Source organism: Vicia villosa, linkage group LG2 (genome assembly GCF_029867415.1).
Source record: "Vicia villosa cultivar HV-30 ecotype Madison, WI linkage group LG2, Vvil1.0, whole genome shotgun sequence".
In the NCBI taxonomy this organism is placed as follows: domain Eukaryota; kingdom Viridiplantae; phylum Streptophyta; class Magnoliopsida; order Fabales; family Fabaceae; genus Vicia; species Vicia villosa.
Genome location: NC_081181.1, coordinates 47,941,109 through 48,013,197, shown reverse-complemented (window position 1 = coordinate 48,013,197; position 72,089 = coordinate 47,941,109). Strand labels below are relative to the sequence as shown.

The 72,089-nt window shown below is 35.1% G+C and overlaps 2 protein-coding genes across 2 annotated transcripts in view; both read right to left on the bottom strand.

The window, feature by feature from the left end:
• Positions 1 to 18,163: 18,163 nt before the first annotated feature.
• LOC131649022 (uncharacterized) lies at positions 18,164 to 65,577 on the bottom strand. Its single transcript, XM_058918769.1, has 6 exons — positions 65,423 to 65,577; positions 46,944 to 47,034; positions 46,381 to 46,683; positions 18,720 to 18,824; positions 18,596 to 18,629; positions 18,164 to 18,450 (listed from the first exon to the last, which is right to left on the bottom strand). Exons 1-6 carry the CDS (start codon positions 65,575 to 65,577, stop codon positions 18,164 to 18,166), a joined length of 975 nt encoding a protein of 324 aa, XP_058774752.1.
• Positions 65,578 to 71,691: 6,114 nt separating this feature from the next.
• The window catches only part of LOC131649021 (uncharacterized), a 1,329-nt gene continuing 931 nt past the window's right edge, over positions 71,692 to 72,089 (bottom strand). Inside the window, exon 2 of the mRNA XM_058918768.1 lies at positions 71,692 to 72,089. This exon is cut by the window's right edge and continues 508 nt beyond it. Coding sequence (XP_058774751.1) covers positions 71,692 to 72,089 — 398 coding nt within the window.

Genomic DNA, 72,089 nt, shown 5'->3' with positions numbered 1-72,089 from the left:
GTATGCGACATGTGTGTGAAACACTGTCGGTACTCAGTGTGTTCTAACTGTTTGCCTGTAGAAGTGGGATTGAGACTAGTGGGGGAGAAGCTATGCTTCTCGGATATGTCTCAGATGCAAGATGTTAGAGTGATGCGTAGGGCATCAGTACAAGAGTGTAGACTTATTGTTTTCTGAAGTGAAGGTGACTTGGGCTGAAGACTGTGGTCGTTATTCAGTTGGAGTGTCACGGAGTAGATGATGGTTATTTCTGAGAAATGGAATTTCGAAGTTGTGATGCTTCAAGTGCTACTGACGTACTGTGATGTTGTCGTGTGAGTAGCCTATGTGAAAGGTCGCTGTCGGAGTAGTGATTAAAGAAAGTATTGACGTAGACCTTGTTGTAGGATTACTAGTAAGTAATTGAGATGATAGTAGAGGTTATCGATATTGTTGAGAAAGTTTCGAAGTGCGAGTAATGCAAAGAGACGAGTGTGATCTCAAGGATAAGAAGGTTGATGATGGCGTACATGAATTTGGTTTCAGGATGTTGTAGAAATCGAGTTTCAGCGATGAAACGTGTTGTTTAAGTTATAAGAAGTTTGGAAGCGAATAGATGTGATGAGATAATGTTAATAATGAGATTAATTTGGAAAGGATGAGTTTTGGAGCAGAATTTCCATAAGCAAATCGCAGGAAGATTGCTGAATCGTTATGAAACTTCGAAAATTCATAACTGGAGTCCTGGACATCCGATTTGAGTTCCGTTTGAAGCGTCGGAAAGCTAAAGAGATGGAGTTTGTTATAAAAATGGTTGCAGCAGCTGTAACAATATTTAATTGTGACCGGGTGCTGTTGGAAAGAGGTGAAGTACGGTTACACTTGTCCTTAGAACTAGATTGTTCGTTGGTGCGGCATGGGATGTCAGTGTCAGAGTTAAACAGAATAAAGGAATAATGAGGAGGCTTGTTGAGAAGCAATCTTAGAGATTAAATGTGCCAATTGAGAAGTTTTGGAGATGTCGTATAGGGTTTTGTTGCATGGTGTCGGTATTGTATCTTGGATAACGATTGGAAACATTCATGTCTTGAGCTCTGAGTGTCAGATTAATGTACCGTTTGAATCCACGAAGAGGAGAGATTATGTTCTACATTGTGGAAGAGTTATAAATACCATAGACAGATCCTAAGAGGAGATATGATGATGTCGGTTAAAGAAGCATGAACAAGTGTTGAATAAGAATGCCTATTACCGCGATTGTTCGGAACGAAGTCGAGTAGAATATGTCGTTGATGAATAAGATGATCAGGATGATTTAAGTATTAATGGATTTGAGTGATGAGGGAATCAGTAGAAAAAAAAAAGCGACATAGACTTTGGAACCATCTGTGGTATATTGTGATGCGTCGTTGATGGGTTTGGATGGTGTATTGATGTAAAACCAGTAAGTAGTAACTTATGCGTCGGGACGATTGAAAGCGCAGGAAAGTAATTATCTGACTCATGATTTAGAATTGGCAGCCATGGTTTTGTTTTGATGTTGCAGTGACATTATTTGTATGGTACAAGGTTGTCTCTAAAAATGTCGATGCTGATGGTGAAAGAGTTGGATTTAATTGAACAATTCAGAGAATTAAGTTTGGTATGTGAAGGTGCTCCTACTAATGTTGGATTGGGTATGCTGAGACTGACTAATGGTATTCTTGACGAGATTAGAGAAAGTCAGAAAGCTGATGTTGAGTTGATCGATAAGTCGACCTTGAATTGCCAAGGTAAAGACGGTGAATTCAGAATTGACGAGGATGGTGTAATGAGGTCTAGAAGTCGCAGTTGTGTTCCAGATGTTACCGAGCTGAAAAGGAATATTCTAGAAGAAGGACACCATAGAGAATTATTAGACTATGACAATGTTAATGAGTTTGGGTGCAAACTCGGAAAAGACACTATTATGTAGTAACAACGGTTTATGCTTAAATATGATTGTCGGCTACCTATTGACAAATTGAGGACTTGATCACCCTTAATCTCTTGTTGATAATAGGCGGAATCATATAGATGGTATAAGGTTGCTTGTTACCTTAATGGTATAAGATGTGATGAATGCTGAGATGTGAGAATGACCACTCACCATATTGTGGGAACTTATGAGGAAGTGATTATGAAGGAGTGCAAAGTATTGGACGGTGACTTAAGACGAGTAGTCGTAGTCGTACAGCGAAAGTATGATGTAAAGTGGTGTTATGAGTGCTACTCGTGAGCAGTGAGAATTAATATGTCGGGGTCCTACATGGGGAATATGTGTTTATCTATATGTTGGGTTTAGAATCTCGTGGAAGTAAGGATGTCGTGCCAAAGGATTATGACCTTTTGAATAATTGCCGAGATGATGGATATCCTTTTACGGTTGTACGTAGTTAACGAGTAGGTATTCGGAGAAGTTAAGAAGAAGAATTGATATTACATGATGCTATAATAATCTTGTGATGTTGTAAGGTATTGTGTGGATTTCTAATTGAAATGAGGGATTATACTCTACGAAGGACGAAGTTGATTTGATTCTTAGTGGAGAGTGGGACTCAGTTGAGCTATCTTGTAAGCAATGGTATATTGAGGATGATGAGCTATGTAATTATGACTACTGATGTGTGCTTGATCCGATAGTGGGAATGTTTTTAATAGATGAAGTAACTCGGGAATTTGCTCTGAGTAAGTGTAAGTATTACTTTATCGCTCAATTGGAAGAGTGTACCTAAGGTTGGTACGTGGGTAAATGGAATCTATTAATACAGTGTTGATCAGTTGCGATCATACCATGGATCGTGTAATTGTATTATTCAGTTGTTGAGCGTATTGTATGGGACGCACCTCGAAGTTTCATTGTTGTTAACCGTTGGAGTTATAGCGAGTGGTACACCTGGGGATGGTCAAATGCAACGTAAGAACTGAGATTGAATGCATGAGATATGCTTGTGTTGGTTATGTCAGATGAATTTTGAGACTCGACCAAGAAGGTGTTAACGGAGAATGGGAGAGTCAAATGAAGTACTCTTATCTGGGACTTTTACTTGAAGTATGTTTTCGAGGACGAAAACTCTTTTAGTGGGGGAGAGTTGTAACACCCCATAATTTCAGTTTATTAATTTAATTTGGATTTAAATTAAATAATTGGAAATTTAGTATTTTTATTTGGAATTATTTGGAAAATGATGAGTTATTGGTATTGGGCCTAGAGTGGTGATTAGCAGAAGAGGGGGTGTTGACTAAGCAAGCCCATTATAATATTTTATTTTATTTTTCATAAAATAAAGGAATTGGGAAAAGAGGAGAGAAAAGGAGACAGACTCTGAGAAAGGGAGAACACGTGAAGTGAGAAGAGCCAAAGGGGAAGAAGATCTTCGAAGATTCGACTCTGAGGTAAGGGGGGATTCTTCGGGTTAGTATTCCTTATGTGATTGTAGGTAGTATGATTGATTAGGATTGTGGTCTAGTTCAATCGTACGTGTCGGGTTGGGAATTTTGTTAGGTTTTGATAATCTTGTATGAATTGACGTGATTCTGTTGATACTTGTGATATATGATGTTAATACATGTCAATAACTTGTTTGAAATGTGTAATTGTGTGAAAATCAATGATAATTGTGTGTATGTTCGTATGTACCTGAAATTGGGGAAATGGGATATGGTAAATGCTGTCAAAATGGTGATTTTTGCTGTGCAGGTACGTAGGAACCGGTTCCCATGTGGGACGAACCGGTTCCCCCTTGTAAAAACAGAGAAATATGGATTCTGGGTTTCTGGGAACCGGTTCCCATGTAGGGACAACCCGGTTCCCCATAGTAAAAACCAGAGACGAGACTTTGAAGCTGCCAGGAACCGGTTCCCACGTAGGGACAACCCGGGTTCTGCAGCATATTTTCTAAAAATGTTTTATCTTTAAAAACCCGTAACTTTTGATCCGTGTATCTGTTTTATGTGCCGTTTTGGGCGTTGCGAAGCTAATGAGATGCTTTATTTGATAAAGTGATGAAATGGGCAGTGGCCAACTTTATTTTAATTCGATTTGATCATTGATGAATTGGAATATAGTATATGTATATGTGCTTATTTATATATGATTATTGATACATGTTTTGTATTGGTGATGGGATCATGATATTCATTGGGTGATGTTGGTTTATAACATGTCGTAAATGAATACATGTTTTGTGATTATGTTGTTGAGTTGTTTTATCAATTTATTACATGGTGTGTAATGATGATAGATGTAACGATGTATGATGATGGTGATGATTGATGATTGTGAATATTAATATGTTGTTAATATTAATATGTTGGTTATGGTGGCAATTAACATTACTATGATGTGTATGTTATTGTGATGATGTGGTGTATGTATGTGAATGATTGAATGATGCTTAACCATGTACATACTTGTTGTGACCTTATTGGTAAGAGGTGTTAAGCGATGTTAAGCATCGGAATGATGATGATGTATGAAGATGTAAGTATGTGTCATGTGTGCATTATTCATAAATCATTTGCATTGGAAGGCTAATTCCCATTGTGCGGAGATTAGCGGGAAGTCATCGTGTGCCCATGTGGGGTGTGAGCGATGAGGCAGTAGTCGTGTGCCCATGTGGGGTGTGAGCGACTAGAGGGCAGTATCAAAGAGAGAAGTCCTGTGAATGTGATTCACGAATTTTGGTACCACATGCATAGTGTCAGTTGCATCATATGCATTGGTTATAACATGATTGGATGAGATCCAGTGTTATGCCTTGGTGTGTTTACATGATTGATGTATTGAGAAGATGTTGTTAATATAACTTGATCATTGATGAAATTGATGAGTTGTGGGCCGATGGCCAATATTGTTGGATTGATGCTTGCTTGTTGTAATAATTCCGATTATGTGTATGATTGAGTGGATGATAATTACTATGAGATTTTATTGCTTATGATTGCATAATGCTTATTAATTCGAATGAAACTCACCCTTACTTTGATGATTTCAGATTAAGGATGTAGCGGCGTCTTGATTGGGTGAAGATAGCTTGTAGGCTAGCCCGTAGTTCGTGTCGAGTCATGCTCTGATTGTAACACTGGGGAACGCTAGTTTAGAGACGAATTACTCTGTTGGCTTTGTTGTTTTATAATTGTATTAGAGTAACTTGCATGAATGATGATGAATATGCAATGTTATGAATTATAATCCGCTGTGTTGAACATGAATTGTATTTATGTTAAATGGTTCCTCGTGTGGCATGACAAATGACTATGGTATTTTATGTTAAAGAAGTTGTGACATCCTTGTATTTCATGTTTACTCTGATTATTATTGTATTTTCCGCGGGGGTTTAGAAGGGTGTTACAGTCCCCACCGCCCATTTGATGACGCAACATTGTATTCAGGGCATATGAGGTATTGGTTTTGTCGAGGGCATCCATCGTCCAATACCTGAGGCTCTAGCTGGTGGGATTGACAGATGGTTTAAGAGCCACATCTTTGTTGGTCTTCAACTTAATCAAGTTGTATTTCACCCTTCTTTTACTATCAATCCAATCTTCACGAAACTCAATCTTCCTCACCCTTCTTTTATCAGTATCAGGTAGTAACTCCTTCAACTTGTTTGTTAAATTGGGGAGAGATGTGGCGCCATCTAGAAGCGTGAATTCAACCAGAGGGTTGTTTCCGTTGAAATACACTTCCGTCTTAATCATAAATTCAGGAAGAGAAATTTTTTTAGATGTATTTTTCTATAACATATGCCCTTATTTATACAAATGACGATTCATTCTAGACCACACAAAATTGTCGGTGTAATCATAACACTCCAAATATGTCGGCAAAATCCTTATCGTTGAAAAATTCTAAATGAGAACACTACCATAAATTTTAGTATACCACTAGATTTCCGGGAAAAATTCATCAATGCCGGAAACCTCAAATGCACTACCGGAAATTTTGTCTACTCTACCGAAAATTTCGTTAGAAAAAATTGTCCCACTTCACCTAGGGTATCCGCAGGTATACCTTCGGATTTTGCTGCAACATCAATAAATAAAATTTATTTTCCTGCGAAATAACGATTTGCAGCAAATTCCGCAGGTAAACCTGCGATTTTTCCTACTACTTTTGAAAATTATAATATTTTCCTGCAGAAACATATTTTGTAGAAAATTATGCAGGATTACCTGCAGATTTTGTTGTGAATATTACATTCCTTATTGTATCTAATTTGTAGGAAGTTTTTTACATATAAAAATAAAATTTAATTTTTTTAAATAAAACAATTTTTTTTATGCAAAAAAAGATTTAACATGCTTAAGTTTTTTTTACAAGTAAGAATAGTCTTTGATCAAATTTTACAGAAAATTATTCTATCCATTTTTTATGATATTAATGTTAAATATATGTTTTCTATTTATTTTTAAATTTAAACTCATTTTCTTTAAAATAATTTTAGTATATATTAATTTCATTTAATATATATTATTAAAGATGTCATAATTGTTGCAAGAATTTTTTAAAAATTTAAAATTGTAATAATGTAATATTGTTAAGTAATAAAAAATTTAAAATAAAATATAATATTATGAATGTAACACAATGTGTAATTTATAATCTAGTGATTTATTATAAGATTTGTTAATGTATTGACATGTATTCAAATCCTACTTCTTTAAAATACTTTGAGTTTTAAGCAGGGCCGGTCCCGACATTTTAGAGGCTCAGGGCAAACAAATAAATGGACCCCTAATAAAAAATTAACGTTTTATTTGCCTCCAAAATAAAGAAGAATTTCAGAGACAAAATAAAAAATATGAAGTCTTGGTTGTTTCTAACAATGAAAAGAATTTCAATGCAGATAACTCGGAAAATCTTAACGAATTCAAAATCACATGATTAACTAAATTAAGAATGAGAATCTTTTAAGTGCCACAATTGCTCCAATTTCTAGAAAAAATTCACCGTCTCAAATAAATGAAAGTGGTGTTTTCTCTTACTTTAGTTGCGGAAAACTAAGTCATATATTTAGAAAATGTAGGAGAAGATGTAAACCATGTCCTGACCCTAATACGCAGATTTATTTGATTGATAAGAAGTTTATTTTTTTAATGAAAAAATAAAGTCATGCACAAGTGATAATAAATTTGATTTCATCATTTGAATTTGATAATAAATAAGTTAATTGTATGACAAACTTTTAAATATTTAATTATAATATATAAATAGTCTAAAATTTATATTAAAATAAATTGAAATAAAATTATAAGAGTTATAATAAATAACCGTCGGAAATAAAATAAAATTTACAATCTCATTATAAACTTTAATTAATTATATACAAATTATTTTATAATTAAAATTTTAAAAATGCTAATTATCACAAAAATTATTTTAAATGAGTAAATTGTATGACACTAAGGTATAATTAATTAAATTTATCTTTTAAAATGATAGCTTTACCGCTCCATATATTTTTTTAAAATTAAGCACAATTTAGTGCAATCTATTTTTTTTTAAATTAAGCACAATTTAGTGCAATTTTTATTTAGGAAAGAATGTAAAAAAAAAATTAACTCAACCCGTGAAACTGTGTCAAAAAAATTTCCTTTAAGTTTTTCAATCATTATTATTTGTCCAAAATTTATCAGAGATTCCTTATATAACTCAACTGTGTTTAAATTTACTTTATATTAGATGATAAAATCATATAATATCAATATAATCCATAAATTTACAATACAGAAGAATTTAAAAATTATAGCCATGTCCGACGGGCCAAACCTATTTTTCTGACGGGCCGACAAAATATTTACTTAAATTGAACAAATATTAGAAATCATATGTTTAATGACTTTTGAATTACTATAGCATATAACTTCTAAAACTACACTAATTTAACAAACATAATATTATTCAATTCACTAAATCTAATCAAATTATTAAACCAATATGTTTTATGGTATATAATATGTTTTATTTTATAATATTTGTTAATAGAAATTGTAAAATTAAAATTATAAACAGTTATAAAAATTATAGGCATGCCCGACGGGCCAAACCTATTTTTTCACCATGAAAAATGCTAGCAACACTCTCTCTATTATTCACTTTTTTATTGGTTGAAACATGTGTGGATCCTACCACTTTATGTGTGATCCATAGCAATTACCAAATTTATATATATATATATATATATATATATATATATATATATATATATATATATATATATATATATATATATATATATATATATATATATATATATATATATATATATATATATATATATATATATCCTGACAACTACTACAACATAATAAATTAAATTAATATTTATATGATAATCAATATTGAATTTTTTTCCTACTAATTTGTATAATTAATATATATTTTTTAATTATAACTATATAATATTTATTTAATATTTATCGACTTTACGTGACCCGTGCGAACGCACGGGTCCTTTACTAGTTTATCTTTTAAAATGATAGTTTTACCGCTCCATATATATTTTTTAAATTAAGCACAATTTAGTGCAATCTATTTTTTTAAAAATTAAGCACAATTTAGTGCAATCTTTAATGTAAAAAAAATATTAATTGAAAATTTGGAGCCCACCAAGTATCGAACCAGTTACATCTACGCGCCTCAGAAGCAAAGATAGAGCCACTGGGCTAGAACCAACAAACTGTCATTTAAAAACGTTAACATATCTACATTTTATTTTTCAAATATTATAATTTCCTAACTACACCTCCCAAATATTGAGGCCCCCATTTTCTTGAGGCCCTGGGCTGTGGGCCTGCTTGCCCTGGCCCAAGGCCGGCCCTGGTTTTAAGCTACATTGTTTGCGATCTCTCTATAGCTCTCTCACATTTGATTTCATATCTCTCTCTGATCCATAACTCTCACTGATTTGTTCGTTCTCTGGTATCCACAAGTTTATCCTAGTTTGATCCGCCTGTCACAAAGCTTGGACATGATGTAGTAAAATGGGTGTAGAATTAATTTGCAAGGTGTGATGTAGCAAAATGATCTAAAAAACTCAAGAAACTAGCCCAATTATGATTCAAACAAAAAAAATAAATGGATGGCCATCTGGTTGAGATCCGATGACACTGATTAGGGGAGCTTGGTAAAGATCTTTGGATATACACATAGGATTATTTCTAAAATTAAAAACCAGCAACCAATTAAGCTTGGACATGTTGCCTTTACTTTAAATAATAAAATTAAAAATGGAAAAGAAATGGATTAAAAAAAGTAACACTTGCAGTAACGTGCTAAATATATGGATAGAAAACGCACGCTCTTCTTTTGCTTCTAGGAGTCGCGTTTGGGTAAGCGATTTTTCTAAATAAATGGCAACGTTTCCGGTTATTCTCGCGTGTTTTGGTGAGTTCTCCTTTTCTTGCGAGTTTTCTACTTCTTCTCTTGTGTTCGATTCTATGTTGCGGAGTTGTTGTTGTGTTGGCATTATTGTTGATTAATGCTCTGTGCTGCTACCAATTGCTTTCAAAGTAAAGACTTTTTCATCTTACACACAAGGTGTTTGATGAAAAGTCTCAACCAAGTTCTTTCACTTTATTTCTGTTTCAGTTTGGCTTCTGCTTTTGTTTTTCATACTCGTATCAGTTCCATTTTGAATGAGATTTGATACATTTTTGTGAAATTTTGAAATATGAATTTGTTTGAGAGTATGCGATTTAGCTAAGATTGCGGAATATGATGTTAGCAGTGTTTGATTTGTTGTAATTGTAATTGTAATCGTAATGGATTCTTCTATATTGACAATTTTATTGCTGAACATCAAGTTGAGTAAGTTGTAATTGATTTTTGGCAATGATTTATACTTCTTCTATATTGACAATTTTATTGCTGTTCAACTTGGATTCATTTCTTGTTGGAACATTAAGCATATATTCACATATAGGGAGATCAATTGAAAAAGTTTATTAAGTCAAGTCCCACATTGTATATTAGTTGCAAAAACTCCTTAGCCCACATTGCTTAGATTAGAAATCTTAACTAGTTTACTTCATTATATAATGAAGTCACTTGTTTCATTCCAAAATACACCAAAAACTTATTTTGAGTTTTTCCTTCCTCACTCTCATAACTCCGCGTCTTTCGAATTGTCGAAGCGCCAACTTCTCCCCCTTTCTTTCTACTCGTTAAATTTTCCGAGTACCTTCTTGAATTCTCCTTAGAGAATAATGTTAATTTCTCCTCGTTTGAGTTGAGAAATTATAAGTATAACTTTTTCTTGGATTCTCTTTAGAGAATTATTGAAATTTCTCTTGGTTTGAGAAATTACTACGACTGGTCTTTATACCAGATACTAAGATGACATTCATACCATGTTTGAATTGTCCTAGTACCATCTGACGGTGTATTTCTAGACCGATTATCTACCGTGCAAGTAGTAATCGTATAGTATAGAACTGGGCTGTTTTATCCTGGAGGCGTCGTGGTTATTAAGAGCTGCTTTGCATAATTTTGGCAGTACCGCGAAACGTCTTAAAGAAAGCGTACCGATCAGTGACTTGAATCGGTAATTTCTTCGGTGGCAAACTTGTTAAAATCGTGATCCAACAATTTTAAGACGTTTCGAATTGCCATGGCTACTGAAGAAATTATTGGTACTTCTGTGGATACTTTCTTTGACAAACCGTTCATGTTTGAAAGATGTCACTTTAAATGTTGGCAACAAATGATGATTTTCTTCTTAATGTTGAAAAAGATAGCTAACATTTTGACCAAGGACATTTTATTGCTCCTTTTGGATCAACCGAACAAACTAACGGTAAGAAATCTGAGGATCAAAAGGAACACGTAAGAGTGTTGAAGCTGAATCTGCTGCACAGATTAAAGCGAACAATTTACAGCTTATGAAAGAAATCACCTTATAGAAAGAATGATTATAACATTCTGAATGGAATCGTAAATGATCTGTATGACTATTACAGTAATTGTGATACTTCAAAATATGTTTAAGAGGCTCTAAAAAACAAGTATAACATTGAAGAAGCTGGAGAATAGAAGAATGATTTTAGCAGCTACGTGAAGTATCAGATGGTAGTTGAAAGGTCCGTAGAAACTCAAAGTCACGAACTTCAAAAGATTGCTCATAAGATCATCATTGAAGGTATGTATTTATAAGCAATTCGAATTTCTTTTATTATTGATAAACTTCCCCTGGTTTGAAAGTTTTTAAGAATTATGTTTTATTACAAAATAAAATAACTTTTTTTGAGAGACTGATTATTCTAAATAAAATATGTTTAAATAAGAATATCAGAGACATGATTAAAAAGAAAAGTCTTTGTTGTTTTAAACAACAAAAAGAAATTCGGTGTGGTTTTGAAGCCATATGGCAAATCATTAAAGAATTAGAACCACAATATTGTGAACCGAATTAAGAATAGGAACCCTTATATGGCCCTAGTTGCTCCAACTAGACAACAACCACCACCTCAAAGAAATGACGTTGTTTTCCTTTTGTTTCACCTATGGAAAACTAAGTCATATGGCTAAGAAATGTATCTTGTAATGCTTCAACGTGTTTGTTATGACCGTGTTATGTTTAAAACATACACGAATACTAAAGATAAGAAAGTGTTGTTGGGAGATATCCACACCACTAATGTTATCGATATTGGAGAAGTGGAACAAGGTCCACCTGTGAAAAGACTTCAATCTTGAAGGATGTCATGTATGCTCCCAGGATTATAAAGAATCATGTTTATGTTTTTTTTCCTTCTTCTAAGTAAGGCAAGATTTAGTCAGTTTATTGGGGTAGATTTGTACACCATCATTACAAAGAATGATATTTTTGTGAATGAAATTGATAAGTTTAAAAACTTTGTAAAGAAGTTGAAAATGATTTAGTAAGAATTTGTCGTGATAGGAAAACTGTATGATTCTAGTTTATTTAATTATTTTTTATAAACAACATGGAATTGTACATGAAACGGCTGCTCCATATTCTCCTAAAATGAATGGTGAAGCAGAACGAAAGAATAGAACTCTTACTGAACTTGTTGTTGCAATTATGATGAATTTTGGGATGCACCTCACTGGTGGGGGGAAATTTTATTGATTGTTTGCTATGTCCGGAATAGAATACCCAAGTCAAAAATTAATATCTCACCTTATGAGATATTAAAGAAAAGACGACCAAACTTGTCTTATTTGAGAACTTGGGGTTGTCTGGCTTATGTCAGAATTCCGGATCCGAAACGAGTTAAACTCACTAGTAGAGCATACAAATGTGTATTCATTGGGTATGCAGCAAACAATAAGGCATATAGGTTTTATGACCTAAATGCAAAATTAATCATAGAATCAATTGATGTTGATTTCTGTGAAGACAAATTTCCTTTCAAATCGAGAAATAGTGGGGGCACTCAATTGAGTCACATTCCTGTGATAAGAAGCACATAAAGCAATGACAACGTAGAAACAGAACTTTGACGAAGTAAAAGAGTAAGAGTCTCTAAAGACTATGGGCCTGATTATGCAGCCTATAATGTAGAAGAAGATCCAATAAATCTTCAAGAAGCACTGTCATCTATGGGTGCAGACTTATGGTAAAAAGCTATTAATGATGAGATAGATTCTCTGGAATCTAACAAGATCTGGCACTTAGTAGACTTGGTTCCTAGTTGCAAACCAATCGGTTGTAAATGGGTTTTGAAAAAGAAACTAAAACCTGATGGAACTATTGATAAATACAAGGCTCACCTTGTGGCCAAGGGTTTTAGACAACGAGAAAATGTAGATTTCTTCGATACCTTCTCTCCTGTCACTAGAATAACATCCATTAGGGTACTTATTTCAATTGCTGCTATTTATAATTTAATAGTACACCAAATGGATGTTAAAACTGCTTTTTTAAACGGTGACTTAGAAGAAGAAATATATATGGAACAACCAGAAGGATTTGTGATCCATGGGCAAGAAAACAAGGTCTTTAAGTTAGACAAATCTCTGTATGGATTAAAGCAAGCTCCTAAACAATGGCATGAAAAGTTTGATAACTTAATGATATTGAATGAGTATAAAGTGAATGAAAGTGACAAAATAATCAAAATGTGGCATCCTAAATAAGTTAAAATCATTACTTACTAAATAAAAGATCTTCAAAAAGTTGAAATTAAAGCAAGCAAAATTAAAAACATCAAAGTCATCACTTGTCAAATTACAAAAAAAGAGGAAAAATATAGTCACTCAATAACCCATGGGTTTTGTGGGTTGGGTGTGGTTTTACCCATAACCCAATTATTTTGAATGGGTTTTCATTTTTGAAAACCGTATTCACCCAATAACCCGACCCAACCCACTTTTTTGGATCGGTTTGGGTGGGTTTTACTGGGTTTATTGGGTTTACCCAACCCATGAACACCCCTACTGACAAATACGTTTATTATTAATTTGAGAATCGCATATGCACTATCATATGTCTCTATGTAGACGATTTACTCATATTTGGATCAAACATTCAGACCATTAATGATGTGAAATCATTGTTGTGTAACAACTTCGATATAAAAGATCACGAGATTCTTGGTATCAAGATCACGAGATCCGCGCAAGAAATTTCTTAGGATCAATCATACTATATGGAGAAGATCTTAAAGAAATGTAAATACTTTGATTGTAAACATGCGTGCACACCTTATGATCCAAGTGTGAAACTGTTTAAGAACACTAGTGAAAGTGTGAGACAAACTGAATATGCGAGCATCATTGGCACCCTTAGTTATGCCACTGATTGTACTAGACCCGACATTGCATATGTCGTAGGATTGTTATGCATATTTACAAGTAGATCGAGTAACGAGCATTGACAAGCTATTGAGCGAGTCATGAGGTACCTTAAAAGGACCATAGATCTCGGCCTACACTATCAGAAATTTTCTGCTGTGCTAGAAGGGTACAATGATGCAGATTGGAACACCTTATCGGATGATTCCAAATCTACTAGTGGCTATATATTTAGTAGTATAGCCAGAGTAGCTGTATCTTGGAAATCAAAGAAACAAACTATCCTGGCTCAGTCCCCAATGGAGTCTGAGGTGATAGCACTAGCCACAACTAGTGAAGAAGTAAGTTGGTTAAGATGTTTGCTAGTTGATATTCCATTATGGGAAAAACCTATGCTAGTTGTGTTGATCCACTGCGATAGTACCGCGGCTATTGCAAAAATTAAGAACCGTTATTATAATGGTAAAAGACGTCAAATAAGAAGAAAGCACAACGCCTTTAGAGATTGTATCTCTAAAGGAGCTGTAAGAGTGGATCATGTACGCACTGATGAAAACTTAGCAGATCCTTTGACGAAAGGATTAGCTAGAGAGAAAGTCCATAATACATCCAAAAAGATGGGACTAATGCCTATACAGAAATGAGTTGCACATGATGGTAACCCGACCTAAATGACTGGAGATCCCAAGAAATAGGTTCAATGGGTAATAACAAGTTGTGAGTAATATGAGGCAATCATGCTAGAGTAAATAAAAGAAGCATGAATCCTGAAGTAATAAAAGGATGAGATAATAGAAACTCTTAATGAGATCTATACTCTGTATGAGGGAGTACCTAGACTACAGGAGTACTCTTGATAGACTCACCTATGTGATTGTGGAACTGAGGTCGGTTCCTATGGAATTTCGAGGCAGAATTCCTAGAGCCTTCACTAAACCGGGATAAACGTGCAGAGCCATTAAAGCACGGGCTATTAGAATATACCTTAAGAAAAGGTTGTGTGCGAGTTTGATGTCTGAGATAGAGTTCAAGACAATTGTGTCACTCTTGTTGAATCAAAATCCTACTTGCTACGCAAAGGTTCAAGTCGTAGACACCTCTGCTTATGCAAAATCTTAGAAACGTCTGACGTTATTTCTGAAACACTGTTTTAAATTCAAGTGGGGGATTGTTGGAACATTATGCATATATTCCAATATAGGGAGATGAATTGAAAAAGTTCATTAAGTCAAGTCCCACATTGTATATTAGTTGCAAAAACTCCTTAGTCCCACATTGCTTAGATTAGAAATCTTAGCTAGTTTACTTCATTATATAATGAAGTCACTTGTTTCATTCCAAAACACACCAAAAACTTATTTTGAGTTTTTCCTTCCTTACTCTCATAACTCCGCATCTTTCAAATTGTCGAAGCGCCAACTTCTCCCCCTTTCTTTCTACTCGTTGAATTTTCTGAGTACCTTCTTGAATTCTCCTTAGAGAATAATGTTAATTTCTCCTCGTTTTAGTTGAGAAATTATAAGTATAATTTTTTCTTGGATTCTCTTTAGAGAATTATTGAAATTTCTCTTGGTTTGAGAAATTACTACGACTGGTCTTTATACCAGATACTGTGATGGTATTCATACCATATTTGAATTGTCCTAGTACCATCTGACGGTGTATTTCTAGACCGATTATCTACCGTGCAAGTAGTAATCGTATAGTATAGAACTGGGCTGTTTTATCCTGGAGGCGTCGTGGTTATTAAGAGCTGCTTTGCATAATTTTGGCAGTACCGCGAAACGTCTTAAAGAAAGCGTACCGATCCGCGACTCGACCCAGTAATTTTTTCGGTGGCAAACTTGTTAAAATCGTGATCCAACATTTCTTGAATATAGATTTGCAGCAGCAACTATGTATATGGCTTCAAAGCTGAGTTTAAATGGAACTTCATTACACATGTTCTATGTCATTGTGGAAAGCCGACTATCACAAAGGTAATATTGTTTGGAGAAGTAAAATATCCATGCTTAGAAAGAATGAACATCATAATTTCTGAATGGACAAACTGTCATGCTCTGCGAAGTCCATTCTCAAGACCACCTAGGTCAAATATTGGTGGCCACTAGCAAAGGATCAACCAACTATGTAGGAGGTGCATGTTTCTTATGCAATATATTTGTGTTTAACCTTGCGTGTTATGAAACTGTCAAATTGATGCACATTTTGATTATTTGTGAAAAATGGATTGTATTCTTACACATTTTGTTATGATTTGTAAAGAAAAACACTTTTTCTATACAAATATTTGGGTGAGTAAGTCAGCTTGTTGGTCCATGTACTTAAAACATATGCAACATGGTGCTACCAAAGACAAGGTTGAAAATGATGCTTACCATGATTTTGATTAGGCTTTGGAAATCATAACAAAATAATCTTCAGTTGTTTGAATTAGATTCTTATATCATGTTGGGATTAACATGTTAATTTTGGTTTGGATTTCAGGGATACAAAATGATAGGATCCTTTGTTATTTGGGTGTTTGCCTATGTTTCACACTGCTAAAATTTTGAATCTATCTGCTGATGTTAATGATTTGCATTGTGATATTTGAAATTTATTGGTTATATCAGTTCTTTGGTGTATTGGAAGGAGTGTTTTTGGTTGTGTTTATCCAACTTGAATGCTATAAATTGGTTGAAAAGAATAAGCTGGAAATTGAACAGATTTTGGTGCCAGTATTGGTATGAAATATAGATTGATCCTCTATACTAAACTTGTATCACTTGATAACTTTAAGTTTTTATTTAATTTATCAATTAAAGTTATTTAACTTTTTTGTAAAATTTAAAAATATTACCTGCAAAATTATTTGCGGATTTCAAATACTGCGAATTTTGATTCTTGAGAATTTACCTTTGGATTTATAACTACCGACGACAGAAACAACAGGAAAAACCGGAGATGTTTCATGCAGATTTTTAGTTCAAACTCGCAAGTAAATCCGCAGAAAATTTGAGTATTTACAACTTTTAATTACTATCTTATTATTATAGAATTAGTAATTAGTAATAAAAGTATAGTTATTTCAGCGAATTTGTTATATATATATATATATATATATATATATATATATATATATATATATATATATATATATATATATATATATATATATATATATATATATATATATATATATATATATATATATATATATATATATATATATATATATAGGGGATGTATCAAGTAGGAGGAATTTTTAAATTAGAGATAAGAGGATTCAATGCTAACCATTGGATTAATCAAGAGAGAGAATTAAATTATTTATTTAAATAATAATATAATTATTATTTCTCTCTCTTGATTAATCCAATGGTTAGCATTGAATCCTCTTATCTCTTATTTAAAAACCCTCCTACTTGATACATTCCATATATATATATATATATGAGGAGGGATCAAATTACACCCGAAGAGTTACACCACGAGTTACACTCGTTCAATAACTACATCTCGAATTAATATTTTACAAATTCAACCGTTGGATTGAAACATAATATCATATAGATCATACCTATAAAGTTTGAGCTTAATCTATAATGATTTACTATGTCATTGAATTACATTAAAATTAACGTTATATGAAAGCTCATTTTGACGTTAATCTTTGGATATCTTGATGATATAGTAAATCATTATAGATTAAGCTCAAACTTTATAGGTATGATCTATATGATATTATGTTTCAATCCAACGGTTGAATTTTAAAAATATTAATTCGAGATGTAGTTATTGAACGAGTGTAACTCGTGGTGTAACTCTTCGGGTGTAATTTAATCCCTCCTATATATATATATATATATATATATATATATATATATATATATATATATATATATATATATATATATATATATATATATATATACTCTTGAAAGAAATTAATAAGTACTATATGTATGTTTTATTTAATTTTTATATGATGTTTATTTAATTTATATATATAAATAATATATCATTTATTTATAAATAGTATAATTTTTATTTGAAATAAAATTACTATATATTTGTTTTTGTTCTCATTTTTAATTTGTTGACGTTGATAAGATAAAATTAAAAGAAATTTTTTAATTTTTACATAAAATATTAATAACAAAAAAGAAATTATATTTTTATTATATGGTTAGTTCATTTTCTCTTTGGGGTACCGTTTTACTAGCTAGGGCATGTTGGGATAACTTAAAAAAAACTATTGACTTTATTTGATATTTTGTTACATAAATAGCTTACACATACACACTTATATCATACAATATCCAACAAAGTCTAATAAGTTCTAAGTAATCTTAAGACCTTGAGTTGTAAGACCAAATCCAAATGGAAACAAAGGATCATAATGAGAATCACCAATATTCATAGGTAACTGATCAACACTCTTAAACCATGTCCTTGGAAGCTTACCGCTAAATCCATAATCACCGAACAAAACATCAATAACACACCTTCACTACCAGGAAGCCATGCCGTAACAAGTCCTCCAATTATGTCAACATATGGTAACATAGCCACAGGTCTACCAGTGATTAACACAACCACACAATTCACTCCACCACATACATTTTTTATTGTTTCTGCTCCATTACCGGATATCGTTAAGTTTAGGCCATCACCATTTGTTTCTGCATATGGTGTCTCTCTGACTACCACAATCGCATATGAAAAATTATTTGATTTTACGTAGTCGAGAGATGGATTCTCTTGATAAACTATCTCAGTGTCTCTGCCGAGTGCATTTTTTATCGCACTCAGAATTGTGGTACCACTAGTAATGTTGTTACCGCTAACTCCTTGCCGTTGGTGTCCTTGAGATTATCCAATCCTAGGGACAAACATCGAGTATTCAAAAAGAAAAGTTTGATTCCTAAATATAAAAATACTACTAAAAAAAATGAAAAAAATTATAGTTTACCATGTCAACACTAGCATTGATTCCGACTTCAATTGAATATGTATAGTTAGCATGAGGAGGTGAAGTTATCTTGTCAAGTCCAAAAAAATCTGATATCACAAAACCCTGCAAAATATAAACACAAATTTTTAAGCATAAATATACTGATAAACACCAACATTTGATATATGAAATGAGAGGTTTATGAAGTTGTCATACCCTAATTTTTGACCCCCCTGAGATGACATATCTTTAGGATTTTCATCAGGTCAAAGCAAGTACCCAGAGCAGTCACTTCTTCATCTGGCATTTAATCGAGGATGCTCAAAAACAAGAAAACTCAGGCAAAGGATCAATCAATAGAAGGATTAGTCTCTAATACAATCATAAGACTCAAGAGCTTCATTATTTCACCTATGATTGATTAGACACCCAGTCATCTGAGTACAGGTTTACTCAGGTCACCAGACTAGGGTTTTTTAGCCTATCAAGGACTAAAATCAGGGATCACCTTTGGGAAACCCTAAAAAGCCCCAGGGGATCATTCAAAGACATCAATCATTTTTAAATAACTCATATGACAAGATCCACTGGACATCACACCTCAATTCAAGGTCTACAATCATTATTTTCATATGGTCGACAATTAGGGTTTTTGACCTAATTCACCAGGATAGTTGACTTTTAATCAGGGCATGGATCCAAAACTCAAGACATGATTCAAGAACCTCTACTACCTCAATATAATCCATTTACATCATTCATTTGAGGAGAAGATCTTGATTCTACACAAAAGTCCAAAATTTCACCTTATCTGGAAAAAGTCAACTGTATGGGTTCACCTTTGACTTTTAAGATTTTTGGTCAAACCATGACTTTCAAGGATCAATATCATCAATATATGGATATTAAAGTCATTTGACCAAAAAATTCAAGAAGAATCTTCAAGGAGCAAAAAGTCGGGAATTAGGGTTTTTGAGGGCATTGTGGGAACTCAAAATTTCACCTACACAACTCAAAAAACTTCCAACATGAAAGTTGTAGATCTTGCAAAATAAAACAACATCTTACAAAGGAACTTTTTTCAAAAGATCAATCATTTAAGAGTTTTGGAAATTTTGGAGTTTTAGGTCATAAACACTTAGAAATTTTTCTAAGTGTTTTAACCTAGTTTTCTTCCAACTTTGGCCTCATTTTTCACAAATTTGCCAAAGGATTTTGAAGAAACTCCAAACTAATGATTTGAAGTAGATATTTAGGGCTTTCCAAATTGTGTTCAACCTTCTCCAAATTCATTTTGAGCTAAGAGTTATGCTTGTTCAAAGTTGGCCTCATGAAGTGAAATTATAGGTCATGCATCATTTTGGAATTTTGAAATTTTGTGCACATGACCTCAAATATGGATGCTACACGACCCATAACACATCTGAAAACATACCATGCATTCATTTTCACCATGCCATGATAATTGAAGAAGATTCCTAAAACAAGAACATGTGATTATGTAATGATTACATTTGTGAATTTATGGCAAATTGATGAATCACCCAAGGAATCTTCTCACCAACCAATTAGAGCTCACTTTGCATCTGAAATGTTCCCCAAGATCAGATAGAATCAATGGATAGGGGAAGCTAGCCCGAAAATGCATCATTGCATTTAGGATCTTTTCAAAATTTCTTCTTGGCTAAGAAACCAAACTTCTTTCATTAAGCAAGCTCACCACAGCCAATTGATCTGCATTCATTTGCCTATAAATAGGAGGGCATACTTCAGTAGAAAAACACACCAAAGCAACCATATTCCTTGCTTTCTCTTTCTCTTCTCATGCTTATTGTTTTTCAAAGTTCTTTGGCAAGAAGAATCGTTTTCTTCAAACCAGAGCTTATCTTTGGAAAGTAAGCATTCTAACATCTCAAGGGAGGTCATTCGAGGTGATCCAAGCACCTGGATCATTTCTGTAAGTGGAGGAACACCATTGTTGCTCTCACTTTGAAGCTGTTGAAGTTGGAGGTCCATAGTGCAATTCAGAAGGTTTCCAATCGAGCCAAGCATCCAGGCACGTTCCATAGGAGGTAGTGAAGCTGTTCAGATGGCTGCAGCTCATCTGTAACTCAAGAATCATCACTCTCCATGTTCACTTGAAGCTCAAATCGAGGGAGGTCCATAGGACAATTCAGAAGGATTGAGGTTACAACAAGCATTCAGTTAGCATCACTGAGTCCCAAGGAAGCTTTTGGGATCATTCATACAAGCCCAGTTGCTCTCTATCATCCTCACGACCTCCATTTTCAGAGGTAAGTTTCTGAACTCCACCTTGTTATACCCCAAAATTTGCCCACTTCTTTTTTCAGGAAAGTTTCAATATGAAAATTAAGAGTCTCATATAAACATGGATTTTTTTTAAAATATCCTGACATATGAAGAACTTGGTTTTCAGAATTTTTCTTACACAGTAACTTGGCTTACAGTGGAATTTATTCTTACGCAAACGCCAAATACTGTTCTTTACTTCACAAATACTATTTATTTATTTACAGATAGATAGTACTGACACGATTCATGCAGAGTTAAATCTTTTTGCAGGCGCAAAAGCAGGAAACTCACACTGTACTGGTAACAATTGTTTTTTGTTTTCCCACTAACTTTTGTACTATATTCCATTATTTTCAAAATCTTTTCAAATCTCTTCTTTCAAATTCAAATCTCAACTTTATTCTATCCATCTCTCTTTTCCCAACAATACCTTACACTTTCTTTCAAATCTCACTACCACTCAAATTTCCTTTTGTACGGAATCACATCATTCCCCAACGTCTCTATCATCTTTCCATTCTATAAATACCTCTCATTCTTCCCACAAATCTCACATCAAATTCTAAATCATCTTTCAAATTCCTACCTCATAATCCATCATTTCTTCTTCCCTAGCAAAAATGGCAAAATGGATAGAAACACTGTTTCTTACAGTCATCACCATTGCTACGGTGATCATGACTTTCTTCTGCCTGCACAGTCCTGAGGAGTGTGGACCTGCAATGGTTATGCTCCCAATCATCTACATGTTATTGATCATAGCATGGTTCATCAACCGTCATTTTTAAAGTTTGCCGTGTTTCTTATTTTCTTAAACGTACCGTCTATTCGTCGTACTGTTCAATAGTATGTAATATTTATGCTGTCAGTATTAAATGTTGTACTAGTTGTCATAATATTGCTTAATTACTAAGATAATATTTTGTGTATTTTCTGCCAGTCAAATATTTCTATTTCTGTGCATTAAATAATTTTCAGGTTATTATCGGTAATTTTGCCCGCATACCGTAAATATCAGTTATTTATTATGTTTCTGTTTCTAACAAGTCATGTAAATAAATTTTCATGCTTCACACCAAACAAAAACAAAAATAACAACAAAAAAGAAAATTAACTTTGACAGTTGATTTTTCACTTTAACTGCTGCTTCAGTACACGAACAGTCGGTTGACAGACAAACTGCAGACAGTACAATTCACAGTGATTTGTACAATCAATCAAATCAATCATTCACAATTCAAATTTCCAAGATTTTTGTGTTAGAAGTCTTCTGAATATCACATGATTAGCAGAAACTCAACACTGCACAAAAATCAGGTACGCTTAACTGCCTCCTATACAGACAGTCCCTAATCAGGGTTTTTCTTGTTTTAACAGGAGCAACAAGTTTTGAGAGCTCAAATGGATTTCATATACATCCATACATCTCAAAGTACCATCATACAAATTTTCAAACTTCAATTCACTCAGACGCACCGTCAGCAGCTCAAACAGTCAACAGACGACTCGTTTGACCAAAAAAGTCAACTGACAGTCAAAAATGAAATTTTTTGTCAAAGTCCATATTTTGTCAAAGGATTCAACATTTGATCATTGGATGATCACAATTCATCAAGGAAAGATCAAAAATCAACAAAACCCTAAGATTCAAAATTAGGGTTTTTGCCTGAAAAGTCAACTCAACTTTGACTGATCATAACTCTCTCATCCTTCATCCAAAAAATGTCAACCAAAGCTCATTTTGAAGGAAATTCAATTATCTTTCAAATGCAATTGATCCCATGGTCATAGCATTCACCATTTGAAAAATATGGCCAAAGACATTACAGGTCATTTTCAAAGTCAACAAAAAGACACTTTTTTCAAATGGACACACAAGGAGAACCAAAAATCATTTTGATATGAGACCAAAGACATTGGTTAGAGGACTCTTTAAGGTTTCCAAAAAGTGCAAGATCTCCTTCATATGACAAAAATTGAAGGATTTACACCTTGTTGAAGTTGGCTAAATTTTGGGAAAATGCATGAAATCAACATTGCTCAAAAATGTTTTTTTTCCAAAAGATGCCAAGTTTTTATGGTCCAAACATCTTTGCCATGTTACTATGGGCCTCCCACGACCAAGACAAAGCCCACATCTTTATTGGCCATTTTTTGCATAATTTTATCTTACTTTAAGATTAAAATTAAAAAGAAAATGCATGGATAATGGTTGCTTGGTCTCCAAGCATGACTCACCACAAAGAATCTCTGATTTTTGCAGAAGATTGGAGAGCAAGGCAAGTGCATTGAAGGCAAGTCAAGACTTGGTCAAAAATTCAAGGTTTTTAATATTTAAAAACCAAACTTTCAACAAAGGCAACAAGGCAACTTAGCTTCAATTATAAGCATTCAAATGCTTATATATAGCTTAGCATACTTCAATAACATAGGGAGACAAGTTCAGAACAAAAGAATAGTGTATAACATACTTGTACTCACTTGTTCTTTTTCAAGGAAATTTAAAATTCGAATTTTAATTTCCAGCTGGTTTCAGTTCAAACTAAACACTTAAACATCATCTCTAAGATCCACTGAAACTATTCAAATCATTTCCAAGTCTTAAAACCCACTGAATCGAGCTATACAAGCCACGGTTGGTGCAAACTAAGATTGACTCATATCTGATCATACACGTAAATCTAGCACGATGTAATTGCATATTTATGTTTGGTTTGAAGCTCTGGTCGTTTCTGGAGCTTCAATTGGATTTCCATGACTGTTTGATGCATCTGCCATTTTAGGGTTTCATAGCTCAAAATTAGGGTTTCCTGAAATAGGCCAAATTATAGGTTCAAATAGGTTCCATTGAATTCGTATGAACCAGACGAACTTAACCATGGTATCGCGCCAGATCAATGCTTCGTTTTACTTGCATTCGCTATTTTTTGCAGGTGTAATAGATGGAAGCTTTTACACCACCTGCAAACGTAAGGTGTAAAAGACTGGGTCTGGTGAAGAAGATGATGCGTGGCTCCTTCCTATTGGCCAGGGCGCGCGCGTGTTTTTATTTTAAAAAATTTCTGATCCAATGCTTTGCAGCTCACGCTTGTGCCATGTGTCTCAATTTGAACACCATCTGATCTCATTGATCCACCATCCAACGCTCCAGACACGCAGTTCCATGCTATGGCCCCTCAATCAAACCACACAGGATTAGTATCCTTTTATTCCTTTCATATTTTCTATTTTATTTTATTTTCTTTGCAAAATTAATTTAAAATAGCTTAAAAATTCAAAAAATCCCACAAAAAATATTTTAGACTTCTAAAAATATATATTATTTTCTGAAACAAAAATATTTTATTTTTCTTCAAAATTTCAATATTTTTCATAATTAATTAGTATGTATTTATATATTTGCTTATTAATTATTTTAATTAGTCAAAAAATCATAAAAAAATTGTTCTTTGTGTTAAATATTGTTTATATATCATAAACTAATTTTGTACATATTTAGGATAATTTTATCATTAAGTTTTAATTATTTGTGTAATTATTTATATAATTATGTTTTAATTAACTTAAAAAATCCAAAAACAATTTCAAAAATTCCAAAAAAATTAGTTTTGTTCTAAAATCAATTAACAAACATTTTGTACATATTTTTAAACTTATTTGCTAGGTTTAATCATTTTTCCATCTTTTCTTTATTTTAAATTAATTAATGATGCATTAATTATATTTAAAATAAATCACAAAAATACAAAAATATGCCTTTTATTTCTTGCAATTTAAAATTCCTAGATAAATGTATAGGATGTCAAATTCATGTAAATAGGCTAGTTTACATTTCCCGCACAATCGATGTAATAGCGTAGATTTACTTTCCGCACTTTACATTTCCGCATTTTAATTTCCAGCACACCTATAAACTGCGTGTATGTCAAAGATAAAACTGAACCGTCAGATCACTAACTTCAAAGATAAATATCTGAATTCAATCACAATCACATTTGCACCTCCTAGGGTAACCCCTTTTCACTCTTTTCAAAATCAAAGTTACATTTCTACTGTTTCGAGTACAAAATCGAACCTTTTGTTCATATCCGACGAATGGATAGATTTTTAAAGGGAACAAGGATAAAGACCTCCTAACTCAGGGTAGACCTCCTAGTTTGCTTGCTCAAAATCAAAACAAACAAAATTCTCATACACTGTTGTTTTTTTTAAAAACGAATTTTCCAAAAGACAATATTTTGTATACATCCAAACACGGATCATTACAAAATTAACGATCTTTTCAAAACATCTTTCGAAAGATAAACAAGCATTTGTATATATCCGCACAAGGATCATTACAAATTCTATTTGCAAAGGTATTTCAAAAACACAGGTAAAGCATTCCGAATCAATTGAAAAGTAAAGCAAATGAGCTAAGCAAACTAAAGAGCCCATGGATAACCATGGATACAAAGGGTGCTAACACCTTCCCTTTGTATAACCTACCCCCTTACCCAGAATCTCTCAAAGGTCTTTTTTCTGTTTCTTTTATAAACCTTTCCTTCATTGGATAAAATAAAAGGTCGGTGGCGACTCTGTAAACTTTTTCAAAAGTGACGCGAAAGCGTCCGATCGACAAAAAAGAGTCAGTTCACGTATCCCACCCACGGAGGGGTATGGCCCGAAAGGACGGTCCACAGAACTGGCGACTCTGCTGGGGAATACAAATTCAAAATGTTTTCAAAAGGGGTTACCTTTAGAGTATAGATCATTTCGATGTTTTCAATTGTTTGATCTGATTGCTTTACTTTTCACAGGTTTGCTTGGGTACTTTGCTTGTGTGAAAGATTCTAACCCGAATCTCGAGATACCTTAAGTATATGACAATAGACCAAGGAAACTGTACGGCATGTACCGATACGGTTGATCTGGTAGTCATCGTTAGTGTGATACTTTGGTTTATACTGATGTCCCTTGAAAGCGATCAAGGAGTATATTAGGCTTCCGAAGTGTCATTAACACTAATTTGTCTTAGAACCTTTTAGTTGAACTTGACTTGTGGCCTATTAAGTGGCTAGCTTTGAAATTGATCGAAGCTAGTTATCCTCGAGGAATATTCTTGATCGGCCGTCCGAGCGCCGTATTGAGATGTTGTCTCCAAGGATCATAGAACCCGAATACTATTCTAGGACAGGTTTTCAACCAACTCAATTTCAGAGGGGAGGGTATCACCTATCAACCTCATGCAAGCCTTTGAACCTAAGGCTATTGTTTGATTTGTTTTTGTGTGCCACATGTTTGCATCATAAACACATCATTTTTCACTACACATTTCAAGGATCAAAGAGTTTACTTTTGTTTTTGCAGGTAATGGCTCCCGCCACCAGAGATTACATCCGAATCAATATCTCAACGGTGCCATCTGAACTCAAAGTCTTGGTAGCAGAATTCCCCAGGAATGCTCAATTCACTGAAAAGCATGGTCACCTACTCCATTTGGTTACCTCAAAGTTTGAAGAAGACATGATACGGGTCCTGTTCCAGTTCTTCGACCCTGAACATCATTGCTTCACATTTCCTGATTACCAGTTGGTACCCACTTTGGAAGAATTCTCTGAATTAATTGGATTACCAATCCGAGATCAATTACCTTTCACTGGTTTAGAAAGAAAACCAAAACCTGAAGTCATTGCTGCTGCTTTACATCTGCAAAAGTCAGAAATCAAATCCAATTGGGAAACAAAGAGTGGAGTTGAGGGTTTGCTTGCCAAATTCTTACTGGAAAAGGCTCGACTACTGCTAGAAAACAAAAGTTATCCAGCTTTTGAAGAAGTTATGGCTCTTTTGATCTATGGGTTGGTTTTGTTCCCTAATTCCGACCAGTTCATAAGTGTACACATCATCAACCTTTTCCTAATTCGCAACCCGGTACCAACATTGCTGGGAGACATCCTACACTCTCTACACACTCGTACCACGAAGAGGCGAGGAACTCTCATGTGCTGTATACCACTGCTGGCTAGGTGGTTTACATGTCATCTTCCCCGATCAGTACTGAGAAATGAACAAAGAGCACAATGGTCTTACAGAATCATGTCTTTATCTCATTCAGATATCCGAGGGAACAACTTCTTTCAAAGAGACATTACTATCATTGATCATTGTGGAGAATACCCTAATGTGCCACTCCTTGGCATTAAAGGAGGTATCACTTACAATCCCTCTCTAGCTCTACGCCAATTCGGATATGCAAGAAGCAACGGTCCTCATGACATGATTATCCGTGGCATTGTGTTTGATTACGAGAATGATTCTCACAGACACCGACGAAGATTCATACAGGCTTGGGACAGTGTCTATAGAATAGAAAGCAAAACTCTGGGGCAATGGAATTCTATTCCTATGGAACTTTACCTCAGATGGGTGCGTACTCATGCTCAAAAACTCATGATGCCCTATCCCGCTGTTCTACCTGTGACTATCGAATCAGAAGTCGAAGGTTACGAACCTCAAGTTATTCTACACCCGGATATGCCAACTGACTTGGAAGAGTTGCAAAAATCCTGGGTTCAACTCAAAGAGGAAAGAGACACCTTCAAAGAACACTGTCAGGACTATGAGAGAAGGCTATTCGAGCTCACCAGACAGCTTCAAGAAGAACAAAGAATCAACGCATTCCTGGGGACAAAGAAAAAGCGCCCACGGGAGACCTGAAAGATCATTTATTTTATTTTCTGTCTTGTAAGCCCAAATGAGGCAAAGAAAAAAGAATAAATTGATTAACTAACGTTTGTTGCTTCTTTAACAAATCTAGGCTCTATGATCCTTGAAAACATTGCACACATGCATTCACATGCATTGCATACACATTGCATTTCATACATTGCATTTCATACATTGCATTCATATACATTGCATACACATTGCATACATGGCATCCAGTCATACACATTTCATAACAGGTTCTCATGACGGGTTTCTCATCTCTTCGCTGTTTATTTCAGTCAGAAGAGATGGAATCTGAGGCAAGCATCAAGAATCTCGAAGTACAGAATGCCCAAGTTCAAGTGGCAATTCTGGAACTGGCAAAGGGGCAACAAGAGCTGAAAGCCCTGATACTCAAGAAGAAGAAGAAGCCCAAAGAATCTGCAGGCTTGAGTTACCTGAGAAGGAAGATCAAGATCCCTGTCAAAAAGATCAAAAAGCCACCAATCCCTGAAATAGTCGGTGATGGTGAACAAGAAGATAATCAAAGCAACCAGGGTTCTGCTAAACCCTCTCTCTCTTCAAATGAAGAAGAAGATCATTCTGGAGACGAACAGGATGATGACAAATACCAACAGTTGGAGGATCGTATGAAAGCTATGGAAATACAAAAAATACCTGGCTTAGATTTCAATGATCTGGGACTCGTGTCGGATGTTGTCATCCCTCCAAAATTCAAAGTTCCAACCTTTGCAAAGTATGATGGAGTTTCTTGTCCAAAACTACATTTGAGATCTTATGTGAGGAAGATACAACCTCATACAACAGATAACAAATTGTGGATTCACTTTTTCCAAGAAAGTCTGTCAGGTACACAACTCGAATGGTACTACCAGCTAGAAAATACCAAGGTTCATACTTGGGAAGAATTAGCTGCTGCTTTTTACAAACAGTACCAATACAATGCTGATCTTACACCCACTCGTACTCAATTGCGAGGCATGTCTATGGGACCAAAAGAAAGTTTCAAAGAGTATGCACAAAAGTGGAGAGATACGGCTGGAAGGGTTCAACCACCCTTATCTGATCGCGAACTAGTCGACATGTTCATGGGCACTTTAACTGGCCCATTCTATAGCCATTTGCTGGGAAGTTCATCATCAGGTTTCACTGACCTAATACTGACCGGAGAACGTGTCGAAAGCGGCATTCGAAATGGAAAAATTCAAGTAGGATCCTCCTCTGGTACTACAAAAAGGCCCATCAGAAATGAGGTCAATACAGCGCAAATTCAGACAAGTCACAAAAGTGATCAGCATCAATCTGTAGGGGCAGTTATGATCTCCGCATCTGCACCTCAAAAAGATCAACAGCCAAAATATACGCATCGACCAGATGCACCAAGAAGAACTTTCACCAAAATCAACATGCCAATCTCTCAGGCATTGCAGCACTTGCTTAAAGCGGATCTGATCACATTAAGGGGTCCTCCGAAGAATGTCAATACTTCTTCTCTGAATTATCGCCCTGATGCAACATGTGCCTATCATTCAAACTGTCCAGGACATGACGCAGATCACTGCTGGGCCCTGAAAAATAAAATCCAAGACATGATAGATGCTGGAGAAATTGAGTTCGATCCTCCAGAAACTCCAAATGTCATCACAGCACCTATGCCAAAGCATGACAAAACTGTTAATGCTATCATAGACACAGTTTACATTTATGATGTGAACGAAGTATCAATTCCACTCCTCGAAGTCAAAAGAAAGTTCATCCAAGCTGGTTACTTTCCAGGTTGTGATCCCGACTGCTTTTATTGCTCACGCCAACCCAATGGTTGTGAAAATCTAAAGATGGGAATTCAAAAACACATGGATCGCCGTATCATTATGTTTGAGAGGCTCCCTTCTATGGACATGTTGGGCAAAGTCTTTGCCAACGGGATAAGAATGGAAGACGTCTCAGTGATCTCCAGCTTACCATTCAAAATCTCTACCAAGGCTCCATTCAAACTTTCTGCTACACTCAAAGTGGCATCAGTAGTCATTGCTAGACCAACTCCATACTCCTCAGACAAAGCTGTCCCATGGGGATATGACACTAATGTTTACATTCATGGAGTTAAGCAGGATCCCTCGACTAAAGAGGACGCAACACTAACTACTTCAGCTGTAAGTAACATTGCAGGCACTAGCAAGATCACGAGAAGTGGAAGAATCTTTTCACCAGAAATTTCTCCAAATATTGCTGCTAGTCCAATCCAGGTTCCAATTCCTATTCCAGATATCAACACTCGAGGCAAAGAGCCACTGATCGAACCAGTTCAAAATCCGGTAGAGATCACTGCTGAGGATCCATCAAAGCAAGAGATGGACGAAATATTGAAAATCATCTGCAAAAGTGATTACAATATTGTCGAACAACTGGGGCATACTGCTTCAAAAATCTCAATGTTATCTCTGCTAAAATATTCAGAAGCTCATGCTAAAGCTCTAATGAAGTTCCTTCAAGCTGCGCATGTGCCTCAAGAAATCCCAATCGACCAATTTGAGAATTGTGTCGCCAGTCTTACAGTGCCCAATGGTCTTGGTTTCTCTGATGTGGATCTAACTCCTGCTGGAAGAAATCACAACAAGGCCCTGCACATCTCTATCGAATGCAACGGCACCACTCTGTCTCATGTGCTAATAGACAATGGTTCCTCTCTAAACGTGTTACCAAAAGTAATACTGGAAAAACTTGACTTCAAAGGAGTTGTGCTACAACCAAGTGATGTGGTTGTAAGAGCCTTCGATGGGTCAACAAGAACGGTGTACGGAGAAGTTAAGCTCCCAATCAGAGTGGGCTCTCAAACTTTCGATGTTATCTTTTCCGTAATAGACGTTCTTCCAACATACTCCTGTTTACTAGGACGCCCTTGGATACATGGGGCAAACGCTGTAACTTCTACCCTGCATCAGAAGTTAAAATACCCAGTAAAAGGAAAGGTTGTCACAGTCTATGGCGAAGAAGAATATATGGTCAGTCACTTGAGCAACGACAAGTATGTTGAGATGGAGGGCGAATCCATCGAAACTCCGTATCAAGCTTTTGAGGTTGTATCTCCAGATATCTCTACCACCAAGCATATTCCTGCTACTCCAGCTACAACTATGGCTTCTCTCAAAGATGCCAAAGCCATGATTGAACAGGGTGATCGCACAGTATGGGGACAACTCCCTGATATACCCTACAAGTCCGACAAGCTAGGTCTGGGCTATAATGGTGAAAATCAAAAGAATGATCAAAATCCTCGCTCTGAAGGGTTAATATCACACTTCGCCAGCCAAGAAGTAAACGCCATTGATGATGAAGGGACATACTTGAACCACATCATTCAGCCATATCCAGACGAAATTCCACCCATTACCATGGGAATGTGGGATGCTGTGGGAGGACCAAATGACGGTTACAACTACCAGTATATCACACCTCAGAATTCTTACATTGCTCTGGAAGATCTTACTCCAACAGAAGAGGGTAATCAAAATGACGGAAGTATCACAAGTCCCGTCACTCAGCAATATCAAAATCCACCCAAAGAAGTATGGGACACGCTAGGAGAACCCAGCGGCAAATACGACTATATGGTGAAATATTCCGCTCCTCCGAGCTTTTCAACTCCCATCAAAGACATTGTCCCGACTGGATGGGACGAACAGTACGACGACAACTTCGCTCTTGAAGAAGCCAGGAAGATGCCAAACAACGAAGGTTATTTTCTGTCACAGTACACTCCTTATCAGGATGCACAAGTCTCTATTCAAAACATCATTCCTACTGCATGGGACGGCCTTATCGAGCATCTCGCTCAGCCAATAGAGGGACCTCCACCTGGATTCTCATATCCAACAAATCATCCAACTTATCCTGAAGAATTACCTACGCATTTTCCCACTAGCGGAATCAATGCTACGGAAGACGAAAAGAACAACTGCAACTGGAACAGCTGGGTGCTCCCTGCTAACAACGGTGGATTGAACAACTGGAAAGCAGAGGATGTGATCTCCTTTGATCAGGAGTAAATGCCATTTCCTGTTTTCTTTGTGTATATTGTGCAAAGATAAAAGTGGTTCCTGAACAATCGAACCATGAGCTTGAAAGCCGTGTGCCTTAGCACAACGGTCCTTCTACAAAAAGGGTTTGTCATATCATGATTATGTGCATTCAATAAAATCATGGGATGCTTGCATGTTCAAAATTTTGTGATCCTTTTTCTTTCTTTATTCGCTTTCAAATAGCTATGTTTTTCTCTTCATACACACTCACATATCTACCATGCAGATTCACATACACGCTGGATCCAGTCAATAACGACTCTGCTATTGCCCGTCATGACTTTGAAAATCCGATCTACCAAACTGAGGACGAAAGTGAGGAAGATTGTGAAGTGCCAAGAGAAATTGCAAGACTTCTAGAACAAGAAGAAAAAGCCATACAGCCTCATGAGGAGCCGATTGAGGTCATCAACTTGGGCAGTGACGAAGAAAAGAAAGAGGTCAGAATTGGGGCTGACTTAGAAAACAGTGTCAAGCAAAGACTGATTCAATTGTTGCAAGACTACGCCGAGATATTCGCCTGGTCTTATCAAGATATGCCTGGCCTTGACACGGACATTGTAGTTCATCGCCTGCCAATCAAAGAAGGAAGCACTCCGGTCAAACAGAGACTGCGAAGGAGTAAGCCTGATATGTCAAAAAAGATCAAAGACGAGGTTGAAAAACAATTCAATGCCGGATTCCTAAAAGTTGTAAGTTATCCTCCTTGGATAGCTAACATCGTGCCTGTACCCAAAAAAGACGGGAAAGTCAGAATGTGTGTAGACTACAGAGATCTGAACCGGGCAAGCCCTAAAGATGATTTCCCTTTACCGCACATCGATGTACTAGTTGACAATACCGCACAATGCAAGGTATTCTCCTTTATGGACGGATTCTCAGGGTACAATCAAATCAAGATGGCACCCGAAGACATGGAAAAAACAACCTTCACAACTCCCTGGGGAACCTTTTGTTACAAAGTAATGCCCTTTGGTCTAAAAAATGCTGGAGCTACCTACCAACGAGCAATGGTAACACTATTTCATGATATGATTCATCAGGAAATAGAGGTGTATGTCGATGACATGATCGCAAAATCCAACACCGAAGAAGAACATTTGAGTCATTTACACAAGCTGTTTGACAGACTCAAGAAATACAGATTGCGACTGAACCCGAACAAGTGTACCTTTGGAGTAAGATCCGGTAAACTCTTAGGTTTCATCGTCAGCAGTAAAGGTATTGAGGTTGATCCTGCCAAGGTCAAAGCCATTCAAGAAATGCCTATACCCCGTACCGAGAAACAAGTCAGAGGATTCTTGGGACGTCTAAACTACATAGCCAGATTCATTGCCCATATGACTCCTACTTGTGTGCCAATCTTCAAATTACTGAAGAAAGATCAAGTGGAAAGATGGAATGACAAATGCCAGTTAGCCTTTGATAAAATCAAAGAATACCTTCAAAAACCGCCAATCTTGTTACCTCCTGTGGAAGGCAGACCTCTGATAATGTACCTAACTGTGTTAGAAGATTCAATGGGGTGTGTACTCGGACAACATGACGATTCCGGTCGAAAGGAGCACGCAATCTACTATCTTAGCAAAAAGTTTACCGATTGTGAAACAAGATACTCACTACTCGAAAAAACTTGCTGTGCCTTAGCATGGGCGGCTCGCCGACTAAGACAGTATATGCTAAATCACACCACTTTCCTGATCTCCAAGATGGATCCAATCAAATACGTGTTCGAAAAACCTGCTCTCTCTGGAAGGATTGCAAGATGGCAAATGATCCTAACAGAATATGACATTCAATACACTTCGCAAAAAGCAATCAAAGGAAGTGTGGTAGCTGATCATTTAGCTCATCAAGCAGTAGATGATTATCAGGCATTGAACTTTGACTTCCCAGACGAAGACATTATGCTAGTCAATGACTACAAACAACCAGGATCCCGATGGACTATGGTTTTTGACGGAGCTTCTAATGCGCTCAGCAATGGCATCGGAGCTGTGATCATTTCCCCCACAGGAGGTCATACACCCTTCACCGCCAGATTGTGTTTCAATTGCACCAACAATATAGCCGAATACGAAGCATGCATTCTGGGTCTCAAAGCTGCAATTGATCTAAAAATCAAATTCCTTGAAGTCTACGGAGACTCGGCCTTGGTAATCTACCAAGTCAAAGGGGAATGGGACACAAAGCACCCAAATCTAATTCCATACAAAGAACATGTGTTGAGTTTGATTCCTTACTTCGAGGAGATCACTTTCGAACACATCCCACGCGAAGAAAATCAACTAGCTGATGCCTTAGCTACCATGTCATCCATGTTCAAAGTCAATTGGGACGACGAAGCTCCTATGATCACCATTTACAGGCAAGACGAACCAGCCTATTGCAATGAGATCGATACCAAACAAATGGAAGACAAATCATGGTTCCATGAAATACAAAGGTATCTCGAAACCCAGGAGTACCCTGAAGGGGCATCTATTAACGACAGAAAGTTTCTAAGGAGATTTGCCTCCAAATTCTTCCTAAGCAATGGAACTTTGTACAAGCGCAACCATGACTCGACTTTACTTCGTTGCGTAAACAAGAAAGAAGCAGAACAAATCATGGAAGACATACACAATGGTACCTTCGGTACTCATTCCAACGGACATACAATGGCTAAAAAGATCTTGAGAGCAGGTTACTACTGGTCTACCATGGAGACAGATTGCCATCATCATTCCAAATCTTGTCACAAATGCCAGATATATGCCGACAAAGTGCATGTACCTCCAGTTCCATTAAACGTTCTGACGGCTCCTTGGCCTTTCGCAATGTGGGGTATTGATATGATTGGAGAAATCAAACCTACTGCTTCCAACAGACATCGCTTTATCCTGGTCGCTATTGACTACTTCACAAAGTGGGTAGAGGCAGCTTCATATGCTTCTGTCACCAAGAATGTGGTAGCCAGGTTTATCAAGCACAATCTCATTTGTCGGTACGGCATCCCCGAAAGGATCATCACTGACAATGGCACGAATCTAAACAACAAAATGATTACTGAACTCTGCACGCAGTTCCAGATCAAACATCATAATTCTTCTCCATATCGACCAAAGATGAACGGCGCTGTCGAAGCCGCCAACAAAAACATCAAGAAAATCATACAAAAGATGACAGTAACCTACAAAGACTGGCATGAGATGTTACCTTTTGCTCTTCATGGTTATCGCACATCTGCGCGTACTTCAACAGGGGCAACTCCATTCTCGTTAGTCTACGGTATGGAAGCAGTTCTCCCAATCGAAATCCAGATTCCTTCCTTAAGGATCATGAAAGAAGCCGATCTAGACGAAGACGATTGGATTCAAACTCGATTCGACCAAATACACTTGATCGATGAGAAAAGACTTGCAGCTATCTGTCATGGCCAGCTATACCAAAAGCGCATGATCAAAGCATTCAACAAGAAAGTCAAAAGTCAAGCATACCAAACTGGTGGCTTGGTTATCAAACGCATCATCTTACCACAAGGTGATCCCAGAGGCAAATGGACCCCCACCTACGAGGGACCATTCATAATCAAGAAAATATTCTCCGGCGGTGCCATGTTGCTTACCACCATGGATGGCGAGGATTTCCCACACCCTGTGAATGCGGACATAGTCAAAAAGTACTTTGCTTAAAAAAAAAAATATACAGCTCGCTAAGTTGAAAACCTGAAAGGGCAACTTAGGCAAAAATGAGCGTCTCGGTGGATTGAAAACCCGAAAGGGCGATCCAGGCAAAAATTAGAGACAAAACAAATACTATCCCGGTAGGCTGAAAACCTGAAAGGGCAGCCTAGGCAAAAATTAGGGAATAAAGCATACAACTATGTCCCGCTCAGCTGCCTACTCACCGACAAGGTTCAACACCTCAAAGACACCGATCAGTCCAATCACTTTCTTCCAACAAGTGAGGGATGAGATGCTCGAAGACAGATTGGCAATAGCAGAATTGAAACTTGACTGGATCGTTCTCACATAGCTATTTCTTTTCATAAATACTTTTCAAAACTTTCTGACAATTTCCTACTTCTAGGATTGTTGTCTCCCTATACTAATCCGCCTATCACGGCACCTTTTCAAAAATCAATGCAGCTTATAACTAACATTTTCATTTTTTCTGTTTTGAATACGCGAGCATCCCAATGATATTTTGAATGAACATATGCATTTGAATATGATTGATGTTTACCAGGAAAAACAGGAATAGCATTCCGGACATGTCCCAATTATTTGGACATTATCCTAAACCAGCATCAGAAGGAAGTTTCCCCAATGGAGACACATTCCTCAACAAATCCCTCAAAAAGATTTTTCTTTCGAAAGAAGTCTTATTCCCCAGCAGGGTTGTTCCAGATTACTGTCTTCAGAAGGTGTGATCTCCGCACCCAAACTTGGTCAGATAGTGCATCGGAGGATTATGCATCTTCCTCATTCCCACTCCAAAGGGCGTCACAGTCCGAACTCTCAAAACTACTGTTCATCCCCGAGCAGTAATCAAAGATCCTTCAATAGAACATCCTGGTTCTCAAAGAATTTCCCCAACCCAGGGTACTCAAGCGAGACAGAAGATCATCAACAACCACGATGCCTTCACTTCCAAATGGCTAGCAGGGATTTATTTTCCCAATCACAATGCCTTCATTTCTTGACGACTAAGCTGGGATTTATTTTCCCAATCAGGAGCTTGACACGCTCTAAGCTGCATAAACCATGCATCACATTCACATTCATATTCACAATCATGCATCATACGCATATTCATACACAACATAACTTGCATATTTCTCCTCTAGTTCGAGGATCTCATACATTACATGCATCATAGACATTGCATATCACTAACTTGATTTTTCAGGCAAACGAATGTCTTCAGCAAAGATGTTCTCACTCACATGCAGTGTTCATCCTGAATCTTATTCAGACAAGCAGTCCTTTCAGATACAATCAAACCAAAGATTCACTCTGAAGAACTCTCATTCTCAACTCATTTATCATCTAACATTGCTAGTCTAAGGCGATACCTCAGACGGTTCCAGAACGATCTAGCATTTCAGATCTAAGGCGATACCTCCGACGGTTCCAGAACGATCTAGCATTTCAGATCTAAGGCGAAACCTCAGACGGTTCCAGAACGATCTAGCATTTCAGATCTAAGGCGATACCTCCGACGGTTCCAGAACGATCTAGCATTTCAGATCTAAGGCGAAACCTCAGACGGTTCCAGAACGATCTAACATTGCAGATCTAAAGTGATACCTCAAACGGTTCCACAATGATCAACTTTCAAATCCTTCATCAAGATATAATCAACAGATTCATTCTGATGAACAAACCATCAACACATTGTCCAGGTGGCATCCGAAAGCCCATCTCAGGTAATGTTTCAATCTGCCAACAACATTTCACAGACAACATTCAAATGTAACTTCCAACATCTCTGCTGATCAAGGTAAGTGCAAATTTTCAGGGCATCTATTTATTCAATCATCTTCTACCCTCAGATTTCAGACAATCTCTTCAGGTTTAAGAAGATTGAATAGGGGCAACTGTTATACCCCAAAATTTGCCCACTTCTTTTTTCAGGAAAGTTTCAATATGAAAATTAAGAGTCTCATATAAACATGGATTTTTTTTAAAATATCCTGACATATGAAGAACTTGGTTTTCAGAATTTTTCTTACACAGTAACTTGGCTTACAGTGGAATTTATTCTTACGCAAACGCCAAATACTGTTCTTTACTTCACAAATACTATTTATTTATTTACAGATAGATAGTACTGACACGATTCATGCAGAGTTAAATCTTTTTGCAGGCGCAAAAGCAGGAAACTCACACTGTACTGGTAACAATTGTTTTTTGTTTTCCCACTAACTTTTGTACTATATTCCATTATTTTCAAAATCTTTTCAAATCTCTTCTTTCAAATTCAAATCTCAACTTTATTCTATCCATCTCTCTTTTCCCAACAATACCTTACACTTTCTTTCAAATCTCACTACCACTCAAATTTCCTTTTGTACGGAATCACATCATTCCCCAACGTCTCTATCATCTTTCCATTCTATAAATACCTCTCATTCTTCCCACAAATCTCACATCAAATTCTAAATCATCTTTCAAATTCCTACCTCATAATCCATCATTTCTTCTTCCCTAGCAAAAATGGCAAAATGGATAGAAACACTGTTTCTTACAGTCATCACCATTGCTACGGTGATCATGACTTTCTTCTGCCTGCACAGTCCTGAGGAGTGTGGACCTGCAATGGTTATGCTCCCAATCATCTACATGTTATTGATCATAGCATGGTTCATCAACCGTCATTTTTAAAGTTTGCCGTGTTTCTTATTTTCTTAAACGTACCGTCTATTCGTCGTACTGTTCAATAGTATGTAATATTTATGCTGTCAGTATTAAATGTTGTACTAGTTGTCATAATATTGCTTAATTACTAAGATAATATTTTGTGTATTTTCTGCCAGTCAAATATTTCTATTTCTGTGCATTAAATAATTTTCAGGTTATTATCGGTAATTTTGCCCGCATACCGTAAATATCAGTTATTTATTATGTTTCTGTTTCTAACAAGTCATGTAAATAAATTTTCATGCTTCACACCAAACAAAAACAAAAATAACAACAAAAAAGAAAATTAACTTTGACAGTTGATTTTTCACTTTAACTGCTGCTTCAGTACACGAACAGTCGGTTGACAGACAAACTGCAGACAGTACAATTCACAGTGATTTGTACAATCAATCAAATCAATCATTCACAATTCAAATTTCCAAGATTTTTGTGTTAGAAGTCTTCTGAATATCACATGATTAGCAGAAACTCAACACTGCACAAAAATCAGGTACGCTTAACTGCCTCCTATACAGACAGTCCCTAATCAGGGTTTTTCTTGTTTTAACAGGAGCAACAAGTTTTGAGAGCTCAAATGGATTTCATATACATCCATACATCTCAAAGTACCATCATACAAATTTTCAAACTTCAATTCACTCAGACGCACCGTCAGCAGCTCAAACAGTCAACAGACGACTCGTTTGACCAAAAAAGTCAACTGACAGTCAAAAATGAAATTTTTTGTCAAAGTCCATATTTTGTCAAAGGATTCAACATTTGATCATTGGATGATCACAATTCATCAAGGAAAGATCAAAAATCAACAAAACCCTAAGATTCAAAATTAGGGTTTTTGCCTGAAAAGTCAACTCAACTTTGACTGATCATAACTCTCTCATCCTTCATCCAAAAAATGTCAACCAAAGCTCATTTTGAAGGAAATTCAATTATCTTTCAAATGCAATTGATCCCATGGTCATAGCATTCACCATTTGAAAAATATGGCCAAAGACATTACAGGTCATTTTCAAAGTCAACAAAAAGACACTTTTTTCAAATGGACACACAAGGAGAACCAAAAATCATTTTGATATGAGACCAAAGACATTGGTTAGAGGACTCTTTAAGGTTTCCAAAAAGTGCAAGATCTCCTTCATATGACAAAAATTGAAGGATTTACACCTTGTTGAAGTTGGCTAAATTTTGGGAAAATGCATGAAATCAACATTGCTCAAAAATGTTTTTTTTCCAAAAGATGCCAAGTTTTTATGGTCCAAACATCTTTGCCATGTTACTATGGGCCTCCCACGACCAAGACAAAGCCCACATCTTTATTGGCCATTTTTTGCATAATTTTATCTTACTTTAAGATTAAAATTAAAAAGAAAATGCATGGATAATGGTTGCTTGGTCTCCAAGCATGACTCACCACAAAGAATCTCTGATTTTTGCAGAAGATTGGAGAGCAAGGCAAGTGCATTGAAGGCAAGTCAAGACTTGGTCAAAAATTCAAGGTTTTTAATATTTAAAAACCAAACTTTCAACAAAGGCAACAAGGCAACTTAGCTTCAATTATAAGCATTCAAATGCTTATATATAGCTTAGCATACTTCAATAACATAGGGAGACAAGTTCAGAACAAAAGAATAGTGTATAACATACTTGTACTCACTTGTTCTTTTTCAAGGAAATTTAAAATTCGAATTTTAATTTCCAGCTGGTTTCAGTTCAAACTAAACACTTAAACATCATCTCTAAGATCCACTGAAACTATTCAAATCATTTCCAAGTCTTAAAACCCACTGAATCGAGCTATACAAGCCACGGTTGGTGCAAACTAAGATTGACTCATATCTGATCATACACGTAAATCTAGCACGATGTAATTGCATATTTATGTTTGGTTTGAAGCTCTGGTCGTTTCTGGAGCTTCAATTGGATTTCCATGACTGTTTGATGCATCTGCCATTTTAGGGTTTCATAGCTCAAAATTAGGGTTTCCTGAAATAGGCCAAATTATAGGTTCAAATAGGTTCCATTGAATTCGTATGAACCAGACGAACTTAACCATGGTATCGCGCCAGATCAATGCTTCGTTTTACTTGCATTCGCTATTTTTTGCAGGTGTAATAGATGGAAGCTTTTACACCACCTGCAAACGTAAGGTGTAAAAGACTGGGTCTGGTGAAGAAGATGATGCGTGGCTCCTTCCTATTGGCCAGGGCGCGCGCGTGTTTTTATTTTAAAAAATTTCTGATCCAATGCTTTGCAGCTCACGCTTGTGCCATGTGTCTCAATTTGAACACCATCTGATCTCATTGATCCACCATCCAACGCTCCAGACACGCAGTTCCATGCTATGGCCCCTCAATCAAACCACACAGGATTAGTATCCTTTTATTCCTTTCATATTTTCTATTTTATTTTATTTTCTTTGCAAAATTAATTTAAAATAGCTTAAAAATTCAAAAAATCCCACAAAAAATATTTTAGACTTCTAAAAATATATATTATTTTCTGAAACAAAAATATTTTATTTTTCTTCAAAATTTCAATATTTTTCATAATTAATTAGTATGTATTTATATATTTGCTTATTAATTATTTTAATTAGTCAAAAAATCATAAAAAAAATTGTTCTTTGTGTTAAATATTGTTTATATATCATAAACTAATTTTGTACATATTTAGGATAATTTTATCATTAAGTTTTAATTATTTGTGTAATTATTTATATAATTATGTTTTAATTAACTTAAAAAATCCAAAAACAATTTCAAAAATTCCAAAAAAATTAGTTTTGTTCTAAAATCAATTAACAAACATTTTGTACATATTTTTAAACTTATTTGCTAGGTTTAATCATTTTTCCATCTTTTCTTTATTTTAAATTAATTAATGATGCATTAATTATATTTAAAATAAATCACAAAAATACAAAAATATGCCTTTTATTTCTTGCAATTTAAAATTCCTAGATAAATGTATAGGATGTCAAATTCATGTAAATAGGCTAGTTTACATTTCCCGCACAATCGATGTAATAGCGTAGATTTACTTTCCGCACTTTACATTTCCGCATTTTAATTTCCAGCACACCTATAAACTGCGTGTATGTCAAAGATAAAACTGAACCGTCAGATCACTAACTTCAAAGATAAATATCTGAATTCAATCACAATCACATTTGCACCTCCTAGGGTAACCCCTTTTCACTCTTTTCAAAATCAAAGTTACATTTCTACTGTTTCGAGTACAAAATCGAACCTTTTGTTCATATCCGACGAATGGATAGATTTTTAAAGGGAACAAGGATAAAGACCTCCTAACTCAGGGTAGACCTCCTAGTTTGCTTGCTCAAAATCAAAACAAACAAAATTCTCATACACTGTTGTTTTTTTTAAAAACGAATTTTCCAAAAGACAATATTTTGTATACATCCAAACACGGATCATTACAAAATTAACGATCTTTTCAAAACATCTTTCGAAAGATAAACAAGCATTTGTATATATCCGCACAAGGATCATTACAAATTCTATTTGCAAAGGTATTTCAAAAACACAGGTAAAGCATTCCGAATCAATTGAAAAGTAAAGCAAATGAGCTAAGCAAACTAAAGAGCCCATGGATAACCATGGATACAAAGGGTGCTAACACCTTCCCTTTGTATAACCTACCCCCTTACCCAGAATCTCTCAAAGGTCTTTTTTCTGTTTCTTTTATAAACCTTTCCTTCATTGGATAAAATAAAAGGTCGGTGGCGACTCTGTAAACTTTTTCAAAAGTGACGCGAAAGCGTCCGATCGACAAAAAAGAGTCAGTTCACGTATCCCACCCACGGAGGGGTATGGCCCGAAAGGACGGTCCACACACCTCTTTAATTTAAGCACTCTTTATGATTTAGCTCGATTCTATCTTGTTCAGCATCATCAGAGGATTGAAAACCCTCTATCATCATTCATTTATCTTTCAGTATAGCCATTTAATTTGATTTTTAAATTTTAGGGTTCTTCACGATTTCTGGTAAATTAGTTAGATGTAGTTAATATAAATCTATGTTAGTTACATATTTAGAATCGTGAGTGAATTTAGAGCAAGTTTGGTCTTTACATCGTTGCAAATGGTTGAGAGTTGAGAGAGTTCAGATTTTCAAAAATTCTAAGCTAGAGGTTGAAGATGACAATGGTGGTGGCGCGCAAAAATTCAAATTCAGGAAAAAGTTTATTTTATTTTGAGTGATAGTTGTCTTATAAACGACTAAAACGTGATAGCCCAGTGGTAAAGAGTGTTTGTGTGTTGCGCGTGCCCAAGGTCTGGGGTTCGAATCCCCCTCGCCCCAGACCTTTTGATTTTATTTCTCTTTTATTGCTTCTATGCACTTGAGTAATGTATGATTTGCAATGGAACCATTCTTTTGTCACTAAGCGCGCGTTGGCTCAGTGGTGTTGTTTTGGGCTGGTAACATAAAGGGCGTGGGTTCAAACCTGGTTGGTGACAAAACCCTATTTTTTACCACTTTTTTCCATTTGATTTCTTCACAACTTCAACCAATTATTTAACCTATCAAATTAATTTATTTTCACTTCATTTTTCACAAACTTGTCATTTAATATATCTATTTTGTGAATAATCAAAAAAATCATAAAAATATTATTTATTTCATGTATTTTAATTAGGTTTAAAATAGTATGTTTTTAAGTGTTTTTTTAATACTTTAAATATATATTGTCATGTTATTTTAACCTATTTATTTTGTGAATAAGCTCATGATAAAACCCTATTTGTTTAGGTCTTAATTAGGCATAGATCTTTATTCTTTACCTTAATTAAGTTGACTTTTGTCAATTTTCAAAGCTATTACCAGTCTCCGATTAAACGGATGATTAAGGTTTTCAAACAACAAAACCTTATACCATTTCAAATCATTTTCAAACTGCTTTTGTAACCAGTACTGTAAAGTATTGGGCCTCTAATAGAGTGTAAGTCCCAAACACCTTCTCTTCTTAGCTTGTTTTCAAAACTATATTTTCAAAATCTTCTTTCTGTTTTCAAAACATTCTTCTGGTATTTGAAGGGCATTATTCCCGGTGAAACTCTTCAGATACCTATGTGACCTTTGTCCATCTTCACTTCTTCTGTTTTCAAAAACCCTTAACTGTTTATAATAAATATTCAATTGTTATCAACAAAACAACAAAAATATTGTTGAGGCTCTGTACATACTTCTCCAAAGGCCTCCACTCCATCCAGGTTAGGCTTTACAAGCTTTCAATTTACAGTCTTTATTTAAATTATTGTCAAATATAAACTGTGCATATATATTAGTTTAGAAATACGTTTGAGTATAAACCCTAGGACAGTTAAACTATATATATATTATAGGAATATGACCTAGGATTGAGAATGTCTTCCCGGTGAAGGCTCTTTCCTAATTAGAGATCTGTAGTTCAAACCCCCAAGATGAATTATTCCCGGTGAAACATCTTGGAAAAAACCTTAGAATCCAAAAAAAAATAGGACACATCCACCCAAAGAGGAATTATTCCCGGTGAAACCTCTTACCCATTTGCTTAGAGCCAAAATAAGTTCAAAACTACATAGCTTTCTCTTGTGCTATAACAAGGACCCTCAATTAGCCTCCTCTTGGGCTTTGTACAAGGACCCACAGGCTTCTTAAAAGCATTTCCAGCTTCCTCTTGAGCTTGTATACAAGGACCCATCAGGTTTCTTATAAACATAGGAACAGGTCTTTAGTCACCTTTTAACATACCCTGGTGAGTTTCTTCCAATTTAAACCAGACTTTAAACAAGCTAAGTTTGTCTCAATTTCACATTGAGTACACCTTTTGGAATGAGAGACATGGACAGTCTCTGTCACCCTTATCTTCATCAATCTTCCTTAGTAGAGTCTAGGATCTATGTGTGCTTATCCTCAAAGTGTCAGCCTTCATCTTGGGCTTTAAACAAGAAGTCTCCACTAGATAATCTTTCTGCCAATCATTTTAATAAAAATCCCTGGAAAGGGTTAGCCTCCAAAGTCAATTAATAAAATCTTTCCTTCATTTTAATAAAAATCCCTGGAAAGGGTTAGCCTCCAAAATCATTCCTTCATTTTAATAAAAATCCCTGGAAAGGGTTAGCCTCCAAAATCATTCCTTCATTTTAATAAAAATCCCTGGAAAGGGTTAGCCTCCAAAGTCAATTAATAAAAATCTGTTTAAAGAGTCAAAACCCCTGGAAAGGGTTAGCCTCCAACATCAGTCTTTCAAAACCAAATATTCATTCTCTTAGGAGATAATTTCCCCAAAAGAGTCAAAATCCCTGGAAAGGGTTAGCCTCCAAAGTCAATTAATAAAAATCTGTTTAAAGAGTCAAAACCCCTGGAAAGGGTTAGCCTCCAACATCAGTCTTTCAAAACCAAATATTCATTCTCTTAGGAGATAATTTCCCCAAAAGAGTCAAAACCCCTGGAAAGGGTCAGCCTCCAAAAACATGATAAAGTCAGTCTTTTAACAGACAAATTCACCAGCTGAGTCAAAATCCCTGGAAAGGGTTAGCTTCCAAAGAAAAACAGTCTTTTAATAAATAAAATCTCCTCAGTAGAGTCAAAACCAACAAAAACAGTTAGCCTCAACCTTGGGCTTCATACAAGGCACCAAACAATAAAACTCCCCTGTCAAGAGTCAGCCTCAACCTTGGGCATTGTACAAGGCAGATAATAGAGTCTCCCCAGTGAGTTCTTCATCATTCAGTAGCCACAACCTTGGGCTTTGTACAAGGCAGATTAAACCATATTTCATGAGTCAAAGATTCCTAACACATAGGATCTTTTCCCCATAGAGTCATCCATACTCAGTTTATTTTAGAGTCAGCCACAACCTTGGGCTTTGTACAAGGCAGAAAATAATGTTTTTTTTCCTAGCTAGAGTCAGCCTCAATTCTGGGCTTTATACAGAACACCAAATAAAAATCCATCAAAATAAACACTCTCCAAATAGAGTCAGCCTCAATTCTGGGCTTTGTACAGAACACAAAAATACCCTGTAATTAATCCTCAATGGAGTCATCTCCCAGAGTCAATAATATTAATAAATCAATCAAAAAGCCTCAAGCTTGGGCCTCATACAAGCCAGCTAAAGTCAAATCTTTTATACAGTAGATAGACATAGCTTATCTCTATAGAGAGATATTTTTACTACTCTACCACATTCAAACAAACAAACATTTCCATTTCAATTTCAATTTTAATCAAGTCTCCCATTTAGGATTTTGAAAGGCATGAGCTGGCAGTAAAACCCAGACATGTGGTAACTTTCCCTAATTTGGATGAGCATCTTTCTTTCATTTAAGAGGCATTTGACTGGTATACTTGCACATACACAAGTAAGGTCCCCCTCTTGAATGAAATGAATTCAGTTATTCTGTCACTCTTTAAATGTTTGTGGTAGAATAGTACAAATGCCTCTCTGTAAAGATGACTTCATGTCTCTTTACTGTAGACAGAGATTTAATTCAAGCTTCAACCTTGAGCTTCAAGCAAGGCACCAAAAATAATTAATTTCCCTAGTTAGTTCCCCGAACTACATTAAGCTCTGACTTCCACTAGGGATATGTAGGCATGAGGTTCACAAGGAATCTCAGCGAGCTAATAAAATACCAAAAATAGTCAGTTTGTCTGTCTGTCTTTCTTTTAATCAATTCAATTCCTTCTCCTAACACAAAGGAGAAACTTTCCCAATAATCATTAGCAGCACAATCACAATGACACAGAGAAGGTTCCTGTAGAGTACTGCAGATATGTAGGGTGTTTAAACACTTCCCTATGTATAACCGACCTCCCGGACTCCAGAATCTCTAGTCTAGGTGAAATCCCCACACTTAGCAAACTCCTAGGGTTTAGTTGAGATCTTTTTTCCCCTTTCCTACTCGTAGGACAAATAAGAAAGTTCGTGTGATATCGTAGGAAGAACTGAAACAAAATTCCTCCCACCACGGGCGCATTCTCCTTCCAAATTTCGCGTGAAGGGTCTAGCGTGCCGTCCTCCCAAGTGAAACGGGGAGGTAAACAAAACGACCACCACAGAAGTAAAGTGTTACTCTAAAACGTAGTGTGTTCTTGAGAAATCTTGTGATTAAATCATAATTACTATGCATTTTTTGTCCATTCAAGCTTGAGTAGGAAACCATGATGATTGAGACACCCTTAATAATTGAGTTATAGTAAGCTGGCATGTGAATGCTAAGTAATTCATGTCTGGTTGTAACTGTATTATTCTCATTGATTCCTTTTGTTGTTCCACCATCACCAACAAAGTGTTTTGCACAAGCTGCTACTTTCTTGTATCCAGCAACATATGGAACACCCTTGTGTGAATTTGGAGGGAGATCACCCTGCAATCCTGGAATGATCTCGGTCATAGCTTGAACAATTTTATGATCTTCGCTATAACTTTCATAACATCTGCCCCATCTTGGATCTCTACAAACCTATACAAACATATACTTTATAAGCAAGACCATCTTAAGTTTTCTAAGACCCTGGGTTGGTTAATCATAACTTAAATGTGTCGAAATAGTTAGGGGCACTATTTTACACACCATCAAAGACGACTCTTATAAGATAGAACAATATTTTCAAATAGTGGTAATAACCAGACTATAACTTTACATCGTAGCAGAATTTGAACAAAGGACTATCATTTATAATGTGCGATTGACATATATGTAATTTTGATTATCTTAATTACCGCAATGCTAGGAGCAAAGAGATATGAAACTCCGGTTGCTCTGGCTTCAAGAGCAGTCGCATCACCAATCTTCTTCACTAGTTGAGGATCCCTGCAGATTCAAAGAAACTAAATCATCAAAACAAAGAAACATAACAAAACATAATAGTTCCGGGCGGCCCACAAAAGACCTAAAGGGAAAATGCCCAATAGCGCTGAAGTGCTAATATTGCAAGTCAGCTAATTTTCCATCACATCATAAGCTCAGAATCAGACCACATCAAGCTCAAACTCCTCATTTATTGATAACTTTGGCTCCATTACAAAACAACAATAAATATAAGTACAATGTTTATTTATTTACCTTGTAGTTCCTATACCAACATTGTGAGGAAAAATAGTGGTCTACCGTTTATAATGGAGTTTATTTATTTACTCGCTATTTTATAATTAAATAATTTAGAGAAATGAAAAACAAACTCTACCGTTTGTAAAATCTATATTAAAGGTAAATTTATCTACTATTCAACAAAAAATTTCATCATTACTAATGTGTATATGAAAAAAAAAATTTACTAATTGTCCATAATTGATAGAAATTCAAAACTAACTTACGGTAGTTTATATATATATATATATATATATATATATATATATATATATATATATATATATATATATATATATATATATATATATATATATATATATATATATATATATATATATATATATTCACATGCATGCAGTTGTTTATAATTACACAATAATTTATTAAAAATTGTAATTTCATGTATATTATCTTTTAGACTTAATATAAAAATTATAAGACGGAATTTATATATATGCATCAATGTAGTATTTCAAATTTATTTAAAAATGTAATTTTATGACTTTTTCTAAAAGTCATCTGAACTACAAGAGAAAAAATATGCAGTTTAGTTTGGTTCGGTTGGCTTTTTAAAATAAAATCGAACCAAATCAATGCGATTTGGGTTGGTTCGGTTTCTTACAATATTTATGTTGAGTCATGCATACATATATAGAAACAACGTTATTTTATGTCTAGTCATTCATACATTACCATAAAATATGTTTATAATTGTCAAAATAAGTTTATACTTTGATGCATAAATATGAATTTCGTCTTACAATTTTTATATTAAGTCTTAAAGATAATATACATGAAATTACTATATTGATGCATAAATATGAATTATGTCTTACAATTTTTAAATAAAATCTAAAAGATAATATACATGAAATTGCACTTTTAAATAAATTTAAAATATTATATTGTGTAATTATAAGCAAGTGCATGCATGTGAATATATATATATATATATATATATATATATATATATATATATATATATATATATATATATATATATATATATATATATATATATAGAGAGAGAGAGAGAGAGAGAGAGAGAGAGATGAATCAAATTACACCCGAAGAGATGCACCACAAGATACACTCGCTCATAACTTCATTTTGAATATATATTTTTTAAAATCAACTTTTGGATTGAAACATACTTTTATATAGATTATATCTATAAAATTTGAGATTAATATATAATGATAGGTGGATGCAAATAAAGTCCCTCCCGGGATGTGTTGATGTGCATAAGGTATATCCTTATGCACGGTGCATAAATACTCAAATATTGTTTATATTACTCAAAGTATTATATTTATCACTCAAAATAATATACAAATTACTCAAAATAGTATAAATATTACTCGGAACAATGAATATATTATTCAAAATAGTTTAAATTTGATATTACTCAGAATGGTGTAAATATTACTCAGAATAGTGTACTCATTACTCACAATTAATAATTAATCATAATTAATAGATTTGTACAAATAATGCATATATTATTCATGGATTATGATATTATTACTTGTTTCTAAATAAAATGTTATTCAGAACAATTTAAATATTACTCGTACGAGACTTATGCACCGTGCATAAGGATATACCTTATGCACATCAACCTGATCCGTCCCTCCCCTTGTGTAACTCTTCGGATGTAATTTGATCTCTCCTCATATATTCATGTGAATCAAATAAAGTCCAATAATTTTGTAAATAATGGGATAGGTGGATGCACATTCACCATATCCTCGAGTAACTGATAGGTCGTCTTAACGCCTTATCAATTAATTATTCAAATTAAGACACTAAAATCCACACAACTCATTAATCCATTTTTATCCTCCATACAATAAATCAAATCAATTTCTTCGGCCTACACGATTTAATTCTAATTTAAGATAAACACCTTTCAAAAACTAAAAACAACCAACCAATCATTCGAACTACGATGACTCTGACTTTCTCATTGCACTATGAGAATATGTAGGCACATGGTTGCGAAACCAAGGCGAGTCCCCTATCCTAAAACTAATCAGTTTCCCCGTTTTACCCTTTTTGTAAATACCAAGTAAATAAAAGTAGCAAGAAATAATAAACATGCAAACTTTAGAAAGCACACCTAGTAACCCTTGAAGGTTGAGAAAACACTTAGAAGGGGGGGTTGAATAAGTGGTTCTTTTAACAAACTTGATGAAGGAAAGATCTTTAGAACACAGTTATTTTTATCCTGGTTCACCTTCTCAATAAGGCTACCTCCTGTCCACCCTCAACAAGGTGATTTGCCTCTCTCAACGAAGACTTAATCCACTATAACCAGAACCTGATTACACTTGCACGACCAACTGCCGTGACTCACAATACCATGCATGAGCCAAACTGCTGGTGAGTAACAATCCTGCACAAACCACCTATTTGTGACTAACCACCTGCATAGACTTAGCAAATTCTTTTCCAAGAGAGATATTAGAAGTTCCAAAGATAATATCATCCACATATATTTGACAAATTAAGATATCATTTTTGAATGATTTTTGAAAGAGTGTTGTATCAACTTTCCCTCTTGTGAAACCTTTATCTAGGAGAAATGAACTAAGTCGTTCATACCAAGCTCTGGGAGCTTGTTATAAACCATATAAATATTTCTTTAATTTAAAAACATGTTAAGGATAGATAGAATCTTCAAAACCAGGTGGTTGATGAACATACACTTCTTCTTCGATGTAACCATTTAAAAATGCACTTTTAAAATCCATTTGATATAGAGTTATGTTAAATTGAGCAGCATAAGCAATTAATAGTCTAATTGACTCTAACCTGGCGACTGGAGCAAAGGTTTCATTATAGTCAATACCTTCTTGCTGACTATACCCTTGAGCAACCAGTCGTGTCTTGTTTCTGATGACTTTTCCTTGCTCATTCATTTTGTTTCTGAATACCCACTTTGTTCCAATAATGTTGAATCCTTCAGGTCTTGGAACTAGATCCCATACATCGTTCCTGGTGAATTGATTTAGTTCTTCTGCATAGTAATAATTCAATCTGTATCTTAAAGAGCTTCATCTACTGAGGTTGGCTCAATCATTGACATTAATCTAAATAATGAATTTTCATTATTTCTTAGGAATGCTCCAGTTCTGATAGGATCATCTTTCTTGCCAAGGATAACATCTTTTGAATGATGTGTAGTTAGTCTTGGATATCTTTTATGAGAGTTTTCTTCAGAAGTTCTCATGTTCTCCATGGTTGATGTGATTTTTGATGTATCTTTATTTTCTGAATCATCAGGATTTGAGTGTTATTCTTGTGTATCTGCAAAATTTTTAGTCTTCTTTGGCTTTTGATGGCCAAGCTTATCATCAAATCTGATATTAATTGATTCTTCAACTATTAGGGTTTCTTTATTATATACTTTGTAGCCTTTTGAGCATTCAGAATATCCTAGAAGAAAACACTTTTGAGTCTTAGAATTAAACTTGTTCAGATGTTCTTTAGTGTTAAGAATAAAACAAGTACAACCAAATGGATGAAAATATGAAATGTTAGGTTTCATACTCTTCCATAGTTCATAAGGGGTCTTGTCAAGAATAGGTCTTATGGACACTCTATTTTGAATACAGCATGCAGTGTTTACTGCTTCTGGCCAAAAGTGCTTAGTCGTATTGGCTTCATTGATCATTGTCCTAGCCATTTCTTGTAATGTTCCATTTAATACCCCAAAATAAATAAGCATATAATCAGAGAATAAGCATGCATATAACAAAAGGGCGTCACATCGATGTTTTCAAAAACTAAAAGCCTTTAAAAACCGACAGCATTTACTTACAATATTTGATACACCTGGTCATTTCAAATAACACTTCTCAATTAATCATATTTTATCCAGAATATGCATTCACAGCGGAAACTACTAAATACTCATGTGTTTCATAAAATGATCCATGTCCCATACCATGATCAAGTCTCAATAATCATATCAACATAAATTAAAACATAATTCAGAATATTTGGCTTAAGAGCCTATCAAACAACAAGTAGTAACATAACAGGTTCTCAAATCAAACGTAATACATAACCGAATAGAAACATGAGTTCAAATAACTAGTCTACCCAGTGTTACATGACCAGAGCATCAACTCACTACCTAATCTCCAAATAACTCGGAAGAAACTCCGACTAAGATCACACGCGAGCTACTAACTCCAAAACCTGCATGTCGCCAAACGAGGGCAACATTAAAACAGAAGGGTGAGAATACGAATCATTATGAAGAAAGTATAATAAGAGATAATGGTTAAATCAACAATTATAGGAATCTATCACACCTTGCTAATCATGTAAAATAATACTATTCCATATATTCACATATATTAAGCATTCAACAAGTATAACAATGTGATATTCCAATTTCAATACGATATTTTCCAACTATGCACATAACAATAATTATCACATATTCACACATTAAACCAAGTATGTATTCAAGCATCACCCATTTCAATTATCAAACTCATACACGTATCACAACAACATCAATTTCACATATTCAATTATCACATAACTCTAATGTGACTCAATGCAAGATATGTGACACTATGCATGTGGTACCTCAATGTGAACCCAAAGTTTCACCGCTTTCCGATTCAATATCTAGAATCTAAGCCACGCTTCCGATCCGGACAAGATCAAAGCCACCATGTATATTTCCAATTAAGGATCAACGTATTCTACGTCTATTTCCATTCAAGGATCACCGTCTATTACCATGTGAACCCACAGTTTCACCGCTTCCACAATAAAGCCAACTATGCCATGAATGAATGTACAATTACCAACCAACTATGCAATTAAGATTATCTCATCAATCTTAACTTACGCATATCAAAAAAAATTCAACTCTATGAATTATATATCAAATTGTACACAACATTCACAACACATAGATATCATTCATATATAAAGGCAAATAATCAAATACGATTTAGAAAATCCAATTAACACTAGTAACCATACTATCTCATGTTAATTCACATTTGCCAAACATATATGAATACACACATTTCGCAATCAATTAACTAATCACTAGGATTCATGTCATACGACTACCCATAGAGAACATTCGCAAAACGACATAATTGGCATACCAATATTTTATTCTCAACACAAATATTCAAGCCAAAATACAAATTCGGTCCATTTAACAAAATTCTGCAATTTACGGATAAACTGAATAATCGATCCAAGTCCGAACATAATCCAATCAAATCGGCTTAATGCAATTAATACAACTATTAATCATCAATTAATATCGCCTAATGCCAACAAAAATATTTTTATTGAAAAGAGTGTCACGCTAGCTTTCTAACGCTTCGAACGATACTCAAAATGGATTCACAGTTTGATCGTTATGAATTTGTAAAGTTTTAACGAGAATGTAAACACCGACATCATAAACTGACAACTCTAAACATGTCAGAGTTACGCAAAATAATTAAAAGTATGACTTTAAATAACTCAAAACAACTCTAACAACCTTATTGACAACTCTAACAACTCTATTGACAACTCTATCGGAATTAAACCTAATTAGTTAATCAAATAACTCGATATTTATCTCTAACTCAAAACTCATAAAATCATTATGCTAATAACATTAAATCATTATTATTAATATTATTATAATGAAACAAGTGAAGTTTATTAATAATACCTTATCAGTATATGAAGTTTAATAGCTTATATCTATAGAACACTACAAAACATGAATTCTACAGTATATGAACATTATCATTATAATCATTCTAATGACATATATATTGGTAGAACTAAAAGGATGCTTAGCTTAAAAATAAGTGCCAGACTTGATTATATCAATTGTTTAAAACATATGTGTTTTGTTTCCTTGTTTCTTTTTTGAAAAAAATATGCGCTATACTGTATATACTCCAGACTGAAAGTGATGCCAGACTGGAAGTGATGCCACCAGTGTCCATATATTTATATCTTATAACGATGCAAAAGTAGGTGTATATATATATATATAGCCATATTCATATCAATAGATGTGATAAAAAAAACACTACAGTATCTATATTGCTATAATATTCATATATGTCAATTTGTGATTCTTAATCATCTCCCAATTTCACCAATGTACCAATTACTAACATCAATTTTATGGATTCTCAACAAAACCTAACATTATCAAAACCATAAAAATTAGGGATTTCAACCTAAACATATTTCTACCCATTGACCCAATCATACTAACCCATAATAATAAGGATTCTCCCCCTTAACTCTTCAATGTGCTTCAAACCCTAGCTTTCTTCCTTGTTGTTCTTCACCTAGCTTTTTTTCCTTTCTCCTCTCTTAGTCTCCTTTCTCCTCTTCTTTTGCAAATGAACAAAGTTATGATATCTCTACTCTTCCAACCCTTACTATATTATTCATATTGGGCTTAACCCATATAATTCCACTTCCTAACTAATTAGGCCCAATTGATAAAATAGAGTAGTTCAAATAAATAATTATGCTCCAACAAATAATATTATTACCCTTAATATTATTTTCCAATTAATCCAATTAAATCCGACTTTATCTCAATTAAATAAAAATCCAATAATAATATTATTTCTAATATTATTTCTCTACATATTCCACTTTATTAATTCTTCGATTAACCGAATAAATTTCAACTTCACTTAATAGTCCGAACATGTTTCTCAATAACACCGACGATCCAATTAATTATCAAACTTCGTCCAAATTAAGTAAATAAATCCTTATTTAATTTAATTAGTCAGTTAATTAAATTCGGGCTGTTACACATAAGGGGTCTTATAAAGAATAGGTCTTATGGACACTCTATTTTGAATACAGCATGCAGTGTTTACTGCTTCTGGCCAGAAGTGCTTAGTCGTATTGGCTTCATTGATCATTGTCCTAGCCATTTCTTGTAATGTTCCATTTTTACGTTCTACAACCCCATTCTGCTGAGGTGTTCTAGGACAGAAGTTGTGAGAGATTCCATTTTCTTTGAAGAACTTCTCAAAGAGATGATTCTCAAATTCTCCTCCATGATCACTTCTGACCTTAATGATTTTAGATTTTTTTTTCATTTTATTTTTGTTTACAGAAGTCAAAGAATACAGTATGTGTTTCATTTTTATGTTTTAAGAATTTTACCCATGTCCATCTGCTGTAGTCATCTACAATGACCAAACCATATTTCTTACCTCTTATTGATGCTGTTTTCACTGGACCAAATAAATCAATATGTAGAAGTTCTAAAGGTCTTGAGGAAGTAATAACATTTTTAGATTTGAAAGAGGATTTTGAGAACTTTCCCTTCTGACATGCTTCACAAAGAGCATCTGAGTTGAACTTTAAATTGGGTAGTCCTCTTACTATGTTGAGTTGAGATAATCTCCTCAAGCTAACATGTCCCAATCTTCTGTGCCAAGCCCATTGCTCATCATTTACAGACAGAAGACAAGTCACTTTCTGCGATTTCAGATCAGAAAGATCAATCTTATAAATGTTATTCTTTCTCTTACCAGTAAAAAAAATTGATTTGTCTTTTTGACTTACAGCCTTGCAAGACTTTTGATTAAAGACTATATCATAACCATTATCACTTAGTTGACTAATAGGCAGCAAATTATGAGCTAATCCTTCAACAAGTAAAACATTAGTTATAGAGGGAGAGTTACCATTACCAATAGTTCCTGATCCAATGATCTTTCCCTTTTGGTTCCCTCCAAATCTGACGTCTCCGCCGAATTTAAGTTCCAAGCTTTGGAACATAGACCTTCTTCCCGTCATGTGACGGGAGCATCTAGAGTCCAGGTACCATGACTGATGTTTTGACTTCACTGCTAAGGGCATCTCATTTGTTTCAGCTTTTGAGTCTGAGTCATTTTCTGTGGTAGCCATGTATGCTGTGTTGGCATGTTCATTTGCTGAAGTTTCTGAACTTCCTTTGCTTGCTCCTCCAGAGTTGATTTACTCTTCTAGATATAAGAGACAACTCATCCTCTTCCTTTGATCCAGATTCATTTAAGTATTCTTCCTTAGCCTGCATAGCATTAGTTTTAAGTTTTTTAACAGATTTAAGTGCTATATTTTTACCTTTCTTTTGAGGCTCATTTGCATCGAGCTCAATTTCATGACTCCTTAATGCACTGATGAGTTCTTTCAGGGATACTTCGTCAATATTCTTTCCGACTTTGAATGCTGTAACCATTGGCTCCCATCTTCTTGGTAGACTTCTGATTATTTTATTTACATGATCAGCTTTGGTGTATCCTTTGTTTAGAACTCTTAGACCAGCAGTCAAGGTCTGAAATCTAGAGAACATGACTTCAATGGTCTCATCTTCTTCCATCTTGAAGGCTTCATACTTTTGGATTAAGGCCAGGGCTTTCGTTTCTTTGACTTGAGCATTGCCTTCATGAGTCATCTTGAGTGACTCAAATATATCATGTGTTGTATCTCTGTTGGTGATTTTCTCATATTCTGCCTGAGAGATAGCACTTAGCAAGATAGTTCTGGCTTTGTGATGAATTTTGAATTCCTTCTTTTTTTTTATCATCCATGTTCTTCCTTGCTATCTTTTCACCTGCATCTTCTGGATGATTGTAACAATCTACCCCAATATCCCATAGATCAGGATCTTGTCCTAGAAAGAGACTTTATATCCTATCTATCCAATATTCAAAATTCTCTCCATCGAACACATGAGGTTTTGTGTAGCCATTGTTGTTTGAATCATTCACCATGGTGTTTTCCTTCTGGATCTTTTTCTGACACGGTTAAGTGTTTGCACCCAGAACCAGACGCTCTGATGCCAATTGAAGGTTGAGAAAAAACTTAGAAGGGGGGGTTTAATAAGCGGTTCTTTTAACAAACTTGATGAAGGAAAGATCGTCAGAACACAGTTATTTTTATCCTGGTTCACCTTCTCAATAAGGCTACCTCCTGTCCATCCTCAACAAGGTGATTTGCCTCTCTCAACGGGGACTTAATGCACTATAACCAGAACCTAATTACACTTGCACGACCAACTGCCGTGACTCATAATACAATGCACGAGCCAAACTGCTGGTGACTAACAATTCCGCACAAACCACCTGTTTGTGACTAACCAACTTCTAAGACTCAACTAGTCCTAGACTTCTTGAGACTTTGACCCAATTGGTCTCTCAAGGACTCAGTTACCACGTAACTTCTGATGACAGTGTATTGTTTTGCTTCTAGAAAGCTGTAATCACAAATGTGATATTTCACTAAGATTAAGTACAGAATAATGAACTCAGAATATGGATAAGAAATTTTTTGCTTCAGAGAGTTTTTCTTCACACTTGATGATTTATCAGAGTTGCAACGTTCTTGTGTGTTCTTTCTTGTTTTCTTATTTTTTGCTCGTTGTGTGTTGTTTTCCTTTAAACGATCATGAGTATATATAGCTTCAGAATTTTTGACTGTTACCTTCAAAGCTTGTATTCATCATTAAATGGTTTGCGTGTTGTCTTTGCTTTTGTATCGCCAAGGATTTGCATGTGGATAGTTTCTTTAATCAACCTTGGGAATTACGCTTTTGGAGTGTTACAGCCATTTTTCTACTGATTATGTCTTCAACGGTTTAATTTGAATCAATCCTTATGATCTTCTATTCAGCCTTGTTCTTCAACTTCTGTTGTGGATGTGTCTACGGTGTTCTAGTGTAATATCAGAAGTTGCTTTCAGCGGTATTAATTTGAATCATTCCTTATGATCTTCTATTCAGCCTTGTTCTTCAACTTCTGTTGTAGATATGCAGCGTGCGGTATCAGAAGTTGCTTTATGACTTGCGTTGTGTTTCTCTAGCTTCTCATAGGTGCCAAGTTCTGATTGCTGGTACTAGTACATCTTCTGAAATTAGAACCATATGATTAGAGTACCATGTTTGCTTTATACAAAATTTGTTTGCTTGCTATCATCAAAACACTAAGATATGATTAGAACCAAACTATGTTCTAACAACCCTAAGATTAGAGAAGGTTCTCTTGAGTACAAGGGAACTGAGGGGTGACTAATACCTTCCCCTCACTTAATCAACTCCCGAACCCTTAACTTGGTCACGATGACTACCTCATTCATACCTTTTAGAGTTTTCCTATTATCTTCTCGTCCTTAGGATAAATAAATAATGGTGGCGACTTCATTGAATATTTTGTCGGATGCAAAACATCTCATATTTTAAAACGAGTTAGAAAGATAGACAAGCCTTTTCATGTTGTTACACCTACTGGAGATTCAAATTTGGTTGAAAAAATGGGAGATGTGAAATTATCCATGAAAATCATATTGCATAATGTTTTATTGGTTCCAAGTTGTAATTGAAATTTAATATCTATTCGCAAGCTCACTCATGATTGAAATTGCATCATAACTTATGATCAAGACTCTTGTATAATATAGGACCAAGTCTCGAAGAAGAAGATTGGATTCAATGATTTACATGAAGGGGATTATAAGCTCACAAGGCCACATCAACTTGTTGCTACAATACATATCAAAATCCCTTAATTATAGTTTAAATTCAACTAAATAAGAATGTTGTGATATTTGTAATAGGTCAAGAAAAAACCTAATTATGAACACTTGAGAGTCATTGGTTGCTTGTGTTACATGAAAAATCCATCCATGAAACTTTAAATAATTGGAGAAAGAGCAGAAAAATGCATTTTGTTGGTTATCCTCGAGGACAGAAAGGGTGAAGAGTATATAATTAAGACACACACACTTTTACCACATCAAGGGATGTTGTGTTATATAATATATATTTCCATATGCCTTGAGACAATATGATACAACCAATAGTATTGAAAATCATACAAATCAACATACATATCAAAATCAAGTAGAAGAAGAATCAATACCTTTATTTGATCAAGGAGAAACTGAAGATCCTTCAATAGAGGAAAAAATAATCCATACTCTAGTATTGGCCAAAAGGGTTTGACATCCCTACGAGTTTTTTTTTATAAAAACCCCGCTTAGAGTCGATCTTTACAGGGTTTTATCTTAGGAGGGCTAGCCTCTTTCTAAGATAAAAACTTTGGACTTGATCAATGACACAAAGGACCTTACCCTAAATAAATCATCATGGTGAGACTTTGTATGACCTACAAGATAAAAGACTTGGTCTATGCAGAGGATCTGCCTAAGGGAGGCCCTTGAGATTATTCACCTTGATTTAGGCTAGCCCTAATGTTAAGGTGGAGTCTCATTTGCGGTCAATGACCTTACATGTTATCCATGATACCTTAATAACAACCATTGTGAGAGTTAGGTATAATAAACTTAAAACTTTTATAGGAACCCTACTGTAGGTTGTTCTATTAACATATTATCCTTCATAGGGAACCTTCCTGTAAAGGACGTTTTGTCACAATCCTTAAACCCATAAGGTTTTATTTTTTCTATCTACCCTTAAACCCATATAGAATATTCTCATTTCCGTCACCATCCTTAAACTTGCATAGGGTGTTCTCATTTCCAACTCTATCCCAAAACCCATTAGGGTCTTTCCTAGGCATGCCTTTATCATAAGCATGCATTGCATTGCATTACATCTCCATGAAAGATTTTTAACATACCCTAAAAAAACAAAAATCATTTTGCATACCCATACATTTTCATCTGCATACATACATTTGCATATCATAAAAATAAATTCATATCCCTTTCCACCTTCCCCCTTATACAACCTTCTTCCAGCCAACTATTTCCTGACACTCAAGAACAAATGTCTCAAAAAGTTAGGAAGGAACTCAAGAAAATCATAAATTGTTGAAGGAGGAGGTCAGCCATTGAAGATTCAAATGCAATTGGTCCTACAAATCCTATTGAGGAGAGAAGGAACCCTTTCTCCATACAAGCCATATGCCTACATAGCGCCTCAGATGCCACTATCATGGGTGATTTCCCCACATCAAGAGTCACTGCCCTGTCAGCATAATAAGTATGTCCAGCAGAAGAGAAGACAAAGGTCACACCTTTACTTTGACATTGCAAAAACATCAAGAAGCAAATCCTAAAGTTAGTGGACAAACAAGGAAGCTCACCACTAGGATTATTAGGCTTTATCATTTCCATTTGTAATTTTTCTGTTGCTAAGATGTATTTGTCATAAATTTGTACTTATTAATCAGTAATTCTATTAAAGAAATTAGGCATGTTTTTGAAATCAATCCATTCGTATTCACTATTTTTTGTGCCATCCCTTTTCCATATACTAAAAGAATATCAATGCCTTTTTTCATTTCACTTCCTATTTCTTAACGAACTTAGGAGGAGAATGATGTAAATAAAATAACTGAATTTTAACGACGTATGGTTTTTAATTGTAAGACCTAGATGACGATATAAGACATTGTTTCACTCCCCAAACAATGGAGAAATAAGGAGTTAATCCCTAGTAAACTCACTCGAGCCAGAAGTTGGAATTTTTTCTATTTTCTAAAAAACCTTTAATCTTAACCAGGGATAGGGTAGTCTTTCAATTGACTCAATGATGCATTCTATTCTCAAGAGAATCAGTCTATTTAAGCAAGCGGTTAAAGCACACCTTCTTCCTCATACACATCATCTAAGATCAAGGAAGCTGTTACGACCGACTTTTAAATTTTAAGTTTTCTAACTTAAACTACAAAGTCGACACCTATGTTTTTATTTTATCCTAAAGATAAGGGTAAACATGGGAGAAAAACCTAATACAGAAGAGATTGGGTAAGTTGAGAAATTAGGGTTAAGGGAAGGTGTTAGGCACCCTTAACCCTTCCTTAAGGTTTTCTAAATGTCCCCTAAACAAGGTTTACAATTAAAGTATTACGGTAAGGTTTATTGTTTACGATAAAGAAATATGATACAATTATAGAAAAATAGGGTAAAGGATAAAACCTTAAACCTATTGAGGTTTGGGGAAAGGGGACTTGTTTCGGTTGCCCGAATGCCTACGTATCTCCTTAATGGAGGATCAGAGTCGACGTAGTTCGTAGTTATTTGTTGGTGTTTTTTATGGGATTGTACACCATTATTTTGTATGTTGGATGTGTTTTAGTGAATTAACGTAGTTCACAGTTTATCGTAATTTGTAGTTATAAGAAAAGACAATTTTGTGTACAATTCCTATTTTTTAGTATTTTTTTATAATGATTAAAAGAAAGACAAGTATATATCAAAGAAAAATATTGGTTTAGAATAGTTACATATTTTTTTAAAATAGGTTTATTAATTTAATTAATTTTTTTGTTTTAAAAAAAAAGAAGGTAAAGTATAAGGGGAAATAAATTAGGTGGATACGTAAATTTTGTATATTAAAACACCTCAATGAGTATTTTAATTTGTATAAAATTATAAATAAAAATCTATATATTTTTTTGCAAAGATTATTTTATTTCAAACATTATTCATCTAATTGTACTAACAAAATAGATTAATATCATGCAACAAAATTAAACTTAGGTAAATAACTTATATATTATTAAATTAATTATTTAAGTTTAATATTAAGATATTTAATTAGTTATTAAAAATAATAATAAGTTTTTTTTATTCTAGAAAACAATTTCATTATATATATATATATATATATATATATATATATATATATATATATATATATATATATATATATATATATATATATATATATAACAAATTAAATAAAGGATTTGGGTCAGGGGTGTATTTTAAGTTAAACAGAAATTTAGGGGTATGTGAATAGTAACAGACTTGGTCCAAACAGACTCAAGGTCTGTTTGGATTGCGTGTGGCCAGGTCTACCAACTTAAAGAATCTGGAGCGTAGATTTAAAGTATGGTGAACAGAGGACTATGATTCAAGGTTGACCGGAGTGCATGGTAAAATACCACGCGCGATATCAAAAATCAAACACCAACCACGTTGCCATCAAGAGGCCACATGACAGTGATCCAACGATTGAGAGGGGGAGTTATTTCCTAATCTCTTTAATTTCCACTTAATTTTCTTCTTTCTTTTCTCTCTCTACCCTTCATTCTCTCTCTAATCCTCTCTCTTACCTAACCAACAACACCCAAACGAAGCCTAGGAAAGCAATTGTAAAACACCCCTGAACGTACCGTAGACCACCCTCCAATCACACGTTTCTGGTTGAACTTCAACAGGAACCTTCAAACCTTCATACTTTTTTTCCAGAATGGATGAAGATCTTCAAGTGATCTTCATCCCGAACCCAGATTTCGCTTAAACCCTCAACCTGAGCCAAGAACCCTAACCATACCTTCATCCTAACCCTCATGAACCCTAACCCTAACCTTTATAAATTTCCAGAAATGCAAACGAAGCAAACCAACATGCATGAAAAAAGAAAAAAAACTAAGCTAAGTTCGATTTGTGTTACCTCTTTGCGCTTTAACTCTTCTCCGATTCTCGATTTGCTTTCTGATCTCTCCTTTCTTTCTCTTATTCGCAGGTAATCGACGCAAGGGATTAGCTCAAGGGGGTTAGGGTTCTAATGATGAACTCTAACTCTCTTTCTAACAAGGAGCTTTTAAGTGAAGGTGGTTCGTTCGCGACTAGGGTTTTTAGATTTTTTTCTTCTCCTCCTTTCTGTAAATTTAGGTCTTAGTCTTATAGTCCTTAGGGATTTTACGGATTAGGAAATAGTGTTAAGTGTTTTGATTAGAAATTTAATTTTGTCGTAAATGTATTGAACTGATTCAGATTTTCTTGTTACAAACTGGTATTAACAAGAATGGGCTTAACAGATTTTGTTGTAAATGAATACTAATCACACCCCCTCTTCCTTTTATGGTTTACAAGAATAGGCTGAACAATCAAAATGTTAAGCCCAATAACACCCCTATATATATATATATATATATATATATATATATATATATATATATATATATATAGAGAGAGAGAGAGAGAGAGAGAGAGAGAGGAGGGTTATATTTACTCCAAGAGTAAGTGTTGAACACTTACTCCAAATCTTAACAATTGATTTTCATTGATCTAACGGTTTTAATTGATCATTTAATCTAATTATTTTTGGAAATATTTTTTTTATATAAAACTTTAATTAAAACCGGTGGATTAATGATAATCATTGGTTATGATTTGGAGTAAGTGTTGAACACTTACTCTTGGAGTCAATATAACCCTCCTCATATATATATATATATATATATATATATATATATATATATATATATATATATATATATATATATATATATTGTACACCCCTTATAAGTTAGATTACAAAAATAGAAGGAAAATAATAATATGCTAAATATTAAAACAATAGGGTAAATTTTGGGGTATGACAGCTGCCCCTATTTAATTATTCTTAGATCGAATGGCGTGAGAATACGCAGGTCTCACGCTTTTCTGATTGGAGAGTTATTAAATAATGGAAGTCATCTAAATTTATCCGGTGAATGAGCGCAGATAACTAAACTTTCTAAAACCTGGAGATTGACATAGCAAGGGTTCGTAGATTCTCGTACGCACATTGGGGATAACTTGCTAACCTAGAGATTAACATAGAAAGCTTTCGAAGATCCTAACATACAACTCCTTACCCTAATATAGTAAGAGGTGTGGGCTCCAAATTCTATCTGGGATCCGTCTAGTAGAGTCGTAGATATATAAAGAATTAACTTCCTAACGCCTAGAGACTGACAGAGTAAGCATTGACAGATTCTTATATTAAGGATTAACTCGCTACAACCTAGAGATTGACATAGCAAGTATTCGTAGATCCTGATTTACACCTCCTTATCCTAAGAAATGTGGGTTCCAATTCTATCTAGGATCCGTCCAGTAGAGTCATAGATATATAAAGAATTAGCTTACTAAAGCCTAGAGACTGACAGAGTAAGCGTTTGCAGATTCTTATATAAGGATTAACTCGCTACAACCAAGAGATTGGCATAGCAAGCTTTTGAAGATCCTAAATTTATACATTCTTAACACAACCTTCGAGGTAAGAAGTTTAGGTCCTAATTTATCTTTGGACTAATCCAGAGAGTAGGAGGGACATGAAGAATTAACCTGCTAAATCCTAGAGACTGACAGAGCAAGCATTCGTAGATTCTCATACCATGTAATTAATATCTCATTGACACTATCTAAGGCTGAAACAATGGATTATATAAATGTCGCAGATTTATCACAATCTATCGGATAAATTATTTAGGTTTTGAATCTATCGCTACCATCGGGGATAGATATATGAACAAGTAACTTGTTGCTGTACATACTACATGTACAAAGTTATATCGCGGGTTCGTAGGTAAATCATATTGTGCGTGTGTGCCAGAATATGTGTAATGCTTATGTATGTATGTTTGTGTGTATGAATAATGTTTATGCGCAGAATGTTTATGAGAAAAATGTATGTTGTACGTATGTAATGATTACGTTTATGTTGTTTGCTAATGTTTATGTGTATATGCTAAATGAAATTCCAGAATCTTATCTCCCTGTAACCCATTGAGTTTTGTTTTAAACCATTGCGTAGTATCCAGTACCTTTGGGATAACCTGATATGTTGATGTATTTTAGTAAAGATGTCTCCGATATGTGTATTGGGCTTTCCTCTGGAGATTTTTCAAAGTTTTGTTTTAAAACTTTTGTGTTTAATAGTTCCCCAAAATAAATTCAGTACAAAATTTATGAAAGAATAAACGTTTATCGTTTGCAAATGGCATCGGAAGGCCGGTATTTACGAAGTCGGTATGATAAAGTGAAACTTTATTAATAATGAATGCCTTAAATAGGCGACAGTACAAAATGTAATTTCTTATAAAGAAGTAACTGCATGAAATCTGAAATAAACAACGAAAAGGACAAATATAAGTGATACTGATACTGCTATTGCTCTTTTCCTTGAGGGTTCTGGTAACCTTTGCCTATGGAAGTAGATGATTGCACCAATCCCTATCCTTTGTAGTATGTCCTTGGTTCATAGCTTATACCTCTGCTATTTAATCAAGCACAGTATTTCTTAACCGCATCAACATTAATAGGATGCGGTAGCTCATCCCTATCCATAGTTGTGAGGACAAGTGCTCCACCTGAGAAGGCTGTTTTTATGACATATGGACCCTCATAATTAGGGGTCCATTTCCCACGAGAATTAAGTCGAGGCAACACAATCTTGAGTACTATATCTCCTTCTTGAAAAGTTCAAGGGCAGATCTTTTTATCCAACGCTTTCTTCAACTGGGAGAACTGCTTCCATGCCATAGACAAGGGAAAATGGCGTTGCTCCTGCGGAAGTGCGTACTAAAGTTCTGTAACCATGCAGGGTAAAGGGAAGCATCTCTTGCTAATCCTTATATGTCTTTACCATCTTCAACACTATCTTTTTAATGTTTTTGTTCGCAGCTTCATCAGCCCCGTTCATCTTAGGTCTATATGGCGAGGAATTATGATGTTCAATTCCGAAATCCTCACATAGCTCCTTCATCATATTGTTATTTAGATTAGATCCATTGTCAGTGATGATCGTGTTAGGTACCCCATATCGGCAGATGATATTGTGCTTAATGAACCGAGTGACCACTTGTCTTGTCACATTTGTGTAGGAAGCGACTTCAACCCATTTGGTGAAGTAGTCTATGGCAATCAATATGAACGGTTTCCATTAGAAGCTTTCGGTTCAATCATTCCTATCATATCAATACCCCACATTGCAAATGGCCAAGGCGAACTTAAAACGTTCAACGGATTTGGTGGCATATGTATTTTGTCGGTGTAGATTTGGAATTTATGACATGTCTTTGCATATTGGAAACAATTAGCTTCCATCGTTAACCAGTAATAACCTGCTTGTAATATCTTCCTTACCATGGAATGGCCATTTGCATGAGTTTCGAAGGTTCCATCATGGACTTCCCTGATAGTCTCCTTTGCCTCATTTTTATCCACACACCTTAATAGCACTGAGTCGTAGTTTCGCTTGTATAATATGTCTCCGCTTAGGAAGAACTTAGCTGCTAACTTCCTCAACGTCTTTTTGTCAACCGTGGATGCATTTTCTGGATATTATTGCCTTTCCAAGTACCTTTTGATATTATGAAACCACAGTTTTTGGTCAAGCCGTTCTTCGACAACAAGACAATAGGCAGGCTCTTCAAAGTGCCTAACTGTTATTCGTGGTTCATGATTCGGCCAGGTTACTTTAAACATAGATGAAAGTGTTGCTAATGCGTTGGCCATTTGATTCTCTTATCTAGGGATGTGATTAAACGTAATTGTCTTGAATTCAGGGACTAACTCCAGTATACGATCCTGGTATGGGATTAATTTAGAATCTCGAGTATCCAATTCTTTGTTGACCTGGTGGATTACTAATGCCGAATCCCCATAAACCTCAAGAAGTTTGATCCTTAGATCTATTGCAGCTTCTAAACCCAATATGCACGCCTCGTATTCAGCAATGTTGTTAGTATAACCGAAGCATAATCTCACAGTGAAATGTATGTGATGATTATCAGGAGATGTCAAGAATGCCCCTATACCATGTCCTAATGCATTTGAGGCACCGTCAAACATAAGTGTCCATATTGCCCCTGGTTCAGGTCCTTCGTCAGGACCTGGTATTTCATAATCTCTTATTACCATGAAATCTTCATCAGGAAAGTCGAACTTCATTGATTGGTATTCTTCAATAGGTTGGTGAGCAAGATGTCCTGCTAGCACACTTCCTTTATTTGCCTTTTGTGTAACATACAGGATGTCATATTCAGATTATAGCATTTGCCATCTTGCACTTCTACCTGTGAGAGTTTTTTTTTCGAATACATATTTCAAAGGATCCATCCTCGATATTAACCATGTAGTATGAGTCAACATATATTGTCGTATACGTTTTGTGGCCCATGCTAGGGCACAACATGTCTTCTCTAATGGTGAATATCGAGATTCGCAATCAGTGAATTTCTTGCTAAGATAATAAATTGCATGCTCTTTTCTTCCGGTCTCATCTTCTTGCCCCAGAACACATCCCATGGACCTTTCCAAGACTGAGAGATACATGATTAATGGTCTACCGGGAACAGGAGGTACAAGAATGGGTGGCTCTTGTAAGTAATTCTTTATAGTTGAAAATTCTAGTAACACACGCTCGATGTCTTACTGGATGTTATGACATTCAAAATCACACAGCACATAAAAATATAACAGAACAACATAAAAACAATAAAGAACACGCAGAATTGTTTACCCAGTTCGGTCCAAACAACCTACTCTGGGGACTACCAAGCCAGGGAGGGAATCCAATATATGCAGAATTAATTCGGAGTTAAACTCCCCCGTTTACAACTCCTCACTTAAAACCTACCCAATGCAATTCCAACCTATTCCTAGACCTGAGTATCTCCACTCACTCCCCCTCAATCACAACAGTGATTACACATAAACATAAACAATTACAGAGAGAAGACACTCTTCAAAAACACACCTTGATCTGCTTAAAAGCTTCAATCAAGAGACACACACTCGTGCTTAAAAGCTTAGAGTGACAATAAACACACACAACTTATTCCAATGCAATCATCAAGGACAATTGCTTGGATCACACGAGACAGCTACAAAACTACGGTTCTTCATAATACACAAAATCTTCTGTCTGCATTCCAAAATAGGATTGCAGTCTTTTTATATGCAGTCTTGGGCCTTGGGCTTTTTTAGAAACAAATTAGGGTTAACCAAGTTAACCTAATTTACACGCCATCTGGTTGTTCCAAAATGTGCTGTCAGCAGGATCTTCTAGACGAAATAATCAGCACACAATAAAAGGTTTCCTAAACTGATAATTGAGATAAATCAGGAAACACATTTAATAAATAATAACAGCTCCTGCTGTCACACAAGGATGTCATGACATCGGTCATGACATTTACTACATAACCTGTATTAGCTTCACACATATGCAACCTGCATAACACAATATCAACCAGGTATGTTTTACCACTAATGCAGCCAACATGAAAACACCTTCAATCTCCCCCTTTGGCAAATTTTTGGCTAAAACAACCTGTCACACCATACCAGAGAAATACTTGCAGCGGACACAAGGTAACTAAAATACAATCAAAACAAGCTAATACAAAACAGACAGCATACATCACCAGTATGCACACAGTGCTTAGAAAAACCAGAAAAACAGCCACAAGAGCAGCACAAGCACAAACAGATCAACATAAAAATAAGCAAATTAGAATTGTTGATCACACACAACCACCATTCTTGTTGTTCTTGGGTGACATACTCTTCTCCCCCTGTTTGGCCACAAAAATTGCCAAAGCCAAAAAAAATGTCTTCTCCACCTCAAAGTTTAAAAAGGTTCAACAAAAACTTAAATTGAACGGAATCAAAGACAAAAACAAACGAAAACGAATAAAAACAACACAAAACAATAAACAAACAGGACTTCAACTGCATTTACTCCCCAAATTCAGACCCACTCGAGGTGTCTGCAGAGCTTTCTTTCTCAGAGCCATCAACAGGACTGGCACTTTCTTCTTTTACTTCTTGTTCATCTCTATCTTCCATCTCTTCAGTATCTGCAAATTCCTCATGCTCCTTCATTTCTAGAGTGCTTATCAGTTTTTCAAGAGTTGTCTTTCTAGATTCCAGCTCTTTGCTAGTCTCTTTTAGCATAGATATGACTTCTGCTTTGCTGGCTGAGGCTCCAGATTTGGAAGTTTCAGCAGATGTCATGACAACTGTCATACCCCAAAATTTGCCCATCTCATTTCTCTTATCAAGCTCTTATCAAAGTGCAATGCTCAAAGACACCCCCTCCTAGACAATGGCTCAAGGAATTAGGGTTTTGATTTCTCTGAAGAAAACCAATGAATCAAAGGCTCCAATACATTTCATATGGCTTATGATGTTTCAAACTATTTCCATGACAAAATTCAGGTTTCAATTCCAAGGATTGACCACTCAATTACTCAGAAAGTCAACAATCGACTAGTTTGACCTAAAAGTCAACTGTGGTCAAAGTACAATCAAAACTACTGATATTTTGTTAACAACCTTATTTTGAAGTATCATTCATCATTTGATCAAGGATTGATCATTATTCATCAAGAAAAGATCAGAAATCAACAAAACCTAAAAGTTTCTAAATTAGGTTTTCATAGGAGAAAGTCAACTGAACTTTGACCATCCATAACTCTCACATGGAACATCATAAATTTTCCATCGAAATCTCATTTTGAAGGAAATTGAATTCCGTACAATTTTGTCTCTCACAAGCCAAGTCTAAAAATGCTTCATTCGAGAGATATGGATCAAGAGATTATAGGTCCTTTTTGAAAGTCAACCAAAAGCAGTTTTTTGTCAAAGCCAATATCATCAAGATAAAATCCTCAAATTAAAAAAAGCTTCCAAAGTGGCTTGTAGAGGACATCTCGTGGTTTCCAAAAAGTCCTAGAACTCCTCCATATCTTAAAAATTGAGGGAGATATGCCTTGTCAAAGTTGGACAATTTTAAGGGAAAGAATGTGAAGTAAAAGGCTTCAAAATGATTTTCTTTGCAAATAAGCCCATGTTTTTAAGGCCCAATCTTGTTACTCAAGTTATCAAGGAGGTCCACATCCAAAGCCACGAATTCTTGATTAATATTTTATTTTTTTATTGAATTTAATTCATTAAAAATACAATATAAATCATATAATTAAGGAAAATTGCAAAAGATTTGATTTGCTCTTGTCTCCAATCAATTTCAATCATCAAATTACCTCATAATTGATTCAAAATTCGTGCAAAAGGAGATTGGTTGAAAAAGATTGGAAATTGGCCAAGTTTAGAAAGTTCATATTCAAGAATCCAATCAAATTTGCAAAGATTGATTCAAGGGGATTTTGTTCAAAATTGTCAACCTAAATCAGACTACTATATAACCATAACACTTCCAAACGCACAGGGGACGAATGAATAAGGGTTGCAGCTCAAGAATTTTCACGATAAAACTCAAAAAAGTCAAGAAAAAATTGAGTTCGGTTGTGAGGATTTGGGCGAGTTCAAAGAGTTCTGGAGATTCCTTCGCACTTCCACAAGATCCCTGAAGCAATCCAGATCGCTACCGAGTCATATTGCATCCAGAACCATCACCATTGTTGGCTCGGTTTGCATCACTTTTTTCGATTTCGATTATGTTCATACACGCATCCTAAACATGATTTAATGATATATTTGTGTTCATATGAATGTATAGATTGTTTTTGGATAGTTTAATTTAAAGATTAACGCAGGGATGATAGGTTGCCATTGTTAGGGTTCCATGCTTCTTGAATGGGGATTTCGTGTAGGAGTAATTTCAGACCAAATTGAGGTTTCCATTGGATTCGTAGTGAGGCATATGGTTGATCTGGGTCACTATTCTGTGTTTATTCGTGTTTAGTTGCAGGTTTTCAGATTGAATACCTATGGCCACGCGTGAAAACCGTGGCCAAAAGGTTCTGCGTTTCCTAAACCCACGAGGAAGAAGAAGGCTTCAGCGCGCGCTTGAGAGGTTTCAAATTTTTTTTCTTTATATTATTTACAAATCATTAAAACTAACAATAGGTGAGCGCAACTTGTCGGTGAACGTATTGGAAGTATAAGCGTGAGGGCTTGGGTTCGAACCCTACCCTCAACGCTATATTTTTTTACATAATTGAATTCTGTGATCTGGTACCTACACTCACGCACGCCACCACCGTGCACCTCTAATCAACAGCCATCAGATCAGTAGCTCATCTGATCCAACGTGCATCAAAGTGCCAGTCCACCGTGGACCATCAGAGGCTCAACACACTAAATCAGAGCTAAGCTTTTCTAATTTTTTTATTTTTAATTGCATAATTCCCTTTTAGTATAGTTATTTATTTATTTATTTATTTTAGTTTGTTAATTATTCATTCTAATAAATTTTTATATGATTACAAAAAATGTTTTATAATTATTTAATCGAAAATATACTTTTGCCGATTTAATTAATTAAACCAATAATTAATTAATTTAGGTTTTTTTATTATATTAACCATGGTTAACTTGTGCCATAATCAGGGTTTGCGAGGTTTTGTCCTTAGATCACTCCTACACTAAAAATTTCTTTTCTTTGTGCAAATTTTCAGGGTTACCCCAGGTTCCTCCGACTACGCGCCATACCAATCGAGAAGCTAAGTTTTAATCCTTTTACTGTTATTTTTGCCTTATGAATTAAATTAGGGTTCGCATCCACCGTCAATGAATTCCTACTACACTCACCCCTATTTTGCCTTCATTGATTTTCAGGGTTAATCAACTGATCAAAGCTCGAACCTTCGGTAACCCTAAACTCGTTCTCCTCTAATTCTTCTTTTATTATTACTTGTGATAAACCTATTGCTTTATTGGGTTATATTATTGCTTCTTCCCCTTCCACATGGCTATTATTTTGTAACTTCTTCCGGTTTTTATTGTGTGGCCTTGAAGGCACTTAAACTGTTATGCATTGTATTATAACTGCGTGGTTAGTAATTTAAGGCGCGAAAACTTCGAACTGAATTAGAATAATTAATTTACAAGATAATTATCTGAATTGAATCACATGATTGTTCACCCACACACCTTTCATGGTAACCCCTTTTGTTGCCTGTTGCCTTGTTGCCTTTTCAGTGCAGAATAGTCAAGTCCCTCGGATACGAGGACGCCTCAGCAAATGTTGCCCCCAATTCATCTCTAAAGATCATAAGTCCCAATGATGCTACCTTCGGTTCGGTTATATGATCTCGTCCCTCGAAGTTTCCTACAAATATGATGTGATAGTCTCTTTCGATTGCTGAGGTGTCCTCTTGGTTGCCTAATAATGACTATTCTTACCCTTCCCTTAGACTACCTGTCCTCTTCATGGTAGGGACAGTCTTATGGCGAACGATAATTACGACGACCCTTCAACCTCCAAATAAAAGGACTTCCTACCCTCCTATGGTATGGATAGCCCTGAAAGGCTAAAAGAACTCTTTTACAATGTTAAGGTAATTAGCTTCTAATTGCTTGCTCTGGATTAAATTCTTTTTCTACTCTTTTCTCAAAAACCTTCAAAAGGCTGCGCTTATTTACAAGCTAAAGTCTTATTTCATTTCTAAACCTTTGAAAACCAAAGAGCAAAGCAATTAAGAGCCCATGGAAAACCATGGATGCAAAGGGTGCCTTACACCTTCCCTTTGTATAAATTACCCCCCGAACTCAAAATTTCTTTAAAGGTTTTTTTTCTGTTCTTTTAGCCTTTCTTTAATTTGGATAAAATAAAAGTTGGTGGCGACTCTTGCTTACCGCGACATTTCAAATAAAGTCAGTTCACCGTATTACAACAACGTCTGGAACATACTTACCCTGAAACAGTTTGTAATGAAAGGCCAAGGGACTCTCTCTTTTGCACACTGTATCATGTTCATTGAGAATGTTTGGATATTGATCCAGAATTATACCACACAGGAGGGATGGGAAGGAAATTGGACCCTTAATACTGAAGCTTCCAGCATGCTTCATAGTTTGGTAAAAAATATGTGTTCCATAATCAAACTTTGCCTTTGTTCCTACAGCATACAGAAATCTGCCAAGCACAGTTGAGATAGTGGACTTGTGATTTGTTGGAACCCAATTTGCTACTCCTATCTTGTGAAGCATTGCATACTTGATGCTCAGCTTACTTGCAGTTAGCTTCTCTTTCAGGGGCCATCCGTTTACCTGCTTTG

What these genes read in the sequence shown, in the direction of transcription:
- LOC131649022 (XM_058918769.1), bottom strand. Translation starts at nt 65,577, where the DNA reads ATGGCCAACGCATTAGCAACACTTTCATCTATGTTTAAAGTAACCTGG. An exon ending in TCTTTGCTCCTAGCATTGCG is followed by an intron (nt 46,684 to 46,943) that starts GTAATTAAGATA and finishes ATGTTTGTATAG; the next exon opens with GTTTGTAGAGATCCAAGATG. An exon ending in AGGGTGTCTCAATCATCATG is followed by an intron (nt 18,825 to 46,380) that starts GTTTCCTACTCA and finishes TATATTTTGCAG; the next exon opens with GGTTTTGTGATATCAGATTT.